Here is a 72,089-nt window from a genome sequence, read left to right as displayed (position 1 = left end):
CCCCCCTCCCGCATTTGTTTGGATGAGTAATCAGTTACTCGAGAATCAGCCTTAAATGAGCGTGCTCACTCATCTCTACATACAACCCCTTTAAGCATAGTTGGTGTCCTCCTCTAGGAGAGAAGTCAAGGGACCTTCAAAATCTGGCCATATTATCACGTTTGTATGGCTGGAGTGAGGAGGAGTTATATATATTTTTCATTATTGTCTAGGGCGTTATATATGGGGACACTTTGTGGCCAGTACAGGTGTCTGAAGGCACTCTCTGTCTTGAATATTATCTATAGAAGCTCTCTTTGGTTATATTACTGTGAATCCTGGCACTTTCTGGAGAGCACATCTGCAAGGATTAACTCTGATGGGGCTACTATTTATGTAAGCATTTTCTTGCTGGGGCAATACTTAAGGGGCGCTATATGGTTAGGGCATTATTTTAGGGGGCATCCTTTACTTTATGCGCAAAATGTTAGGGCACTATTTTTGAAGGGCACTCTCTGCCTGGGACATTATGTGGGCAATATTTGACTAGTGCCTATGTATAGAGGCACTGTTTGGTTGGGGTATTACTTATGGGCAATCTCTGCCTGGGGGCAAAAGTATATAAGAGCATACTCTGGCTTAGGCACACTTTATGCTGGCACTCTCTTTCTGGGGCAAAGGTACTATTTATGAAGTTATTCTCTAGCTGAAGCACTCTGTATGTTGGCACTCCTGGGAGACTGCTGATGCATGGATACACTTTCTAGTTGGGGCACTATTTATTTGGGCATTCTCTGACTGGGGTACTGTTCATGGGGGCACTCTCTGGCTAGAGCACCATTTATGCACACTTCCTATCACTGGGACACTATCTGGCTGGGGTACTGTGTGTGTTGGCACTATTAGGCTAGCATCTATATACAGAGGCACTCTTTGGTCTTTGTACTATTTATGGGGCAATCTTTGGCTGGAGTACAGTATATGCGGGCACTCTGTGGCTGAGGCACTAGGTATGTCGTTGCTCTCCTCCTGGGTCACTTTTTATGAGATTAGTCTCTAGTAGTGATGAGTGAACTTTGAAAAGTTCGATTTGGTTGGTTCACTGAATTTCAGACTGGTTCAGTCTGAATTTGTTTAAACAGAACTTGAAAAGAAGAAGAAGGAGAAGACAAAGAAGAAGGAGAAGCCGAAGAAGAAGGAGAAGATGAAGAAGAAGGAGAAGATGAAGAAGAAGGAGAAGACGAAGAAGAAGGAGAAGACGAATAAGGAGAAGACGAAGAAGAAGAAGAAGAAGGTGAAGATGAAGAAGGAGAAGAAGAAGGAGAAGAAAACGAAGAAGAAGGAGAAGACAAAGAAGAAGGAGAAGACAAAGAAGAAGGAGAAGACGAAGAAGAAGGAGAAGAAGAAGAAGGAGAAGGAGAAGAAGAAGGAGAAGGCGAAGAAGAAGGAGAAGACGAAGAAGAAGGAGAAGACGAAGAAGGAGAAGAAGGAGGAGGAGAAGGAGAAGAAGAAGGAGAAGGAGAAGAAGGAGAAGAAGAAGAAGAAGAAGAAGAAGAAGAAGAAGAAGAAGAAGAAGAAGAAATTTTAGTGGGTTTCGTTAAGACCAACTGCCTATGGATTGGGTTCTCACTGAACCAAACTTTAAGCAAAGTTCAACCCAAAGCAGGGTTCAACTGTTTTTCAGGTCATTCAACACTAGTCTCTAGCTGAAGCATTGTATTATTATAGACTACAACTCCCTGGGGAGCACCCATGCATGGAGGCACTCTGTGGTTGGGGCACTGTTTATGGAGGCTTGCTCTTCCTGCAGCGCTATTTATGAGGTCAGTCTCTAGCAGAAGCACTGTATATGAGGCACTCTGGTTAAAGCACTTTTAATGGGGGCATTCTCTGGCTGACTGGTGCACTGTTTATGGAGTAAGTGGAGTGGAGAGATTTGGTTAATCTCTTATGAATTCATTTCTGGGCGCATCTCCCAGCTCACCAGCTGGTCCAGCCTTCACGGCACAGGAAGCCGGATGATAATACCTGTCTGAATTCATCTTCTGTCCTTGTTGTAGAAGCAAAGCTATTGTCCATTTGAGAATGATGGAAACTTGGAAGGGCTTGTATGCCTATTGATCCTCCACTCTGTTTGACCCTACATACGATGCTTTTATTGTTACAGTATGACAACCTCACAACACACTTGAGTAGTTACCTTTGTTCTTTGAAGTATTTTATGACAGTACTATTGAAACCATTCTTTGTTTTACATAGCAGAGAAATCTGCAAACACCGGTATAATGCAGCAGCTTTTTTGCCTTATGTTAGGTGATACAGGTTGGTAATGGGCTATGAAGCTGTATTGTCTTCATGTACTTGCTCTTGAGTCCTCTGCTGGGTACAGACTGTGATATGTTGGTGATGTAATACAAAGTACAGAAGTGAATCCAAAATAAAGAAAGCATCCAGGAGGTTAAGTGTAGTAGGGATTTGGCTGTCCTTACCCTTTAGATGCTTGTAAACATCTTCCATAATCAATAACGAATCAAGATGTTGAGCCACACTGTGATGGAACACAATCCAAAAACTGGTTGTCTATTTTGAGGTTTGGATTAATCCTAATTGTGACTCTTTGTGTGTCCCATGACACAAAACACAGAGGACTTCTACAGTCCACCACAAAGAGTTGTGTGATAAGATATGTGAACCTCATCATATTCTAGGGAAATAGTACACTATTATCATATGAAATGGTCCAAGGAAGTCAATGGCTTGGTTCTTGTTCTTACTCATTACCAATAGGTCTTTGACATGCATTAGCCCATTTAGGATCGAACACCGTAAACTTATGGCACTTGGTCCTGGACTTTAATCCTGGCCAATAGTAAAAATACAGGTCAGGTTGTCGGCTGTCAGTTACAGCTGAGGACTTGAAGGAAAAGGCAGAAGCACTTCTTTCTTCTCTCTCTTGCAGATTGCATAGCACTCAATGAGCGCTATGTAATGAAGAGAGGAAGCAGAAGTGTCACTTATTTGAACCAGTGATTAAATGAATGCCGGGTGCCCGCTGCCACGGCAGAGCTGCAGAGTCTTAGCAGACCCAGATCAGCTCTATTAGTTACTGCTGTCACATTAGAGGGGCATTTTCCCCTTAACTGGGGCTCCTATGGATGCCCCAGCTACAGTGGAAAAGTGTGAAATTAGATTAAAAAAAGAAAATATCAATGTCCCCCAGATTTCTTATATGACTTCATGGGGGACATAGGTGTTTAAAAAAATAGTTACTATAATAAGTACCGTAAAAGAAATTACAAAATGTATAAAATAAATAAATAAATAAAAAATATATATATATGACCCACCACTGACGTCAACCTAAACTGTTGTCATATGCACCCTGTAATCTGAAACTATATAAGTTATATATTAAAACGTCCAAAAAATACGGAACCCATTCCTGTACTTTATTTTAGTGTAAATATACTAATTTTAAAAATAAGCAACTATAAATTAGAAAAATCTTTTTTTTAGCTCTCTGCCCCTAAAAAAAAACAGCAAAAAATTCTGTGAAAAAAAGATATTAAAAAATAGCCCTATATGTCATGGGGGGGAAGAATGCAGCAAAAATAACTCTGGTAGCTGAAGGAAAAAAAATAGGGCCATAAAACCACCACATGGTTAAAATCCCTAAAAAATGTCCGGTCCTTAAAGGGGTTGTCCCGCGCCGAAACGGGTTTTTTTTTTTTTTTTAAACCCCCCCCCCCGTTCGGCGCGAGACAACCCCGATGCAGGGGTTAAAAAAACCACCCGCACAGCGCTTACCTGAATCCCGGCGGTCCGGCGTCTTCATACTCACCTGCTGAAGATGGCCGCCGGGATCCTCTGTCTTCATGGACCGCAGGGCTTCTGTGCGGTCCATTGCCGATTCCAGCCTCCTGATTGGCTGGAATCGGCACGTGACGGGGCGGAGCTACACGGAGCCCCATTCAGAAAAGAAGAAGACCCGGACTGCGCAAGCGCGGCTAATTTGGCCATCGGAGGGCGAAAATTAGTCGGCTCCATGGAGACGAGGACGCCAGCAACGGAGCAGGTAAGTATAAAACTTTTTATAACTTCTGTATGGCTCATAATTAATGCACAATGTACATTACAAAGTGCATTATTATGGCCATGCAGAAGTGTATAGACCCACTTGCTGCCTCGGGACAACCCCTTTAAGGAGTTAAAGTGGTATTCCTGCAATGCAGAGTTAGAAATATATGATGCAGCAGGTTTTTACAAGTTGTTTTGCAGCATGATGTTAGGGCTCAGTCACATGGGCATTTTGACGCTCAAATTTTTGTACACATAACTGATGCGTTCAAAAATTTGCGTGAACGAAGCGGGCGTCACGGCGGAAAAACCGCACCTAGCAGAGAACATCGCGATCCTCTGCTACAGCTGTGACAGCTGTGGCAGAGGATTTCTTCATCTTCCTGGTCACAGTGCTCAGCCAATCAGAGGCAGCCCTTTTAGCAGGCAGCCCTTTTAGCAGTGCAGGGGAAGAGCCGGCTGGATGCACCTAAGCCCGGCAGCTGCAGAGAGTTGAGTATTAGAGATGAGCGAGCATGCTCGGATAAGACAGTTACTCGAGCAAGCCTTGCTCTTCTCGAGTAACTGCATTCTTGTCCAAGCATGCTCGGGGGGGGGGGGGGGGGGGAGGCATTCCGGGATAGCGGGGAAGAGAGTAAGAGAGATCTCTCTCTCTCGCCACCGCTACCCCCGCAGCCCCCCGAGCACGCTCAGACAAGAATGCAGTTACTCGAGAAGAGTGAGGCTCGCTCAAGTAACTGTCTTATCCGAGCATGCTCGCTCATCTCTAGTGAGTATACTTTTTAAAAACATTTTTTACATATTTTTGGATTAATTTTTTGGGAAAATCACTGCAGGCTTGCCGACAGCCCATTGCTTTCAATGGAGCTGGCTGTATTGCCGGATCCATTGAATTCCATGGGAGAACATCACTCTCCTCTATCACAGCTGTGACAGCTGTAGCAGAGGATCGTGATCTTCACTATATGTTCTCAATGGGGTCGGCGCTGCTGCCGCCGGCCCCATTGAGCGCACGGTGAAACCCCTGAATGCGACAGCATCTAGGGGTTTCACATACATTAAACACCGGTTTGCCGCAGTTACATGTGTTCTGTGAACCGGTGTCCTAAAATTTTGCCATATGTAAAATTCACACGTGACCGCTGCTATTGAAAAACCTTGGTTTTATCTAGTGCGAATTTTTTTTTTACGTTCGGAAAAACGCCCGTTAAAACGCCCGTGTGAGTGAGCCCTCACTACTGCCTTTGCACTGATGAAGAGATATAATGTCTCAGTGATGTTATTGGCATGCAGGCTCAGGATACGATGCAACAGATGGAATTTTCAGAAGTCATATTTTTTTTAGAACAAAATAAGGAGCGCGAATAATAGTCACATGACAAGGAAACAAACTTTTTCCTTAGAACTTACTGAGCTATCCAAATCCTAGGATTACCAATGCTTTGAGCACAATACAGAAATAATAATGGCAATACAGTTATTTATCCAATTATCAGTCCTTTAGGACAGAAATACAATTTAGGCTATGTTCCCACGAGCGTTGTTTTGCACACGCGTATGTGCGCAAAAAACAGCGCTGCACGCATGTGTAAAGAAATGCTTGAAGGCAATGGGCTGCAGGCACCAAAGCAGTGATTATCGGGGAAGGGCTTGAAATATAAGCTCTTCCTTGAAAATCATCCCTAGCTTGTGTAAAATAGATATATATAAGTCAAGAGGTGATTACTCCCTACTAATCCTCCTTGACCTGTCTGCTACATTTGACACTGTCGACCATAATCTCCTTCTCACTATGCTCCGCTCTATTGGTCTAAAGGATACTGCTCTCTCCTGGTTCTCTTCCTACCTCTCTGACCGCTCTTTCAGTGTTTCCTTTGCTGGTTCTATCTCTGCTCCACTTCCTCTCGCTGTCGGGGTACCCCAGGGCTCGGTCCTTGGTCCCCTTCTTTTCTCTATCTATACTGCCCCAATTGGACAAACCATCCACAGATTTGGCCTCCAATACCATCTCTACGCTGACGACACCCAACTATACACCTCCTCTCGTGAGATCTCTGGACCATTCCTCCAAAATATCACCGACTGTCTGTCCGCTGTCTCTAACACTATGTCCTCCCTTTTTCTCAAACTAAACCTCTCTAAAACTGACCTCCTTGTCTTTCCAGCTTCTAACCGACCTCCCCTCAACATCTCAATTCCAGTGTCTGGCACCATCATAACCCCCAGATGGCATGCCCGATGCCTTGGGGTCACACTGGACTCTGACCTCTCCTTTGCCCCCCATATCCAATCTCTGGCTCAAACATGCCACATGCACCTCAGAAATATTGCTAAAATACGTCCGTTCCTAACCACGGACACGCTAAAGACGCTCGTGGTTGCACTCATCCACTCCCGGCTTGACTACTGCAACTCGCTACTCATTGGCCTCCCCCGCACTAGACTCGCTCCACTCCAATCCATACTAAATGCAGCAGCTAGACTCATTTTTCTATCCAGTCGTTATTCAGACGCCTCTGCACTATGCCAGTCACTGCATTGGCTGCCCATCCACTGCAGAACTAAATTTAAACTCCTCTACCTCACTCACAAAGCTCTGCACGGCGCTGCGCCACCATACATCGCCTCCCTACTGTCAGTATACCACCCAGCGCGCTCACTCCGATCGGATAACACCCTCAGACTAAACACCCCTGAAATACGAACCTCTCATGCTCGCCTACAGGACTTCACTAGAGCTGCACCCATCCTCTGGAATGCTCTACCCCAAGGCATCCGGACAATTCCCGATGCACAAAATTTCAGACGTGCCTTAAAAATGCACCTCTTCAGGGAAGCATACCAAATCTCCTGACCTAGTCCCTCGCCCCTCCCTATGGTGCTCCACCTTGTTTGCCTTCTGATAAATGATCTGTACATAAACTTTCCTATTGCCTGTGTTCCCCAACCCCTGCACGTCCTGTACCACCCTCAACCCATTTGTGTCTAACCCAATGTATCTCACATTGTAATTATTGCAATTGTTGTATTGTTTTGCATTTATCCATGCCTGAAAGCGCTGCGGAATAAGTTGGCGCTATACAAATAAAGATTATTATTATTATTAATATATATATATATATATATATTGTGACAACACGGGGGTTAAAGAACACGCCGGGGGTTAAATAGCATGCTAAACTGCTAAACGGCCACTTTAAATTCTTGTTTGGTTTATTCATACACTCTTTAACAGAAACATAAACGACTGGGTCTCCAGAGAAAGTAATAAACGTTTTGCAACAACAAAGTCTCTTTTTAAAGTCCCTTCAATATCATCCTCCACAGGGTTGAAGGAAACAGCAATAACAAGTCCATTTGATTTGCACAGACCTGGGGATGTCCAGAGCGCAGCTGGTCCTTAAGTCTTTAGCGACTTCAGACCCTTAGTCCAGGGGCAGGCGTACCCCAGGGGTCCTGCTGGAACCACATAGTTACTGGTCCATAATGTCTCTCTGCTCACCAGAGGAGTTTTCTTTAACCAACAGTCTGGTCGCGATACAGCCTTAGCTGAAGTCTGGTTCTCCCAGACACACACCTCTCCTAGGTGTTGAGCTTAGGGGCGTCTCCCTCTCAACCTCTGGCCTTCTCAGCGACACACTCTGGGCTAGCAGTCCTCCAGCTCCACTGAGCTGTCTTCCTGGCTCTCTCAGCCAAAAACTCTCCCACTTCAGCAGGAACAGGCCTTTTTATCCCACTGGCCACACCTGTGGGTGTTTTCCCTCTTGCCTCAGGCACCAGACTGATTGTCTGTTGCCCCCTACAGGCCATCCTCTGTAGCGCACCCCTACAATATATATATATATATATATATATATATATATATATATACTCCCCTCTCCATCGCTGTCGGGGCTTGGCGCGTCTAGCCACTTAGTCCCCGACACTGCTTAAAGCTCTTTCAGCAATTACTCCTGTGATTGGTCACAGCGCTCAGCCATTCATTGAATGACAATTAACCGCTCGCTGTGATTGGCTGAGCACTGTGACCAATCACATGCAGCACTCAGCTGTCATTCAATGAATGGCTGTGGGCTCCCTGTGATTGGCTGAGCGATCAGCCAATCAGAGGCAGCCCTTTCAGAAGGTGGGGATTTTAAATTCCCGGCTGCTGAAAGAGATTCATAACACTGTCAGAGACCAAGTGGCCAGATGCACTGAGCCCCAATAGCACCGGAGAGGTGAGTATATGGTTTTTTTTTTTACACATGCTAGGGATGATTTTCAGGGAAGGGCTTATATTTAAAGCCCTTCTCCGAAAATCATTGCAGGGGTTGCTGGCATCCCATTGCTTTCAATGGGGCCGCCAGCAGCAGCCATGGCCTCACTGAAAGCAAAGGGAGAACATCACAATCCTCTGCCACAGCTGTGGCAGGGGATCCTTTACTCCCCGCGGGGAGTCCTCTTGTCACTAAACACTGTGATAGTGCTGTCGCAGTGTTCATTGATGAGGGGACTCCCCGCTGGGAAAATTTACGTGCAGCACGGACCTTTCGGGCGTGCGGATGTCCTATCTTTTGCAGGTGCGTGAATTTGCACACTTGCAAAATACGGTCATGTGTACAAACCATTGAGAACCAATGGCTCTAATAGATGCGCTGTTTTGTATGCACATACGGGTGTGTAAAACAACACTCGTGTGAACGAGGCCTTAGGTAAAGTAATGCACAGTTAGAATAGTAGGAATTAGAACTTTTCCTTCCACGATGCTGCAAATCAAAATGCAAGTTGAACATACCCTGATAGCAATGTCTCTGAAATCCCAGGCTCAACTCTTATTAATGTAAATATCTCAGTCTGCTTTCGTACTATAACAAACATACAAGTTACACATTCAACCGCCTACTAAAGTCTCTGTTCTAATTCACAGCAGGCCTGCTAATTTTTTAGTCCCTAGTGCTGTGCACACCTATCTGATGGAGGCCGGCCCCACTTACGATTGCATTGCACGGGAATCGTTGCTTCCACTAATGCAAGCTGCCTTACGTCAGGAGCATAACCTACCGCATTGTCCTTTGGACTTCTGCTCGCTGTCTAGAAGTCCTGCTGGATTGCGTAGTAGGTTCCAGGCAGGTTCCATAGTTCATTCTGCGCAGCACTTCTCCAAGCAGCTCCTATGCGGGTCATTGCACTGTTTTCATCAGCAGCACCTTCCTGCCTCTAGCCACTGAACTCCAGCCCAAGGTCCTCTCTTGCAGCCACAGCAGTATCTTCAGCACATCACACTGGGCCTTCTCCTCTCACAGTCCCTGTACTTCTCCTTCTGCTTTCTAGGACCTGCCAAACACATGACCTCCTGACAGCCAATTAAACCACAGCACATAGGAGGTAATATTGGTGCAGTTTCCAATCTTTAAGGCAAACATAACCCGTCTGTGCTTCTTCTGCACCTGCTCATTGCAATTTACTAACCCCAGAAGCAGAAAATGTGGTCTAGAGCATGCGCTAATAGAAGGTCTCCTGTCACAGCAGTGCTTACCGCTTGCATAGAGACCTACCTAGAGTTTTCGTGTATCTTTATTTTGCCCCCACAGAGATACTGCACCAGCAGGCTTGCGGCGTGCCTCCTCCTCTTAGGTATAAAGTCTTTACTGTGAGTTATTAAAATGGATATAACATTCACAGATACTGTGACCGGATGTTTGATGGTCCTTACTCTCCGTGGAACACTGAATGTCATTTTTCCCTACTAACACAAATTCACTGTCAATTCTAATAAAGCAGCAACTCTCAACAATCGTGATATTTGCAGTTTATCTTATTTTTATTGTCAAGTGAGATCCTTGAAGCAGATGGCGGTGTTATGTATGGCATGGCAGTGACAGACGGAGGTGGAGGCGACACATTTTATTAAAAACGAACTTTACTAAACTAACTGGAATTATGCATCACTCCATGGGAGGGTATGAATACGCTTCACGTTACAGAAATTTTACCGAACTTCACATAATATAGACATCCATACGATCTTCTGTATAATGCGCAACATGCAGATTCATTCCACAGTAGGTACAGGATACATCTGCTCTACTTCCCTCTTGCGACCCTGTCCATTACATATAAAGGGATTATTTTGCCCATACAAGAAGATTCGTACTTGTACTTGTATCTGTATCCATCATCACTCTCCTCATGGTACTTCATACTTATTATTGTACTCCATATTACCAAAGGTCCACAGCATGTCAACTTCGCAACCTAATGCACCGTGGATGCCAGAGCACGCCACAAAATTTAGGAGCACCGTATCACTGTGGGCTCTACCTAAGATTTGAACATCATCTCACGTACACTTTTATCTCACATTACAGCATTACTGTCTCTCATCTGCACATAGCTCTGCTGTTATGATTTGGATGGAGTCTTTTGTTGTAACCGATGCGGATCGGTAGCATGGTCAGGGAAAGCCAGAGGTCAGTACACAAGTAGGTATCGGTTCACAGTACAGAGGAACAGATGGGTAGCGTAGGCAGGGAAGCCAGAGGTCACTACATGGGTAGGTATGTCAGGTAGCAGTATAAAGGAGCAGCGGGTGAGAGAGCTTGACTATTGGCTGGGAGCACAATAATCATGCACTGAGGGAAAGACAGGTTTACATAAAGTGTCTAATCAGTGCTGCATGGAGCTAATCAGGAGCTAAGTTGCAGGAGCAAGAAACTGGGCAAGGTAATGCAGGGGAGTGGTCCAGCCGGCTGAATAGCTCAGTAGGGAGAGACGCTGCCTGGAGCACTGAAGTTTTTAGGGTTGTTCCCTGACAGCTGCTATACTCAAAATGCCTGTCCCATATCACGGCATTTTACACTTCCCATCATATCAAGGAACATCTTAAAACTCCCATCGGGTAAACATCATATAGCTACCATGATCTTACTAAACACGACACATCCCACTGTGTCATCCCAATTCTTGCATTCCCCATAACATTATTCCTGGGGAGATACTCCCTCAGTCATCCATCATAGTCACGGTCCTTAGTGTGCGCACACAAAAGTCATTGAACAGTCTTATATTTCTTGTGGCTTTCATTGATTACAAGTCCTTGGTGCCATCATCTTCTTCGGGGACCCTGTCCCCTGCGGGAAGGGAGACTCCCTCTACTTCCATGCGGACTTTAATCTGTTGGCCCCTGGATCATCAGGCCCTCTCGCTGACATCTCTGCACAGTTTGTGGTAATGGTCACTGCCACGTCCTTCACTGCCCTGCATACACCTTTCACACTGCTGCTGCCCACACATTGGTCTGGGGTCTGTCTCTGCCTCTGTGAAGCAGCTCCTGCTGATGCCACACTCACCACTCAAATCTATAAGTCAAAATACCTGCTGTGACATCACCTGTGAGTGGGGCTCAGTCCTCAAGTACAGCCCCAACATACAGACCTAGTCCTTAGTGATGTCACGGTCATGTGGCCTCTGTTTCTGATGGTCCTTCTACCCATGTATAGTAAGTGGAGAAACAATACTGATAGTTGGGCTCTGCTCTCCAATAAATTTCAACTGACAGTAGAATAAAATTATCCAACTTCTCTTTTATTATATTAATTAAATCTGCTGGTTTTAATTGATTAATATAATAAAAGAGAGGCTGGATAATTTTATTCCGCTGTCTGTCGAAATTTATTAGAGAGCAGCGCCCAAGAACCAGTATTGTTTCTCCATTCACTTCACTTGAGCACTATTTGGCGGATCTATCTAGTCGGCAGCGCCTCCTTAGTGAAACTCATTTTTACACTCATTCATACTTTTTCTCTCTTCAGTTCCTTGGGGTTTCTAGGCCCTGGACATCTTACTGGACCCCAGACCCTTAAAACACACTGGATTTGCTCCACCCCATTCCTTCCTCTCTACCCATGTATAGACAGGCATATCAAAAAAGGATTTATTTCTTACATTCCCCTTACATTTACATGAAATACTAATATGCAGAAAGTACACTGGGAAGGAAATGGCAATGGGGAATTGTGGGAATTGTAGTTTTTACACTACACAGTGGCCATATTAGATGAAGATGAGGATATATGAAACTGCCTGCATTACTGCACTGGAGGAGGACAGAATTAAAAAGGTACTAACTGGCTCCAGAATGTCCCTTTAATCACTATAAGAAGAGCTAATACCTTTGGTAACTGATTGTACTCTTCAAATGTTCAAATGGTCAATCCAAAGCAAAATGTAGTCACTATTGAACCCCTTAGTGTGTTCTCATTAAAGGTCTCTTTTCCTATTTTCCCCAAATTATGCATGGTCGGGAGATATCAGAGGGTTCCTGACTAGGTTCTTTTCCTTTCCCAGCAGGTCCAGATACATTCAGACCATAATTACTGATAGCAGTGGTGGGGAGGGCTGTACTATAATGTCACCACCAGTCCAATCAATGAGTAGAGATAGGTATGACTATCCTAATTAGTGATGAGTGAACTTTTGAAAAGTTCAGTTTGGCAGGTTCAACGCATTTTGGCAAAAAGTTTTTTCGGTTCAAATTAGTTTGAACCAAAATGGAAATCCACCAAAACCACTAAAAATTGCGTATAGCGCTGTCTTAGAGCCATGTAAGCCCTGTATAACACTCTCAGAGTGTTATACATGGTTTCTATGGCTCTCAATGTTATACACCAGTGTTCAGGACTAGTGTTAAAAAAACAAAACTGGTAGAGCCATGGTTTTGGTAGGACTTTGCTAAAACCTTGGTTTGGGTTTGCGCTGAACTGACGTTTTAGCAAAGTTCAACCCAAAACAGGGTTCGCTCAACACTAGTAGTCACTATGGCACTATGTAACTCCTTGGTTTGCTCTCACGAAAGGTCTTTTCTAAAATGTTCCCAAAATGATGCATGGTAGGAAGGTATGGAAGTGTTCTTGACTTAGTTCTTTCCATTTCCCATTAGACCCAGGTATATTCAAACCATAATTACTGATGGGGGGAAGGCTGTACTATAATGCCACCACTGGTCCAATCCATGAGTAGAGATAAGTAGGACTGTCCGAATCCAAATTTATTTGGGAATGGTAGGAGCAGAAATATATATTCACCCTACACTTCCTTCTTTAACTATTTATTATCATTGGTCATGGCATTGAGGGCCATTTGCACCATTGTCACTTCACCTTACACCGTACAGTCATGGAATAAAACTTTGAGACTCAGGTGAGAAGTATTAAGCTGGATCCACCATTCATCTACCAGTGGGTTTGTAGGCTATTGTATATGACATCATATATCATATGGCACTAATTTTCGACATGTAGCTCTCCAATTATTGTGAACCTGCAACTTCTAATAAGCTGTATAGGTTAGATGTGCAAAAGTGGACAGTGCTCCCGAAATCAAACAAAAAAGAACAATGCAGGAATAGATTCACCTAGTGTGGTCGATGGTCAGAAAGTAATAGGAAAAGACAAGAAAAGCAGACAGAACTCAGGGACTATACATAGAATAGTGTAACATAAGAAAGTGGGTCACTTACCTCACCAGGGAGGTACGTGGGACCAGATCAGACCCTCCACAACCCTCTGTGATCCAGAAGAGCAAATGTGTCAAGTACAAATGGTCTAGGGTACAGGTACACTATTCTATGTATATTCATCTGGGATAGTCCCTGATTGCTATCTGCTTTTCTTTTCCTGAAGCGACAAGCTGGGAGTTGTAGTTTTACAACAGTTGGAGAGCCATAGGCTTGAGACTTCTGCAATATGAGATCATAAACTTGAAATATCTGTTTTCATAGTGTCTAGGACATCAATGCCACTTGAGTTTAATGACATTCGCTATTAAATCAATTCGTCCATTGGATTGACAATAAATCAATCATTCTTCGAGCTCCATGGAAACTCAGAAATTTTGTAGGCAGTTGTAGTTTTTGACTTTGTGCTTCTTCTCCATGTCTTGTGCGTTCTCGAGGACTGCTCCATAAAACATCTAAAGTGTTCTCAGCAACTCTGTGCATTATTAATCTGAATGTGATATGATGGCCAGCAGCCTGGAGGCCCATCAGTGATTTATGTGGAGCTTGAATGAGTCAAGAAGCTGATAAATCCAGTGAGGAGGTACAGAACACACGTATATTCTCCTTCTAATCAACTGAGTGTAATAGTCAGATAACCTATATAACTATAGAGCGGACTGACTGTTGTTAAGATATTTCCATTTCCTCTTCAGAACTGAGAGGTCATGATGAGCAGAGAAAGGGGAGCTAATGGTGGAAATTATAGGTAGGGTTTTTGGAACTGATGTCTATGTTCTGGCAATCACTTCTGCCCTCTGAAATGATTGCCATAGAAGGACTTGCCTATGTTTGTGTGACTAAACAAAAGGACCAATTTATACCTTCTGGATGTTTATGGTATTATTGCTGTCAGGACCGGCGGTACTTGGGGTCTCCATGCCCGCACCGCCGGTCCTGTCAGCTCGGGTGCAGCGCAGGGGGAGCCCTGGTGCTGGTAATCTCCACTAGCCGCGGTATTCATGGATGCCGCCGGGTTGCTAGGGATGCAGCAGGTGCCGTCCCCTGCCGAATCCTTGTTGCCATTGCAACCAAGCCCACCCGCTCTTTCTCTCCCTGTTGTTAGCAGGGTCCAGTGGCTCGTGCTCCCAGCTTCCCTGATTGGATCTTGTTGCTGCCAGACTCTCTGCCCCAATTAGCTGCTTGGGCGGGAGTTCTGACAGCATTTAAGCTGCTCAGTTTCAAGCATTTTTGCCTGTGTATGCTAGGTCTTCCAGCTGCACACGAGTTTTCTTGTATTGACTCCTGTTTTGACTCTCTGCTTTCTGGACCCAACTTTGTCTTTCACCTGACCCTTGGTACTGCGTTCTTTCCTGTTGCCAACCCGGACTGTCTAACCTGCCTCTGTGTTGCTTGTCTCCTCGTTTGTTTATTGTCTGACTCCCTGCCCCACTTCCCTAGTGACCTAGGGACTGTCGCTCAGTTGTCGACCTGTATTGCCGGCTCCATTGAATTCAATGGGCTAACATCGTTCTGCCGGGACAAGGTGAGTATATTTTTTTTTTTACTTTTTACACATTTTAGGACGATTTTCAGGTAAGGGCTTATATTTTTAAGCCCTTCCCGAAAATTCATCCTGCGCTAGCCGGCAGCCCATTGCTTTCGATGGAGTCGGCTGTATTGCCGGCTCCATCGAATTTAATGGTCAGTGCTCGTTTAATCGAGACGAGTACCGCGTGGTGCTTGTCTTGAGTAACGAGCATCTCGAGCACCCTAATACTCGAAAGAGCATCAAGCTCGGACGAGTATGCTCGCTCATCTCTACTTAGCATATTTCAAAGGACCTTAACAAGTCTCAGCAGCTTCTAACTGGACTGCAAAAGGAATTTACCATATCTTCCCAACCACTGAGGTAACAAGTGAGAAAAAAGAGATGTTGGATTTTTCTTTTATAATACAGCATATAATGGGTTGGAATATACATATAATCAATTTACTCCTACAAGGATTGCATAGAAACACACACTGAGATGAAAGCCCAGTGCACAGCCCTGCACAATGTGACGGGTTTCTAAATGGAGATTCCAGGATGCTTTACATTTCGACTCAAAAGAAAAACCACAGCAACCTAATAATAACACTATATTAATACATCATTAAGAACAAGGGAAATCTCTGACAAACTGTGCCCTGACTCATATGCTATGTGGGGTATCTCACAGTATCTGCTGCTTCCTGAATTGCTTATTAAAGGAACAGTCCTAATACATTGACCCTCATTTATTAATGCTGCTGCACCAGATTCATGGCACAAAGTGGCCAATAATACAAAACGACCATCCACGCCTTCAGACACAAAGATAGCTACACCGCTTCTCTAACTACCTGCTATATACTGTGCATTAGTATGCATTGGTAGTCTAAAGGCCCATTTAGACGGGACAAGTGTCGTGCAAACGATGCCCAACACTCGTCCCAGCACACACTCGCTCTTGTGCTGCTGCACGGGAGCTAGTATTGCTGGCTCACAGCGGGGCGGCTGGAGGAGATTTATCTCCATTGACTTAACATAGTGGCCGTTCAGTACTGAACAGCTGCTATTTACACTGAGTGATCAGCCCATCGTCAATCGTTTATGCATCGTGCAGGAAAATTCCAAGCCGCAGCGATGTTTTTACAAGAAAAAGCAGCTGCGATGCTCAAAAATCGTGGGAACAAAGACGCAATTTTGCCATGATTTTCTTGCGCTGTTAACATTAGCTTTAGGGTAAAAATCACACGTAGCGGATTCACACCAAAAATTGCATCAAAACCATTAAAGGGGGAATTCTGCCGCAAATCCACATCAAAATCCGAACCAATGGTGCAGATTTTGGTGCGCTTTTGATGTGGAATTTTTAGTGCAGTTATAGAGCAGGAAGAGCTGAGCAGATCAATGTATAATTTTGTGGGGAAAGGTTCAGTATGACTTGTCAATTATTGGTCTAAATTCTCTCAATTGTAGGTTTAGGAGTCCAGCGGACAGTTCTTTCAGTCATTTCCAGCTATCTCTCTGTACACATTCATATGTAGAACGCTGTTAATCCCTAATAGGAACGCCCACTGGATTCTAAAATCAAGAATTTGGAGCAAAGATAGACAGCATGTCGGGAAGTTCATTAGCACAAAATATGACATTGTTAATGAATGAGAGCCATCATGTTGTATCATAAGTAGAGCCTCGTGTGGCGCAGAGTGCTAAGGTAGTAGAAATGCAGTCCTAAGCTCTCGCTCATGACCTGAAGGGTGTAGGTTCAATCCCTGCATGGTTCAGGGAGCCAGCTCATGGTTGATTCAGCCTTCCATCATTGTGAGGTCGGTAAAATAAGTACCCAGCTAGATGGGGAGGTAATAAATAAATTACTTGAAAGCACTGTGGAATAAGTTGACAAGATTTATTTTTATAATAGGGCGGAGCATGAGAAACAATTCTCTCTTTTCTCAGTAAAATACTAGCCATTAAGTGCCTCAAGAATTCCTTTAAATCCGCCACTAGGACAGACCCGTTTATATTAGGGAATCTATAAGAGCATTATGAGTAGGGTTAGCTCCTTGTTTCAAGATTGTGAATTCCGTCTACCACACCCTAAAACAACTATCCTTTGACCTACCTCTCCTATATTTAGTTCCAATCTGTCCCTACCAGTTATCATAATACCCAGAGTGGCACCTCTTCATGCCCCAAAAGAGGGTGACGCAACGGCTGGCAATAGTATCATACGGTTTCTTGTAATAGATCATCAAAATCTTATGTCAATGAAGGTCTGCAGTGTACCATAAGCTAAGCGTCAACTTGATATGACATTTCTGGACATTCAGGCCAAGGGCTCCCAGGAATAGGTCTTGGCACATACCCAGTTTTCCTTAAAGAAGTTTTACAGGACTATGAAATTCAAGGCCTATCCTTAGAATGGCATGGACCCTTCAATCAGTCAACTGTCGGAGTTGCTTGAAGTCAGACAACCATAGGTCTAATAATGGACAAGCCATCAATTTATGTGTAAACGTTGATACGGATGGCAAATCAAACCCATATAAGGACATCCAAGACAACACTGTACTTCTCAGGGAACTGTAATTCCTCTGAACCAGACAGAAGTTCTGTCTCAGGCTTTTGGCCTAATTCAGCATAGGAGTAAGATCATTTTTGGGTATATTTTTATTTAGGTTAGTTTACTCTGATAGGAAGAGGTCTGGCCAGGGGCGTAAGTATAGAGGATGCAGGGGATGCGGTTGCACCTGGGCCCAGGAGCATTGGGGGGCCCATAAGGCCTCTCTTCTCCATATAGGGAACCCAGTACTTTAAGTAAACCATTATAGTTCAGGGCCCTGTTCCAAGTTTCGCATCGGGGCCCGGGAGCTTCAAGTTACACCTCTGGTCTGGCAGACCAAAGGGCACTATAAAATCAGATGACAAGTTTTTGACCGTCTACAATTTACATGATCTGCGCATCACAGCATAAAATCTTCAAGCACAGCTTAATGCAGCAAAAAATATACAAGTTTCCATTTCAACTGTGAAGAGAAGACTTCTATCTGCTGGTCTGACAGGTGGAGGATCAGTAAGAAATCCACTGCTGAGCCTGCAAAATAAAAAAAAAGACTTACCTGGGCCAAGCGGCACCTCCAGTGGACTACTGAAGAGTGGAAAAAGATCTTGGGCTGATGAATCAAAATTTGACATCTTTGGTGCACCACATTGGGTTTTTGTACGCCATCGAGTAGGTGTAAGGATGGTTCCTGAGTGTGTGACATCAACTATCAAACATGGAAGAGGAAGGGTCCAGGGTTCTTTTATTGAGTTGGCAACTTGCACAGGCTTACTGGCACACTGGACAAAAAGATCTACCAAAGCATATTAAAGGGGTTGTCCCGCGCCAAAACAGTTTTTTTTTTTATTCAATAGGCCCCCCGTTCGACGCGAGACAAAACCAATGCATGGGTTAAAAAAAACAAACATTTAGTACTTACCCGAATCCCCGCGCTGCGGCGACTTCTTACTTACCTTACCAAGATGGCCGCCGGGATCTTCACCCACGATGCACCGTGGGTCTTCTCCCATGGTGCACCGTGGGCTCTGTGCGGTCCATTGCCGATTTCAGCCTCCTGATTGGCTGGAATCGGCACACGTGACGGGGCGGAGCTACGAGGACCAGCTCTCCGGCACGAGTGGCCCCATTCACCAGGGAGAAGACCGGACTGCGCAAGCGCATCTAATCGGGCGATTAGACGCTGAAATTAGACAGCACCATGGAGACGAGGACGCTAGCAACGGAACAGGTAAGTGAATAACTTCTGTATGGCTCATAATTAATGCACGATGTACATTACAAAGTGCATTAATATGGCCATACAGAAGTGTATAACGCCACTTGCTTTCGCGGGACAACCCCTTTAATATCCTCTGGTGTATGCCTAGTTGGTCAAGGGTTACTTAAAGGTTATGTCAGAACTCATAAAGAAGACAAAAAGAAGCCAGTAAACTTCAAAGAATGGAATAGCCTGCACAGTCTCCAGACTTAAATCCCGTTGATCTTGGGATGAACTGGAGAGAAGGATGAAAGCAAAGCAACGTACAAGTGCAGCACATTTGTGGGAACTTCTGCAACAATATTGGGAGTTTTCTGAACAATATCTGAATGCAGTTGTAGAAAGAATGCCTCGATTGTGTTAAGCTGTTATATCAGCTAGAGGCAGCTACTTGAAGAGTCAAAAATGTAGATTTAATTTGGTGAAACAAAGTTAATCCATTATGTTTATTCATCTTAACTTGTTTATTTGTTCTATGCTTTCATCTCAAAGTACACTTGAGATACTAAGCTGTGTAAATAACAACAAAATCTGGAAAAATTGAGGCATTCTAAGGCTTTTGACTGGTAGTGTGTGTTTTAGCTGTATTTTTGTTAATTGGAATTGTATGAGTGCTGCAGCAGGCACTGTACTTATTATATAGTGGGTCCAGTGAATCTTGGCGGTAAAACACATACACAGGATTTGCCGCTTCGTATTGTGGCTTGTCTTGTACTCTACTTTACAACATTGTTGGTGAGTTGTTGGAGCTTTTACAAAAATGAGCAGAAAGTGTGATATTTCACCTTATAAAAGAGGTAAAATTGACATGTTGCTTCAAAAAGTTTCAATGCCTCAGTCCAAAAAAAAGGTAGGAAATTTCTTGTAAATCAATTGTTGGCCTCCTGGATAAAAAAAAGTGACTGGATTTTGTTCAGGACCTGTTGGTGAACAATAAGGGGCCCTCTAGAAGAAATCAAATGATCAGACTTAGGATAGACAAACTACTTTTAAAACTGTGCCAGAAAAATCAGAAGGCATTTTCCAAATCTGTGAAGGTGCAAATGGAACATAATGGTGACAAGTTAAGCTGTAGGAGAAAATTGTGGGAAGCATGTTTCCAAGCTTTACTTAGGCCAAGCAGTTTTGTAATTAGAGTTCTAAAGATTGGGAAAGACTGTACTTCTCTCATAAATCCACAATTGACACAATGGGCAATCGTTGCTTGTATATAAGAAGGAAGTTGGGAGAAGAATTCTGCGGTTTCCAAAAAAGTTAAATATCCTTCAAATTGATGATCTGGGGGCTCATATCGGTAAAGGGTTCAGGTACGCTGTAAAAAGGAATGATGGATCAGTTCCAGTATCAGAATGTGATTGAGAATCGATTGTTTAATCAGCTCAATGAGTGGTTTCCGGATGGGAACTGAATTTTATGCAGGATGGAGCTTCTTGCCAGATGGCAAAAAGTGTGATGCATGTGTTTAACGAATCTTGACTCAAGGTGTTCGGTGCAGCCTTAAATGGGTTGTACCAAAATCAGAAGTTATCTCCTATCCATATCCCTCCCTGCAACTGCCTGACACTGTGGTGGCGGTGTTGAAGAGGATGATACTGTATAGTGGAAATTGGAAGACGGCACTGGAGTTGGCAGCATGAGTAGTTATTTTTTCCCCAAGACTGAATTATGTAAATCCCTGGTCAGGGTGGGAGATGTGGACTGCGGGAGTATTTCCCCAAAGAGAGTTTGTTAACACTTAACATAGTTGTAGTAGTTTCAGGCATGAGGCTGGAGCCTCAGGTGTAATTGCCGCATGTCTGGAGAGCAGTCAAGGATGAGCCAGAAATCAGCAATGGAAATATTCAGTTTAGCAGTACAAATGCATGAGGCAAGTGGTGTAGTCAGAGAGGAAGACTGAAGTTAGTATCAGGAGGTCTTGCGGAAATAGCAGAGGAGTCGGCAACATGGAGCTTGATTAAACAGTGCTGTGAAGCAGATTAATCATGTGCTGGTGCAGTGGCATGGTCAGGCTTTTATAATGAGCTTAATTAGGGACAGAGGCGAGGTCAGGTCCAGGAGGCAGGAACAAAATAACTGGGCTGATGGTAATGCAAGGGTGCTGCCTACAGACTGAGAGCCACTGACTGGAGATCAGGAGGTTCCTGGTTTGATTCCTGACAATAGTTGAGTGTAAGTTCACTGCTCGTGTCTGCCACACTTATGTGGTTGCGGACAACTGCTAATGTCCCTCTGCTCCCCTGTTCTGCTTTTGTCCAGCACTGAGAGGGTTAACCAGCTCTCTGCCTCTTAGCTCACCTGAGGGGTTAATTAAGCATTACTCCCCTATTTGAGCTGATGCACTTCCTGTTGCCTATGGATCGGTGTTTGTTAGTTCATGACACTCAGCTTTCTTTGGTCACTGCGTTCCTGTGTTGGGTCAGTTTCAGGCCTTCTGTTCTGTCTGAGGCTTCTTGTATATCAGATCTGTTTGTACGTTTATTTTTTGTCAGATCTCATTCCTCTCTATAGTTTTCGCTTGTTCTGTCCTGCATCTGCGTGCTCCTCTGTCTGCTGCCAGTTCCTATGTTTGCTACACCATCAGGGATAATCAGACCCGAGGTTCCATCGCAGAGCCGCCCTTATCGGGGCGATCACATTGGTTTAGGTAAGGGTCTTCCATTCCCTCTGCAACCAAGGGTCAGTCTTCCTTTTCCTGTCTACAGTCCGGCTTTCTGAGGAGTCAGCTGCCAACCACTCCAAGACTGGCCTAAGCCTGGTGGGTTGGTCCAGTGGATCAACATTTCCTGTAATCTATAATATTGAGTTCGGCACCACGGGTTAATGCAAGGCCTTGCATGCAATTGCAGTATTACATTAGTTTGACAGTGTGTATGATATTATGTGAAACGTTTATTAATTGTAATGGCGCAGTAAGGCACATGATGCAGGACCGTAGTGCAGGTTCAAGCATCGTGTGACGACGTTTGTAGAAACTGTCTTTATTGCATTTTGTGTGAAAGAAAGCTGTTCCTACAGAGTGTTAGAGTTCGGGACTTATGACTAAGGATGATGCATGGAACAGTTATACCGCAGTCAAGAGATGTCGGAAAGTCAAGTGAAAGAGTCATGTGCCTTGCTGCTGCTAAGGAGGAGGTGAAGGCGATGTATGTCTCGGCAAGAAATGCTGGTTGACAATTTTAAGTTGCGGTCTAAATTTTAGTTACTATCGCTTAAAGAAATTTTTGTAAACTTTTTATGCAATGATAAGTAACCAATGCTCTCCTGTGGAGTGAACCTACAAGGCTATTCCTATACACTAAAGTTTATGTGATTCGAAAAAAATCCTGCCTTCAACTCCATCTGTCATCACTGCGCCATCACGTAACCCGCCAGCGGGTATGTACCACCCGCCTATAACAGCTTCATTCCCCGCAGTGACGTCAAAATAAAATTAAAGGGGTTGTCCCGCGGCAGCAAGTGGGTCTATACACTTCTGTATGGCCATATTAATGCACTTTGTAATGTACATTGTGCATTAATTATGAGCCATACAGAAGTTATAAGAAGTTTTTCACTTACCTGCTCCGTTGCTAGCATCCTCGTTTCCATGGAGCCGACTAATTTTCGCCGTCTAATGGCCAAATTAGCCGCGCTTGCGCAGTCCGGGTCTTCTTCTTTTATGAATGGGATCGCTCGTGCAGGATGCCGGCTCCGTGTAGCTCCGCCCCGTCACGTGCCGATTCCAGCCAATCAGGAGGCTGGAATCGGCAATGGACCGCACAGAAGCCCTGCGGTCCACTGAGGGTGAAGATCCCGGCGGCCATCTTCAGCAGGTAAGTAAGAAGTCACCGGAGCGCGGGGATTCAGGTAAGCACTCTCCGGTGTTCTTTTTTAACCCCTGCATCGGGGTTGTCTCGCGCCGAACGGGGGGGGGGGTTGAAAAAAAAAAAAACCAGTTTCGGCGCGGGACAACCCCTTTAAGGATGGCCAAGCATGCACAGCCAAAATAAAGGACATGACCATAAAATCTATTTGAAGTATACCAGACAGGGCGAAACTACTACTAAAAGCCAAAGAAGAGCACACAAAATATTGATGTTACTCATATACAGAATTTTGCTGTGTTTATGTACCTTTAACCCCCCCCCCCATGTCTGATTGTTCTACCTACAAGTTATTATATACCAGTCTATATTTGTCTCACAGAGTCGTGCATGATCTGTTACGTGACATAACTTGTAATGTACAAGGTATTGTGTCTGAGGATAATACTGTTCCTGACTTTTATGTCTATAGATAGTCCCTGAATGACCATGAATCTGAGCAGCGTGATCCTGGATTATGTTAGAAAACTTAGTATTGTATGAATCTCAGTATCTGAATACCTGAGGTTAAGTCAATAATTATACACACTCCAGAAGGAGCTGGACTCCTGTCCGCATCCATGATTTTCAAGGGGGAGTATTGGAACATTATCCGGAAAAAGGTTCAACAATCAACAGCGGCACATTACATCAAGATGCTTACTGAAGAGCTGAAGCCTAAAATTCAAGCAAAAGGTAGAGAATGCTATCCAAGGGTGTTGTGTTGTTGCATGACAATGCCTGTCCATATTGTCAACACTCTCCAAAACCTTCATTTTGAGGTGTTAAAGCACCCCCCCCTTTAGTCCTGATCTTGTACAATTGGACTATCACCTGTTTGGTCCCCTGAAAGAAGCCCTAAGAGGATGAAGATTCGCTTCTGATGAAGAGGTGAAGACAGCGGTGCATTCGCGGCTCGCAGCTCAGCCTAAAACATTTTTTTAATAAGGGAATACCAAGGCTTGTTGACAGACAGACAAAGTGTACTGAAAAGCAGGGGGATTATATCGAAAAATACTGTATTTGTCTTTTCTGAAGGTTGATTAGAACAAATTCTGGAGCCAAATTGTGAAATTTTTTTTGACTTACCCTTGTGCATTCGTGGGACTTTTTATGCCCCCACTTTAAAACATCCCAGAAATGCCGAATTTCAGACACATTTATATAAAAACCACTCCCTTTAAAGGGTATCTGTCACCTACTTTTTGCCCTATAATCTGAGTTTATGGGCTAAAAGTGGGTAACAGAGACTCTTTAAGGTCTGTTATATGGGAAAGTTAAGTGGCATTACAAGGAAGATCCACACATATAGTGGTCTCGGTGTTACACCGGAAGAGCTTGCTCTCCGCAGTATGACATGGACCCTTCAATCAGCTGACTTTCAGGGGTGCTTAAAGTCTGACCTCCACTGATATGATATTGGACAGCTGATCAATCTGTGTGTAAACATTGATATCAATGTTGAATCAAGCCCACACAAGGTTTCCAAGACAACATTACACTACAGTGGACAAGGCTTGTTTTCTAATAGAGAATAAGCTCTCCTCCCCGGTGTAAGACCAAGGCCATCATATGTGTAGATCCTCCTTAACTCATTGCAATAAGTCATGAACAATAGCATCAAGCAGAAAATGGATCTACTAAGAAGAATAACAAGTCTTATGGTTGTGTTCCCTCTATGTCCTAATGATTCCAGAAGGATTAGTGATAACATCATGATGTCAGACAATGGACTGATCAAACATCTGCAGGACTGATCATCTTCTTGGACTGGAAAGCAGATCCGTAGGCTCAAGCCACACTTGGATGGAAGCCTGATGAAGTAGCCAGTCCAATCCTAAAATTATGTAACAACAATAGAAATACATCAACTTCCACAGTACACATCGTATGATTTGTATATAATTGCTTGTTACATGTCAGTGATCAGGACTGGTTTTAGGGGGGTGGAATTTCAGCCAGGAATGGAATGGGAGGGGGGGGGGGACCATATAACATATGTGGACACTTTTATTTGGCATTTTATGGCTTTATTATTCAGGTAATCAGTGGCCAGTGGTCACCATTCAATTCAATTGGAATTCTCTTTACAATGCCAAGTCTGGCTAGCTCCAAGAACAAGCCCACTGACATGGTTAACAGCCGATTGACAAGAGTCCTGGGAGGTCAACCCTGCTGATCAAACATTGGGGGCCTATCCTGTGGATGAGCAATTAATAGTTTAAAGCTGGACCACCGCTTTAAATAGAAAAAACCCTAGTTTGCTACAATACTCATTGTAAAAGTTTCAGGTCAGTGGCATTCATCAAAGAGATAGGGCTCCATCATATGGGCCCCCAATTATGGTGTGCGGTTTTGCTACCCAGGATGAGAAAGCGTTATTTGTTTCCTGCGCCTACATAATGATGTTTCCTGTCAATGCAATTCCTCTTTGAAGGAAAGTCCTGCATATGTTCTTGCTACCCAGCAGCAAAAAGGATGGTGCAGTCAGAGTTGGGGCCCTTTCTTTCCATGGGCCCCATAGCAGTCGCATGGGCTACCTTTATGCTACGTATGCCCTTGTTGCAGGTTCCTCTCACGTCAAAGCTAAAGCAAAAACAAAAGGAAAGGTAAAAAGGATCAGAAAAAGCCTAGAGTTGAACTCAAAAGTATACGTCAGGGTCAAAGTTGGACAAGACAGGGAATGATGATTTCTAGCTTTTGTGTCCCTTTAATAGTAAACAGATATATAATAATCTGCTTATTGTCTGTGAATGTTACTTTTGTATTTCATGTGCAGTTGCTGACACCTTTCTGTTTAGATTGGGGCACAATTACACTTTTTGTCAAAAAAAAGTCAAGCCCCTTAAAGAAGTTGTCATCTGGCTGCAAAATTCATCAAGCAGTTACATCTCAGACAGATACGTAAAGGATTAGAGTTGTGGTGTGATCACATGGTGGTTAGTCTTGTCACCTGAGGGTATACAAGTGGTTCCCCCCTTTGCCCTTTAGAAGGCTCTCGGAGGCTCCTTGTGAGTGGTCACCTCTTCCGCTTGTGTAGAGCTTGTTGACCACTAGATACCTCTATGACGCAGAGAAAAGATTTCCCCCCGTTACCAGAGTCTGAGAGGGGCGCATTATTGGCGTGTGAGAAGCTGGATGGTCGTGTCGATGAATTGTCCCCCACCGGATCGTTCTGACCAGACTGTTAGGAGGTGTTGGGACCAGTGGATGTGTGAGGGCACACAAGGCGACCGGGCTCAGGACCCCCCTACAGACCACCAGTAGAGAGGAGGGTCTGACCAGACTGTTAGGAGGTGTTGGGACCAGTGGATAAGTGAGGGCAAGCAAGGTGACCGGGCTCAGGATCCCCAACAGACCACCAGTAGAGAGGAGTGTCTGACCAGACTGTTAGGAGGTGTTGGGATCATTGGATGTGTGAAGGCACACATGGTGACTGGGCTCAGGACCCCTCTAACAGACCACCAGTAGAGAGAATCATCTGATAGTCCCACAAACTATTTTATTGTCCACCATCCAGAGACAGGGGACGCCATCATTACAGGCCCCTGTTTCTGTTGGAACTATTTCCAGCCCCTTGGCTGAAGTACATTTGGTCTCATGGCACCCATTACATGTGTGGCCTTAGACACCTACTGACGATACTGGATGGACACGGAGAGGAACCAGGTTTTCTTCAGCAACGAATCCAGGTTTAGTTTGGACACTGACGACGGCTATGTTCATGTCTGGAGACCTCAGGGGGAGCGCCTCATTCCTATCTTTGCTGTGGAGTGGCACACTGCCCCCTGCTTGTGTGATGATCTGGGGGCCATCGCATATGACAGTTGGTCACGCCAAGTAATGGTATGAGGGACAATGACAGCTTAGCAATATGTTCAGGACATCCTGCAGCCACATGTGTTCCTCTCATGGCAGCTTCCAGGAATCGCCAGATTCATCACCAATCAAACATGTATGGGACCATCTGGAACATCAATTTTTACAGGAATGTCTCCACAACATTGTCACACTTCTGTGGCTGCCCAGTCGCCAGATTTATTGCCATAACAACATGTATGGGACCATCTGGGCTGCCACCTTCTCTAGCCTATGAGTTTGCATGATCTAGAGATTCAATTATAGCAAATGTGGAGAGATATGCCGCAGGATACCATATAGAACCTGTATGCCTCCATGCCCACCAGTATCACATCTTGTATCCAAGCTAGAGGCGGTACAACTAGAGCCTCCATGCCTGCCGTATCACATCTTGTATACAAGCTAGAGGTGGTACAACAGCCTCCATGTGTAGTGATCCGGAGGGTACTACAGGGTAGTCATACACTCAGAGGTGTGTATACCTGTCTATTAGCTCCTCAGGTGTCGTACAGGAGAGAGACCCTGCCTTTCCCCTAAATGCATGGGTTAAATCTATTTTGCCGGGCAACAGCTTGCGTTGGATTGGTTGGTTTTCATTAATTTTCCTGATTGATCGAGGGGGAGGAGTTGTAAGAAGCCCAGGAAAGTGAGCAAAGTGAGGCAGGAAATAAGTCAGAATCTGGAGGAGAAATGCGAGAAACTACAGGAAGTGAAGGGGGAGTTAGGAGGAGTCGGAAGGTGGACGAGTGAGGAGGTGCAGTGCATTGCTACAGGATTTAACAAGCTTATCAGAGTGCAGTGCAGAGAAAACTAACCGGAATCAGCACAGAGTGGAAGAATATCTAATTGCAGTCTCCACAACAGAAAGTGTGATCTGTCACTGAGCATCTCATGTTAGCAACAGTACAGGCGGTTGGGTCTTAATAAAGTTCTACAAAGTAATTTTTAGGAAAATCCTCAGATAATTGAGACTGGTGGGTTCCTCTCTGGAAACTAAAGGAGAGAGCGTTGAAGAAAAGGAAATGTGCTCTTCATGTTGCTGAAATGCTTGTTATTGGATGCTAACTGAAATCTGCAAACAGTCAACTGTAGTTGCTCATTTGTTTAATAAGCATTGAGTAAACTGTGTACCTTTGGTTCACCACAAAAGCAAAGTGGACTGGCTTCAATTATTTCACCACCATTCATCCAGGTTCACCCTCCAAAGGTACTGGCATCACGTGACATTTTATTATCGAACACTTTCATCATTAGTTTGACATTGCCCCTACGTGTGACCAAGCTAGGCCCCACACAGCCATAAAGGGAGGGATCACAGAGCCACTGGTGATATCCATCTTGCTTTTCTCCGAGGTCTGCACTCAGACGCCGCACATGCCCACCCATATCACATCTTCTATCCAAGCTAGAGGCAGTGCAACAGGGTACTAGAACCTCCATGCCTGTCTATGTAACATCTAGTATACAAGCTAGAGGCGATACAACAAAGTAGTAGAGCCTCCATGCCTGCCCGTATCACATCTTGTATCCAAGCTAGAGGCAGAATAACAGGGCACTAGAGTCTCCATGCTTGTCCGTATCACATCTTGTATACAAGCTAGAGGCGGCCCAGTAGGGTACTAGAGCCTCCATCCCTGCTTGTATCACATCCTGTATCCAAGCTGAAGGCGGTATAACAGGGTACTAGAGCCTTCATGCCTGTCTATGTAACATCTAGTATACAAGCTAGAGGCGATACAACAAGGTAGTAGAGCCTCCATGCCTGCCCGTATCACATCTTGTATCCAAGCTAGAGGCAGAATAACAGGGCACTAGAGCCTCCATGCTTGTCCGTATCACATCTTGTATACAAGCTAGAGGCAGCCCAGTAGGGTACTAGAGCCTCCATCCCTGCTTGTATCACATCTTGTATTCAAGCTGAAGGCGGTATAACAGGGTACTAGAGCCTCCATGCCCATTCGTATCACATCTTGTATCCAAGCTATAGGTGGTACAACAGGGAACTAGAGCCTCCATGCCCATCCGTATCACATTTTGTATCCAAGCTATCGGCGGTACAACAGGGAACTAGAGCCCTTATGCCCATCCGTATCACATCTTGTATCCAAGCTAGAGGCAGCCCAACAGGGTACTGGAGCCTCCCTACAAGGGATCTGTTCTCCACAATACATTATGCTTTTGCTCTGCTGTTGCAATCACTTATATCAATGTTACAATAACACAGAAAGTTTCTGTTAGGGCTGGTAGGGGACAGATGGCCAGGGGGTTCCCTACACCAGCCCATTCCCGTATCCACTGGTGTATCGTGAGTGGGAGCAGGGGTCGCAACCGAGACCTGTCCCCTGCACTGAGGGGGCCCAGAGGTGCCATATTCAAAATGCACAGTGCGTGCATTACCGGCACTATCGGCCGCATGATCGCTGTGGCCGACAGTGTGTTTGTTGCGAGAGGCGGAGGGAGAAAAGAGGAGAGATACAGGAGGCAGCGCCGCAGGTCGTCAAGAGCATAGGGCAGGGTTGCTACACGTGGAGTCAGCAGCCAATTACAGGCAAACTCCCAAGTCGGCGGCCCTCCCACTGATAGGCTGCAGCTGTGAGTGGTCATAGTTGCAGTCTATCAGTCACTGCCGGCCAGCGATTACCAGGGGGAGGGGCTAGTGCGGCTCTACTCACCTCCGGAGCGCTGGATGCACAGCCTGTGCATGAAAGTACAGGAGGACCTGTGTTTGTAGATCACATGACCCAGCTCCAGTCATGTGATCAAAGGATTGGGACTTTCATTTACAGGCTGCCCACACACTGCTGCACAGGTGAGTAGAGAAGTGAGTGTACTTAAATATGTATAGCTTGTATAAGTTATACCAGCTGTATATATATATATATAATTATATACAGGAGATACCCAGGTTATACCAGCATGGGACATACCCCTATATACAGGGGGATATACATTTACTGAAGTAACATGTGTATGTCCTGTATATAATTATATATGTACAGCTGCTATAACTTATACAGCCTGTATATAGTGATATAGACCATGCTGGTGTAACCCAGTTTATATCAGCATGCTTCATATCATTATATACTGAATGTATAGTTTATAACAGCTGTACATGTATAATTATATACAGGAGATACACAGGTTACACCAGCATGGGACTTACCACTATATACAGGGATATAGCGGGATGCACATCCTGTATATAGTGATATGTACCATGCTGGTGTAACCTGTGTATCTTCTGTATATAATTATGCATGTATAGCTGGTAGAAGCTCTACAGCCTGTATATAGTGATATAGACCATGCTGGTGTAACCTGGCCCCGTTCATATCAGCATGCTCTATATTATTATTATATACAAAATGTATAACTTAACCTAAGACGTTACCAATAGATTTTAACGTAGTCCAGGAAATGAGTCATATTGAGAAAGGTCACGCTAAGGGGCTAGATCATACATGTAAATTAGCACGGTTTAGCTATAGGTACGGGTACAGATGGTGCTGGTGGTGGGCAGGGTTCAGCTGAACTTTTGCCCCTGGGCCCGTGAGCCTTTACGTATGCCCCTGCCCGTATCCCTACCTACTTGCCCCCCTGGGCTAAACTGGGCGGCGGTCCCTGCTCTGACCTAGTGACAAGGACCCCAAGGGAGAGGAACAGGAGACGGATGGTCAAACAAGCTGGGTCAAAACCTACCGAGAGCAAAACAACAGAGGGTAACACAGAGAGTAGTCAGGGAAAACCGAGTCAAACCGGGGAGGCACATGCGCAGTACAAAAGGACTAAGACAGGTGCGGAGTCAAGGGCATAAATGGGTGAAAGAACAGACGAGAACAATATATGTGGGTGCTAACAGAGCTAAGTCTAAGGTCGACTGCACACGAGCGTGACGGGCTCCGCCGTGGAATATTCCGCGGCGAAGCCCGTCATGGCGCCCCCCAGAGACCCCATACTTACCAGCGGATCCGGCGTCTTCCCTCCCGCATGACGCTTCCCCGCCCACCGCCGCCGCGTCACATGACACGCCCACCGTGTCACATGACGCGGCCGGCCGTGTCATGTGACGCTCCGGCCGCGTCATATGACGCGGCGGCGGTAGGCGGGAAAGCGTTTTCACGCTATCTTCCGCTGTGTTACAGCGGGAGATAGCGTGAACGTACGGCTTCCATTGACTGCAATGGAAGCCGTCAGCGCGTACACCCGCGGCAAATAGAGCATGCCGCGGGTGAGGACGGGAGATTTCACGGTGCGGAATTCCGCGGTGGAATTCCGCACTGTGTGCCCTGAGCTATAAGGTTCAATAGAACCTAATAGCTGCGGGCAACGCAGCGGATTCTCGCCGCGAATTACGCGGCGGAAATCCGTTTGTGGGAAGGAGGCCTTACCAAACACTGGCAACCTCTGCTAGCACTCAGCAGCTTGATATGTGAAAGTCCCCGCTCGGACAGCTGAGGAGATGATAAGACCGGCTCTCCCCAGGGCCGTGTACTATACAGAGAGCCACGCCTGAGGGGGCGCTTTCCCGAGCGTGGCGGGGCACGCATCGCCAGCTATAGCAGCGCAACCACCAACACAGGGGAACCCCGACCGGAGCTGCCCGCACTGACACCCGCGGGGCCAGGAGGAGCAGAGCGCGATCGCCGGCCGCCAGTGCCCCCAACGGTAAGCCTATACCTAACAGTTTAATTCCATCCGAGAACGCCTTCTAGGGGAGGGATTGATATTGACAGTGAGTGTATTTTTAAGCCTATTTGCATTAAAAAGTACCATTTATATCTCTTGTAACATTGTATTATCAAGCAATGCAATCATCCTGGTCATTGTCTAGGAGAGCTATTCCAGGTTCTTAGAGCAGTTGTGACATAGATTATTGTGTCCTAACATTTTTAATATAACACGATTTTTTTGCATCCATAAAAATGAACACAAGCTGTAAAAATAGCCTCACGCACAGCACGATCTGCCTTCACCAACTGGACACTTAACCCCTTAGTGACGGAGCTTTTTTGCTTTTTTCCATTTTTGTTTTTTCCTACTCCCTTTTAAAAAATCGTAGCTCCTTTATTTATCCATCGACGTCGCTGTATGAGGGCTTGTTTCTTGCGGGACGAGTTGTATTTTTCAATGGCACTATTTATTGTGCCATATAATTTACTGAAAAACTTTTTAAAAATTCTAAGCGGAGAGAAATGGAAAAAAAACGACATTCCACCATCTTTCGGTGCGTCCTGTTTCTACAGCGCACAAACTGCAACAAAAACGACCTGATATTTTTATTCTATGGGTCAGTATGATTACTACGATACCAAACTTATATAGTTTTTTTTTTTTTGCTGTAGTACTTGTATTTTTTTTTTAAGATATTTTTCCGTTGACGTAGTTTTGCGAGGTCTCATTTTTTGCGGTATGTCCTGTAGTTTCCGATAGTATCAATTTGGAATACATGCGACTTTTTGATCGCTTTTTATTGCGTTTTTTTCTGGGAGACAGGGTAACTAAAAAAGTGTATTTCTGGCGTTCTTTTTTTTTTTTTTTCGGACGACGTTCACCGTGCAGAAAAAATGATGCACTTCTTTGATAGATCGGACTTTTACGGACGCGGTGATATCAAATATATATTTTTATTTTATGATTTAGATTTTTTAATAATAGATATGGCAAAAGGAGGGTGATTTAAACGTATAACTTTTTTTTTTTTTTAACAATTAAAAAAACTTTATTGATTTTTTTTTTTACTTTACTTTGAAGTCCCCCTGGGGGACTTTAACATGCGATGCTTTGATCGCTCCTGCAGTATGACGTAAATCAGATATCTATATTGGGAGGTCTCTAGGAGAGGGACCTCCTGCAAAGAGTAAGTGGCTTTACCTATTTACCCTTCCACTTTTCCTAGGAGCATTGGATCCCTTTTGGGTATATAGCATTCTTATTAATCTACATACAGTAGAAGAGAGAAGAAGTGCCAGAGAGGAACACATTACTGGAGGACCAGACTACACAGGGTTTGTTTGTAGTCTGTAACCATGGACACCCACAGGTCTGCATAAGAGCTGTAGACACAAAAGTGTAGGAGGTTTTTAAACAAGACTATTTACAAAGTGGCCTTCTTTTTATTATACCAGGATTAGAGTATTTTAAACAATAGTTGCAAAAGTACACATTCCCTCTAATAGTGCTTTTACACAAGAATGATCATCGCTGCATGAATGGAGGCCACGTGGGCCACGGATGGTTCCAGCCGTTCGCCTACATTCTCAGAATGCACACCTGAAGGATTGCTTGTTTACACTGGCCGATCTATCGCACAGTTTTTATGCGTGCAGAAACGGAACAATGAACGTTCGATATTCAATCGTGCATGCATTAGGACTGAAGGATAATCGTTTACATACTCTTTGATTGCGTCAATCTGTACGATTTTTCAGCCCATGTAATAGGGCCTAAAGGGACCTTTCACCCAGGCAAAATATTTCTGCAAGACGCACCTAAAGACACAGAAAATTCTCCAGAGAAATCTGTATATATTGTGGCAAGTTGGGGTACACTTGCCTGCGGATCGCTGACCTCTCGCACATGAAAATGGCGCACCACACATATAGAAACTTCAGAGACGTGCATTTCTTTATCTGGCACCCACCAGAGTTTATTCATCATCACTGCAATCACAAACACAGTTCATATAAGTACCCCATCTGGGTGTAGAGTTTAGGGTAGTCTTCCTTGTCAAACTCCTGGTCTGCACTAGACCCTGGGCTAGCAGCCCTTCCAGCTCCACTAATCTGGCTCTCTCTCAGCCAACGTCTCTCTCAACTTGGGTGTGAGTCCAGGGTTGTCATCCCTGTCCGACTCTGGACTTAGAAGGCCACCAGCCTGCAGCACCTCAGCTCTGCAGCGCTGGTCCTCTCTCCTCGCCTTTGGCAGGAACTGGCTTTTATCTGGTTCCTGCTCCACCCCTTGGTGTTAACCCTAGCACCAGAAGTCCTGTCTGCAGCCCTCTACAGGCCCTTCTGTGTACTGCACTACTACAATATATAATGATACAACTTACAGAGCAGTAATCTGGCCAGCTTTACTTGGGCGGATGTGTATTTACGCACTCCTGTGCGAAGCTCTTTTGTGGAATGAACAAAGCTTTTTTGCACGTCCAATAGTGTGTTTTACTGTACTTTTTGCACCCGCCAGACTTGTTCATCTGTGCGTCGCAAACAAAAACTTACCGATTAAAATGGCTTATTAGTCTTAATGAGTTTTAGATATGTCCTTTTCCTGCAATTACGCAGTGTTTAACTCATCTCTTTGTGCATTGTGTGTGAGTTTTTGCACCCCTTACTAACTTCTACGGAGATATTTGGCACGCAAAAACACAGAAAAAAAAGAACATTTTTTTTTAGCATAACCGAAATGCGGTGAATGAATATCAACTAAAATTATTGGGTTTTATTCTCTGCAAACAGTGCAGCCTAAACTGCGTCTCTAGGTGCGTCTTGCTGAAATATTCCGCATATATAAAAGGTCTCTAAGATTGCTTTGGCACATTGTATCTATACTGCCTCATCTTACCTGTCACTAAAATTACACATAAACGGAATGTTACATTTTCTAACAAGTGAAGCTAAATTAAGTCCCAATTAAATCCCATTATGCCTATCTTTCAGTTCTTGTACAGGTTTGTAACAGACAAGGTTAAACCTGATTACAGTATTTATCCAGTTCTCTGTACTCATTTCAGTGAACTTGCTGACCTTTATGTAAAATTATTAGTACCACGGTTGTCCATCACAGAATGTAGCTGTATGCAATAAACCTCTTCAAAATGTTTATGAAGAAAAAAGTTTTATGAAAAACAAAACAATTTTAAAATAAGGGTCATTTTTAGAAACTTTTACAAAGTAGTGCCTCTACCATGAAATGGTGAATATGGTCATCCATAAAATGTATATAAAAACCTTAACACTGCCTCTTATGTACAAGTTAGGAACTGATGCAAAACTCCACTTATATACATGAATAAAACTACTATAATACTGCCTCCTATGTACAAGAATATAACTACTATAATACTGCCTCCTATGTACAAGAATATAACTACTATAATACTGCTTCCTATGTACACGAATATAACTACTATAATACTGCCCCCTATGTACAAGAATATAACTACTATAATACTGCTTCCTATGTACAAGAATATAACTACTATAATACTGCCTTCTATGTACAAGAATATAACTACTATAATACTGCCTCCTATGTACAAGAATATAACTACTATAATACTGCCTCCTATGTACAAGAATATAACTACTATAATACTGCCTCCTATGTACAAGAGTATAACTACTATAATACTGCCCTCTATGTACAAGAGTATAACTACTATAATACTGCCCTCTATGTACAAGAATATAACTACCATAATACTGCCCCATATGTACAAGAATATAACTACTATAATACTGCCCCCTATGTACAAGAATATAACTATTATAATACTGCATCCTATGTACAGGAATATAACTACTATAATACTGTCCCCTATGTACAAGAAAATAACTACTATAATACTGCCTCCTATGTACAAGAATATAACTACTATGGTATTGCCTCCTATGTACAAGAATATAAATACTATAATACTGCCTCCTATGTACAAGAATATAACTACTATAATACTGCCCCCTATGTACAAGAATATAACTACTATAATACTGCCACCTATGTCCAAGAATATAACTACTATAATACTGCCCCCTATGTACAAGAATATAACTACTATAATACTGCCCCCTATGTACAAGAATATAACTACTATAATACTGTCCCCTATGTACAAGAATATAACTACTATAATACTGCCTCCTATGTACAAGAATATAACTACTATGGTATTGCCTCCTATGTACAAGAATATAACTACTATAATACTGTGCCCTATGTACAAGAATATAACTACTATAATACTGCCCCCTATGTGCAAGAATATAACTACTATAATACTGCCTCCTATGTACAAGAATATAACTACTATAATACTGCCCACTATGTACAAGAATTTAACTTCTATAATACTGCCACCTATGTCCAAGAATATAACTACTATAAGACTGCCCCCTATGTACATGAATATAACTACTTTAATACTGTCTCCTATGTACAAGAATATAATTACTATAATACTGACCCCTATGTGCAAGAATATAACTACTATAATATTACCTCCAATGTACAAAAACATAACTACTATAATACTGCCTCCTGTGTACAAGAACATAACTACTATAATATTGCCTCCTATGTACAAGAATATAACTACTATAATACTTCCCCCTAAGTACATAAATATTACTACTATAATACTGTTACCTATGTACAAGAATATAAATACTATAATACTGCCCCCTATGTACAAGAATATAACTACTATAATACTGCCCCCTATGTACAAGAATATAACTACTATAATACTGCGTCCTACGTACAAGAATATAACTACCATAATACTGCCACCTATGTACAAGAATATACCTACTATAAAACTGCCCCCTATGAACAAGAATATAATTACTATAATACTGCCCCCTAAGTACATAAATATTACTACTATAATACTGTCCCCTATGTAAAAGAACATAACTACTATAATACTGCCTCCTGTGTACAAGAACATAACTACTATAATACTGCCTCCTGTGTACAAGAACATAACTACTATAATACTGCCTCTTATGTACAAGTATATAACTACTATAATACTGCCCCCGAAGTGCAAGAATATTACTACTATAATACTGTTACCTATGTACAAGAATATAACTACTTTAATAGTGCCCCCTACGTACAAGAATATAACTACTATAATACTGCCCCCTATGTACAAGAATATAACTACTATAATACTGCCTCCTATGTGCAAGAATATAACTACTATAATACTGCCCCCTATGTACAAGAATATAACTACTATAATACTGCCTTCTATGTACAAGAATAGAACTAGTATAATACTCTCTCCTATGTACAAGAATATAACTACTATAATACTGCCCCCTATGTACAAGAATATAACTACTATAATACTGCCTTCTATGTACAAGAATATAACTACTATAATACTGCCTTCTATGTACAAGAATATAACTACTATAATACTGCCTCCTATGTACAAGAATATAACTACTATAATACTGCCTTCTATGTACAAGAATATAACTACTATAATACTGCCTCCTATGTACAAGAATATAACTACTATAATACTGCCCCCTATGCACAAGAATATAACTACTATATTACTGCCCCCTATGTACAAGAATATAACTACTATAATACTGCCTCCTATGTACAAGAATATAACTACTATGATATTGCCTCCTATGTACAAGAATATAACTGCTATAATACTGCCCCCTATGTACAAGAATATAACTACTATAATACTGCCTCCTATGTACAAGAATATAACTACTATAATACTGTCCCCTATGTACAATAATATAACTACTGTAATACTGCCCACTATGTACAAGAATATAACTACTATAATACTGCCCCCTATGTACAAGTATTTATCTACTATAATACTGCCCCCTAAGTACATGAATATTACTACTATAATACTGTTACCTATGTACAAGAATATAAATACTTTAATACTGCCCCCTATGTATAAGAATATAACTCCTATAATACTGCCCCCTATGTACAAGAATATAACTACTATAATACTGCCCCTATGTACAAGAATAGAGCTACTATAATACTGCCCCCTATGTACAAGAATATAACTACTATAATACTGCCCCCTTAGTACAAGAATATAATTACTATAATACTGTCCCCTATGTACAAGAATATAACTACTATAATACTGCCCCTATGTACAAGAATATAACTACTATAATACTGCCCCCTATGTACAAGAATATAACTACTATAATACTGCACCCTATGTACAAGAATATAACTACTATAATACTGCCACCTATGTACAAGTATATAACTACTATAATACTGCCCCCTATGTACAAGAATATAACTACTATAAGACTGCCCCCTATGTACAAGAATATAACTACTTTAATACTGTCTCCTATGTACAAGAATATAATTACTATAATACTGACCCCTATGTGCAAGAATATAACTACTATAATACTGCCCCCTATGTACAAGAATATAACTACTATAATACTGCCCCCTATGTACAAGAATATAACTACTATAATACTGCCCCCTATGTACAAGAATACAACTACTATAATACTGCCTCCTATGTACAAGAATATAACTACTATAATACTTCCCCTATGTACAAGAATATAACTACTATAATACTGTCCCCTATGTACAAGAATATAACTACTATAATACTGCACCCTATGTATAAGAATATAACTACTATAATACTGTGCCCTATGTACAAGAATATAACTACTATCATACTGCCCCTATGTACAAGAATATAACTACTATCATACTGCCCCTATGTACAAGAATAGAACTACTATAATACTGCTCCCTATGTACAAGAATATAACTACTATAATACTGCCCCTATGTACAAGAATAGAACTATAATACTGTCATGTACTATAATAAATGATTTATGTCTCTCGTGTCCTGAAATGATAAATCTATAAAATCTGAATAATCGTGATAAAATTATATTTTTTATTTACAAAATGTCTCAATAAGAATATTCATTCCGCAGATAATACTACTGAAGCTGTAGACTTTGGTTACACATTTGGTCTTCAGATCTCGCCCAACATGGAGGTCAGTGGTGCTTTGGGTGCTATAAATACTTAGTCATCCATTGCTTTGATCAGGTAGCCGTTGAAGATTAGATAGATGTCGGTCTCATCATTATATAAGGCATTCTCTCGTTCTCTTTTGAACATCCTCACCCAGACCTCATCCTTCTCGTTCAGCTGGAGCATAAGGCTTTGACTCTGCATGATACTGCGGTCACTAGGCTGTGCATACAAGATGGCCATCTCTTCAGTGTTCTTCATGATGTGTAGATAGGTCTCTTTTAAGTTCCACGTATGTACATTGAGGTTAAAGAAGTAGATCCCAGGAATGTAGCAGACGAAGGTTCCAGAGAACATGTTAAAGTGATCGTACAGGTTCACAAACGCAGAGTCGAATATAACAGTTTGGTAATATTCTGTGCTGTGTAGGGATTTACGACGAGACACGGAAAATGCTGCATATTGGATCTTGCAGGAATGCCCTGCGGGACCCATGTGACCTTTTTGACCCTTTGTCCCGAATGGTCCTTGCGTTCCTCGTTGACCTTCTTTTCCTGAGACTCCAGGAGGCCCTTTTCCACCCATTTCACCCTTGTCACCTATAAAATGGATTTGAAGACATCAGTTTTTCTTTTTGATGTAAGACATGACATAATGAATAATAATTTACATCAGTGGACCCTCACAGACGAGAACAAAGATGTTGGGGAGGTGTGAAGAACTTTTTGCGGAATTTACTATCAATAATCTACATAGTTACTTCCCTCCATTGAGTCAAGTTAAAGGGTTTGTCCGATTATCAGACAACATGCCCCCTTTAGCGCCCACTGTGGAAAAAGAAAAGGAAGTGTAGTTACCTGCCTTATGCATCTGCGATCAAGCACTGCAGCCCGGCCATGGTGTTTGCTGCTACTGCTAACGTCACCTGAAGTCAGGTGAATCCTGCAGCCAATCAGAGGCCCAGAATGTAGGCACTGATGCCAGAAGAATGAGTGCTGACACTGCAGCTTCTGAGTGGTTACAGCGATCACCTGACTTCTGGTGACATCACCTGTCACAACAAACACTGGGAACACAGCGGGGCTGCAGTGCTGGGTTACACAGGCAAAGGTCAGGTAAGTACACCTGCTTTTCTTATTTTAGCACAGTGAGCGCTAAAGCAGTATCAAAAAAGACCGGCATATATTTTCCAGTAAGTACTGGATGTTCAGTAACCAGGGTGTCCACGGGACAGGCGTGCTAGTTTCGAACCCTGGAGCAGCCAGGGAGTTTGTATTTTTAAACTTTCTGCCAATACACCCTTGTATCCTCCACACTGCATGTCTCCCCTCAAGTCTGACTTCCTCCATATTGCCCCCTAGCTCAGGCTGACTGTGGTACTTATGTGTGCAGCTCCACTGTGGTCCCGGTGTTTGTTGTGACAGATGATGTCACCGTAAATCAGGTGAGCGCTACAGCTAATCTGAGTCTGCAGTGTTACCGCTCTTTCTTGTGGCATCAGCACTCAAATTCTGGGTGCTACAATGCCAGGAGTGCATTCTGGAGATCTGCAGGGGTCTCAGCAGTGAGACCACCACCGATCAGCAGGTCATCCTCAATCTTATAGATGGAGGAGATGGAGGGATAACTTGAAATTCTGGCACAATCCCTTCTCATATGCCCTATTAAGCCACTCATTAGCAGCAGCTGCTGTCCTAGAGGACGGTCCGCAGTACTGTGATTGCGGGATGGTCATTCATGTGAAATGTCAGGCTTCTGATATGTTTGCCAGGGCTTCCGGGAGTGGGACTCAATAAACTGATTTCCCCAAGCCCCCATTCTCAAATTGGCTTTGTACAACCCCTTTAAAGGTGTTTTCATAGACAGAAAAATGCCATTCTCCAAGTAGGGGGTGGTGGAAAATAATAGAATAAGCCATATTTGACTCCTTAAGTGGTCCTTGCTCTAGCATAGGAATCTGGATCTCGCTGCTCTGCTTCCTGAAAAGGCTGCACCAGTCAGTGCTGCTCATTGTGCATGTGACCACTCAGCGAATCACAGACTTCAGTGGTGATAATGTCATGAAGCACGTGTGGATGCTGACGCCTTTGATTGGCTGAGCGGACACGTATATACAGAATGGCATGTAACCGCTACAGCTTCTTCTGGGATCGGAGTGGCAAAGACTAGGACTCTTGCCGTAGACCCAGGGGCCACTGAAGAGGTGTGTATGACTTATTCTTCTATTTTCCCATTAGGTCTCTTTAAAGTTAAAACCGAGTTTTCTTGATATGACCTAGAACATAAAGTTGATATGGTTATCACTCCAGCCATAGCAATCATCAACCAATCTAACCATGACCATATCACTTATTGCCCACACTCACTATAAGCACACAAGTCATCTCACGCCTGACCTTTGAGAATAGTCATCTCTATTCGAGGCTGGACTCTTGGCATTGAGTAAACAGCATATTCCTTCACTCGACTCTTTTTTGGGGACTCTGTAGGTTCCTCTGAGGCTCCGCAGCAGCGGACACATGAGGAACTTCCAACTTCCTGCCATAGAAACGTTCTTGGTGCAGCAGCATCAACAGACACAAGAGATGCAAAGATGACCACCACCAGGAAATGCATTGCGGATCTTTTCGGCTTTGCTGAAATAATAATAGAAATGATGAGGTAATCATGCCACTTTGGGTCGGTTTCTCCACTGCTATAATATATCAAGTCCAGAGCAATACATAATTAGAGAAATCTCAGTTGACCGTTATTACCACTAGGGGGACGATCTGTATGCAGCTCTTATTCAGGTGAACAGAAGCCACTACATACAGACTGCCCTCTAGTGCCGGAAAAATGTAGTTTTAACACAACTAAAAATTCATACAAATATTTTCTTCCAAGTTCCTGTACCACCTTTATTCTAATGATTGGTTGGAGTCCCAGGATTGGGACCCCATGGATCATAAAGTGATGACGTAGTCTAGCAATATCCCATCAATTTACAAGATGTGAATACTCATTTAAAGATGACCTGTCATGTCCTTGAGTCAGCGGAGCCAGCAGCATAGCCTTGCAGCTGCAGCCCACTTGAGTCTGTTGCTGCTTTTCTTTTTTTCTGCACTACCCCCTTCCCCTTTTCTCCTGCACCAACCTCCATTGGATTCAGCTCCCGGAGCTTTGTTAGTTGTTTTATAGTTTACCTAATGTTCTACTTTGTCCATTTGCTTGGTACATGGTTGGAACTGTAACTTTAGGATGGGCGGGAAGAAGGAGCTGGAAGACACAGGAAGTGAGGAAGTCTGTGCAGCTACACTGCTGAGTGAGGAGCAGAAGATACTCCATGGTATGAGAGAAGACTGTGGTGTGCAGAAATGGCCCTTCAGATTTAAGCTCCTTAACAGGACAGACTCATTTGTACAAAGTCCAGGACATCTTTGAGAGCCACAGTGCAACTGCTTCCCCCTTGCTTCCCTCTCCTCTCCATTTGCCCGACAACTTCAGTGAAGTCCTCTGCAGCTGCAGGCAAGTAATCCCTAATCCTGGTATCTGGGTAAGAGATTAATTGGAACATCTGGTGAATGAGAACATCTGGTGAATGGGAAGAGTAATCAAACAGCCGGGTAAAGACTTTGCCTACTTCTGTTCTTTCTGAAAAAAGGAGTTACTTGTTGTAAACTTGTTCCAATTCATTGAACTAAAGTTTCTACACATCTATGGCCGAGTCTGGCAAGTACCAAAGTTTCCAACCATGGGCTACCATGACCCCCAGGACCTACTTTAAAACTCAGCCCTCCATTGAACCAGTCTGGCCAGAGCCATATCACTGTATACATGGACTGGGAGACAATGGTGACCTTATAGCCTGGCACTCCCGGTTATGCCACCCACCTCCCAATCACTATGCTCTCCTCTCTAAGAGGGGATTCCAGATCTGACCCCAATGTTCTCTCATAAAATCAGATTTGATTAATTGTTAGCTGAGGGGACTGATAACTAGACAGACTCGAAGCCAGATTTAACGGAGATCGGTTCAGGGGAACGGGACGAGGGGGGAGCTGCAGCGGGGCTATGGCAGCAAAGTGATGCAGCGTTCCTGCTGATCTGAGAACATGACAAATCCTCTTTTATGCTTGCGACCCGGTCTATCTCTCTCTGTGTTGATGCACTGCCACTCGAGAAGTGATTTTTTTTTTCTGGTGACCTTCATTCATCGATAAATGTCCTCTGTCCAGGAGATAAATATTTAACATCCCACCTGCCTCAGCTGAAAATTCTCTTTCATACTAGAATCCCACTTATTACTATACAAGCCACCATTAGCCCTGGGGCAGCTGTGCGTTAACTAACAAGAGCAGCCTGTGTAAGCTCAAACACCGTCTAAACCATTTAGCCGGAGGACAAGTTCCCTCAGATTTCATCTGCGTTTGATTGAGGCTTTTGAAAACAGCCGGGACATCATCCACTCCTGCGGGCCTCTTCAAGGCATTACCCCCATAGCCGTCCAGGAGATAATCCTCTCCACTTTGGTATGGCATCTGCACTTCTACTTTTCAAAGTTAGCAGAAGAAAAGTTTGATTTTACCGAGAGAGAAGAAATTTTGGAAAATAACCTTTACTATTTAGAATAACTATCTCGGCTCGCTCCACACATGCTGGCTGAATGTGAATAAAACAAACGAGATGATGATAAACAGGTTGTTCCTTGTTCCCGCTGTTCCCTTCTTCTGTTTGCTGAATTTATAATCCGCATATATAGCCAAAAGATGTTTTGATGTGTCCTCAAGTTACTGGAGTGAGGCAAGAGAAGTCTTGACTGAATAATGCAAAAGTTGCTTAAAGGGGCAGAACTTTAGACCGAATAATGTGGACATTGACTTATAGGGAAGTTGCTTTCCAATAGATGGCGCTGTGGAGGTACTTTTCCATCCCCTATTTACATACTTTCTTCCCAGGAAGCATTGCATGGCTTATATAAAACTCCCTATGCCAAAGGAGAAACTTTATTCCCCTGGAACTAATAATAACATGATTTTCATAGTTAAAGGAATACTTTAAAGTCTGGATCAAAAAAACATCTTTAATAAGCTTTAAAGGAACTGTGAATCAATAGAGTGGGGAGGGTCCTGATTATGGACCCTTATATATAAGTCAGAGGGACTAGCAGCTATGAAGAATGTCTCTCCCTTTGGAAGACCTTGCATGTCCAATTGTCCATGCTTCATTTGTCCTGTTGTTTTTCTCCAGAGGAATTGAATACTTGCAGCATCCGAGGAGTGGGACCCTTAGCCGAGGAGACAGCAGGGTCTAGAAAGGCTTTGTCACAGGGCTCTACCATCTCCTCACCTGGGTGTAGCTCGGAACCCAACCAAGTTACTGCTGGGAGAGATCACAGGGGTAGTAACCAGGGGTTACCTTAAAGGGGTTGTCTTACGGCGAAAGCGATTTTTTTTTTTTTTTTTAATGGACCCCTGCATTATGCCCTGTGAAAAAGAAAGCATGTGTTAGTTTTTAACAAGCACTTACCTGCATCAGCGTTCTGCAGCTTCTTCATTTCTTCTTTTAAAGATGGCACCGCTGGTCTTCTCCCACGGTGCACCGCGGGTCTTCCCATGGTGCACCGTGGAGTTTCTTCTTCTGTCTTCCGCGTTCCACTGCCGATACAGCCACCTCATTGGCTGATTGGCACCACGTGACGGAGGCGGAGCTACGATGACGATGCGGTGACCAGCTCTCCGGCACGAGCGGCCCCATTCACCAGACAGAAGACCGCACAGCGCAAGCGCGTCTAAAAAAGCAAGAAGCCAGCGAAATTAGACGGAGCCATGGAGACGGGGACGCTAGCAACGGAGCAGGTAAGTGAATAACTTCTGTATGGCTCATAATTAATGCACGATGTATATTACAAAGTGCATTAATATGGCCATACGGAAGTGTATAACCCCACTTGCTTTTGCGAGACAACCCCTTTAAGTTCAGTTGTCACTCGTGACGCCACTGTTCTGTCCTTTGCGGTGGATCTTCCAGATGAAATAAATTAGTCCACACACAGTGCAATTGGGAAAGGTCGGTTCTGTCCATTTACTGTAACCTTGTAAACTCCAATCCAAACAAACAGTCTTGGTACAGATATAACAAGCCAGAGAGGTGTAACAGGGAGGACTCTCGGGTTATTAGGATAATGCACAGTCCAAGTTATCTGTGTGATCCTGCTTCCGGCGACTCTCTCTCTCTACCGGTCAACACTCACTCACTTCCCACTGTGCAGTGGCTTGTCCTAATCCCAGCGCTAAATTGCAGCGCCGATGTCTCCCGTGTAGAATGGGCATCTAATCCACATAATTCAATTGCCCTTCACAAACAAGACACTGACAAGACAATGGCACGAGACAGACATATTGCATTATGGAGGGGCTCCATTAACTCTGGGCCACTGCACACTTTCTGCCAGGTTCCTTTACAAGTTACAGCTGATCACTGGAGGTCTCAGCAGCAGGACACTCTATGATCGGGCACTGTCACACAACAGGTGTGGATGTACTGCGCCACTGACTGATTTAACTTTGGGCCACTCCTAGGGTGTACCTGATTTTCACCCTTTAACTCCTCCAAGTGGGATCTGGTTTTAGCTGCATGGGTCCATAGGTTGTTACCTCAAAGGTAGTCTTGCTGCAGTATCGGCTAACACAGATAGGTCGGAGAAAGCACAATGTGGTACCAGATGAACAGGCAGAGACCTAGTCGATGACACAGGTCAAGAACTGGACAAATGGAGTTCTTGCATGAATGAAGAAACAGTCACAGAGTCAGGGCAAGCAGCAGCCAGATAAGTTGTAGTAGAGATACTAGCTAAGGTCAGGACAGGAGAATACGGGAAAGCTGGGTTAAGTGACATGGGTTAACCAAAGGCTCAATCATGAAACTACAGCAACTTTTGCAGAACCATATGGAACCTATTGCTTAGGCACCCTCCAGTGGGGGAGGGTGAGTAAAATAGCCCAGGAACCAGTTGACATGGCAAGAGGAAGAGATAGGGGGAGCCATTGGCCACCGGAAGATCCCTTTAAATATCAAAAAAAGTTTAAAAGTGATCATTTTGAATAGGTAGCAAAGTTCTTGTAAGCAGCTGAGATGATGAACAGCAGTCCTTTACAGACAGCTAATTACAGAGAAGGATGAAGATCGGCCCTTGTTTTCTGAGCCCGAGGTCAATGACTCCACATTTTTGTTCAGATTCATTTCACTCTACGCCAAGATCTTTCACATGTGGTTGGAGCTGTAACTTTTACATTCCACTTATGAACCCGGTTCATCCAGTACAGTGGTAAAATAATGGTATGTTTCTACTAAAACGCATTAATTACCAGAATTCCTCCTTGTCCAGATTTCATCGTAGGAACCTCTGAACTTTGGAGGACCTCAACCACATTTGCAATGATCTCTGCACTAAACTCTAAGTGGAGATTTACTATCAAAATGTACTAGTTCTGGCTTAAAATGTGCCAAAAAACTGGGGCACATGCCGTGCACCAAATTTATTATCGGTTTTAGACACTTTTGACACTTTGCTAGATACCTTTCAAAAGTGTCTAGAAAAAGGATTGTGGCTTTGTCACGTCTTCTGGCAACATACGCCAAATATATTACACAGTGTGTACTACTGAGATAAATTAGGAGCATCTTCTGACTATCTCGTTAAAATATTAAGCAACATTAGTAAATCTGACATATCAATATTGCCCATTCCCCCACAGATGTAGCTGGGAAGGGGCTAGTGAGGCATGTGCCCTGGGTGCTAGGTGTCAGAGGGGCACCAAGAAACCATTTTGTCATGGCCAGGAATAGTGCTAAGCGAACTTTTCAAAAGTTTAGTTAATCTTTGGAAGAATTTGGTTCGGTCCGAAGTTGTTCAAACATAACCATACCATCAGCAAAAACTTTAAAACTGGTATATACCAGGAGTAGGCAAAGTATGAGAAGAAGGAAGAGGACAAGAGGAGTAGGAGTAATACTTTTAGTGGGTATGGCCAAGACGAATTGCCCAAGGTTCAGCTTCACACCGAACCGAACTTTTAGCAAAGTTCGACCCAAAACAGAGTTTACTGTTTAAGTTTGCCTAGAAGCTTATATAAAGGACTAGAGCAGCAAACTGAATGTTAGCTCTGGGTGAGGAAAAGTCTAAGAAGAAGATGTAGTATTCCATGGCATCCATTCAACTAAAGGTTTTGGTCGCTTCTATTCCTCCAGAGCTATTGATGTTCTTTGTACTGTCCTTCTATTCCAACTACGAAAGGGAGGGCCTAGTAAACCCCCTGTTCAAGAAATTACGACATTTAACCTTCTGGCTTGCAGAAGTATGAAGAAGACATAATAAGATGATAATTTGGAACATTGAAACGTGCTTGTTTATTAACTTGTATGATCCACCCAAAATATGCCCTTGAGACATGTCAAGTGGCGCCAAGATTTCACAATATTCATCTTCTGCACTGGAGCTGATTAACAGATAATGTTATCCTACAAAAATCAATCTGCATAACAAGTTTTAAATGGAATTTGGAATTGAGGGGGCATTTACACAGGCGAGTGAAATATTGGTCCGAGAAACTCGTACCGATACCGCTCTTGCAAACCCGCTTTTTTTTATGAATGTGTGATGCGTTTTGCGAGAAAATCTCATTCCTGCACTTGAAATTTGCACACATGTAAAAACACACGTGATAATTGCCCTTTACACCCCATGGGAGCAAAAACACATTTCTTTGCACTTGCTTGGAACTCGCATGTACATGCGAACACGATGCAATTTTTTTCTGCTCCCAGAGGAAAGAATGGGTGATGCTGTTGAAGAATTGCCCCCAAAATAACCGCTCTCCACTTCTGCAAAGAGATGAGGATCATAAACAGAGGACCTCCCTCTGTTATCTCAGAATTCAGCAATACTGTAGGGTCTATGATTTTTTTTTTTTAACTGGACAGCCCCTTTAAAGGAAACCTGTCATGTCCTATGAGCCACATAAACTAAGAGTATGGGTTCAGGATAGTCCCACTGTGTCCAGGGATAGAACTTTCATCCTCACCTACCTCCCCATTCCTTGGCTGCTCACCGTCATACTGGTGCTTGATCCAGAATCCTTCTATTCATCGTTTGCACACACCATCTTCTCATCATGGAGAGTTTTTGCATGCACACACAATAAAACCAAGGAGTCCTCTCAATGGACCGAGCGTCAGCTTAGCAGGAAGTGAGGTAAGAGGAGACAGGTGAGTATGAAAGTCCCATCCGTGGACACAGGGCCCACTGCCCTGAGCTCATGGCCTTAGTTTATGGCACTCATAGGATATGGCAGCCCCCTTGAGAGAAACTCCTAAAAAATGTTGAGGGTCTAAGGTCCAAGAAGGTTAATCATGATTGGGTGGACTCGTGAAGAGATATTTCACACCACATATAGAGATGGTAGTCATAAGATGTTTACATGGTCACTTTCTGTAGACCCTCAGACGTATACCCCCATCACATGAAACACATCCAGTTGGAGATGGTATCGTCTTCCAAGGTGTGGACTACATCATACCAGCTTTCAGCCATTTAGCACATGGCAACAGTGAATTTAGTGTTGCTATTTCACCATACCTGTCTATAAACTATCACACAAGTGCCATCTGAATGTCAACTGCAACCTGCCCACCATACTGAAGCTAAGCTAGCCTTGCCTATCAGGTGCAGTAGGTTGTTGCACCATGTAGCGTTGCCTATATAAAAGCAGTATTGACTCTTTGGCTACCAGCCAGTGCATCTTGTTGAGTAGAGGAGGGTTCCGTGCAAAACATTTTTGTAAATTTTACAGATTTCTTGGCTCCCTCCCATCCCTCCAGCTGTACAATGACCTTATCTGTTGTTCTGATACTATTGTGATCTGTCAGTTTGGCTGGAGACAGAAAATAAACATTTGTTAGCAGAAACTTGGAAAGAATTAGGAAGCACAGAGGTGCTGATGGCTGCTAATTGTTTTCACACCTCTTCTGGAAAGTGACTTTATTTTGTGCATTAACCCCAGTGGCCAAGACACTCACAACATCAAGTGGTGGGAAATTAGCCTAATGGTCATGGAAAACAGACGTGTGTGCGATCAAGGTCGTAATGCAGAATCTAAACAGGGACCTCACCTATTATGTGCCAATTGTGGCGTCTCCTTATGTGGCAGAGAGGCCTTTGGGCCCCTTGAGGGACCAGGGTCTGAGTGCAACTGCTAAATATGCACCCCTTTCATTTGTGCCACTAGAAACGCAGGTTCAGCATTTGTCCCCTGAGCCCATAGGGCTCTAGTTATGTCATTGGTAAAGATGCACGTACAGTAGATAAATCATATTAACCCTTTCGAATCCACCGTCTGACTTCTGAAGACATTATGATTTAAGGCTGTACAGCTCCGATGTTGGAAGACATCCGTCAGGGTTCTCTTACTGTATCTTGCCAGCCTCTCAGCTGTCGGAGCCTATCCAACGTGTCACCTCATGCAGTACTGGCTTTAGCCAGCATATAACGCTGTTGTATAATGGCAGAAAATAGTAAGCCCCCTAGGAAAACCAGGATACAAATTGGATTGGAAAGGGTTAAAAATTCATCAATGAAAATACTGCAACCATCCTGGATCCAGCTGGACAGTCTTGTATTGTGGATGTTATCACGTCATCCTAGCTGGGATGCCTATTGTCCCAATTTTAACTGTATCTCCGTCCGCAGGGGTTAAGCGTAATCTTTACTGTATGGGGGTATCACTACTGTGAGGGGACACTAAAGGTCATACTTTGTGTGGTGGGTAGTAAGGGTACATCCTTAATGTATTGCGGTCACTTAAGGGGCATCATTACTGTAAGGGTACACTATTACTATGTGCTACACAAAGAGGGTGCAATAAAAGTGTGTGGGGCACAAAAGGGTACTGTTACTTTGTGGGGTACTAATGGAGCACCATTACTGTGTTTTAGAATAAGGATAGCACTATTACTATGTTGTAGCACAAAGGCAATTATGCAATATGTATGAACGCATCATCACCTACATATGTGTCTTCAAGCATGCTGACAATACTATATTTCCTAGGCCAGCTCTCATAACCAGCTGCAGACATGTGGAAATACACCGATATGCCAAAAGTCATGGCACAGGAAGTAATATTGTGTAGGATTCTTCTAGCAGGGCGAAGTACAGCAACTCGATGTGACATCAATTCCATCAAGTGGACTGAAGATGTCTGGAGGGATATTAAGTAATCTAGACAGGCACCCACAGCTCCGTGGTGTTTGTAGGTGCAAGATCTCGGGTGCGAATGGACGTCTCCACCACATCCCGTAAATGCTCAACTGGGTCTATGATTGGAGAATGTACAGGCCACATCATTTGTAGGAACTCTCTAGAATGCTCATCAAACCAACTGTGGACAACGTGAACCCAATGGAACCTGAATGCCATCCTGCTGGAAAATCTCATCATCTTTGAAGTACATGAAGTCCTTGAGCTGCAAGAGCCCAGAGTTGCTGGTCTGTTTGCACAGACAATTTTAGCCAGACACAGCCAGTAGCAATAATTAAGCACCCATGAGTGGGCACTGTGCTGTCCACTATGGGTGGTAACACCCTCCATGGTGTATGTTAAATGCCCGCACAACTTCAGAAATGGAGTGTCCCATTCATCCGGTACCCACTATCACGCCTCTTTTGATAATTCACATATTGACTTGCCATGAGCACGCTTGTCAGTGTTCAACCTCACTCCCAAGATAACACCTCGTAACTCATACAGATGTGGGCATTCCCTAGCCGTCACAAGAGGTAACGCCATCTCATAATCAATTGACATACTGCAGTGTAATTCCCTGGCTATCACAACATACAACTGTAACAAAAGTCATCCAGTTGAGATGACGTGTTCAAGGTCAACCATGGACTAATTAAGACATCCGAAAGACAAATTAGCAGAAGCAGGTTCTGGAGTCCGTAGAGAAAGGTTGTTTATCTGATATTTCCTAATGAAGTTCTTTGCCTTGGCTACAGGTAGCTCAGTTATTTATGGTAATCAGCACTAGATCCTGTGGTTCTAGGCATAGATATAGTCATGGTGGAGGTGAATGGAGAGGTTAGCATATGGTTGCAACAAGATAGTACCATAGAAAGCTAGTCAATTGTTAATAAAGCTCATTATCATGTCTTCAACCAACATGTTTGTGGCGACCCTTGGACCCAACTCACTCATATTTCTTTCAATAAGTTGGTCCCTGCTTATCTAAGAGCAAATAATAATTTATAGGAGATGCCAAGTGACAAGTTGTCTAGAAGACTAGACATTTGGAAGAGGAACTAAGGACTGCTCCTGTGACCACTGGTTGCGGTCCATTAGTAGCTAAAGCCTTACAGAACCTTGCTGGAAAATCCATAAGGATATCTTGTTCTTCAACAACATGAGAGTAGATGTCTACATCCCATCGAGAATCTGCAAAAAAAAGGAATAGTTGCATGCTCCATTGCATGTGGTATTATGCAGCCATTCTCACAGAAGCACCATATGGTGAGATATGATTTGAGCTCATTCTACTGACCTAGATGATGTACCTGTGTTGCCATATATGAGCCCTGAGTGCGACAATAGCATTAAATTGCTCCTGCATTACAAATCTCAGTCATGCCCCATCAAAAACAGACATTGACAATTTTATGGCAGTCTGTGGTCAGTGGCCAAAAATGGCAGGAGAAGGGAAGGAGAGCTAAGCTTGTGCACCGACTGATGAGTGCTGAGAATGTCCCCCCCAAACAGAAACTTGAATGCAGGAGAGTTTGGAAAGCAAGTATGAGGAATTTAAAATGTATAAAAAAGAAAACTCAATGCAAAAAGCAGAAAAGTATCACAGTGCACCGCCGCTGCTCACCTCACTCACCTCCTGATGGGGCTGCGGTCAGGCATTTCTGCCATTCACCTCTTCTCTGCTCGCTCCTAGGCTTCTGCCCTTAGGGCTTGTGCATTCTCTCCCCCAGCTTTTCAAATAGCCAGTGCTTTCTCCCATTATTTGTCCCACTCCAATCCAGTTCCTGCACTTGCCATACTAGGCCCTTAGCGTGGGTGCCTAAGCAATTTGGTCTCATCTTGCCAGTTGTGGAAAAGCCCTCATTTGTGGTCCTGGTTCTGACGCTCTGCCTGTATTTGACTATCTTGACCTCTGTACTTTTTGACTTTCTGCATCCTAGATTCTGCTTTGACTGCTACCTGCCCTGGACCTTGTTTATGCTCTGACCCAAGCCTGTTTTCTATGTGTCAGATCAGACCCCCAGGTACGGCACCTTGGCCAAATGTAGCGCCAGCAACCACACCGGGACCTTCTATGTGTGTCACAGCCTGGGGACCCTGTCTGACAAAAAGTGCATAATTTTTTTTCTGAAGGAACTTCGTAAGATGTGCATATTGATTTTTCATGCACAAAGGTTTCCATGGCCTTTAAGGAACACAACGTTCTATAAACTACAGTTACCAACATGTCCTGCCAACCTGCAGCTGTCATGGCATGCTGAGAGTTGTAGTTTAACAACTGTTGGAAAGTCACAACTTCAAAATGACATCTTTAACCAGAGGGTTTATGCTTGTGTCTATAGGAGCAATTCCTCCCAGTTGCTAATCTATTGCCGGCAGCCATGGACACCGCGGTCACCAATCACCGCTCTGTATACTCCAAGATAAAACATTCTCAGCAAAGGCATTAAAGAATTTTGTGTACAAATTCTTCAAAGAGATCGTCAACTGCTTCATATGTGCTGAAAGCTTTAATGCAGAACAGACTGCTAAATGCAGCCGAGTAAAGTTTAACCCTAGAAGGCCAAGAAGTGCCAGAAGAGAACCAATGCCAGCCACAGACAACTGTTGGGACTGGTGCACCAAGTGGCATTAGAAAAATGACACCTGACACCAAATTTATGGAAAAAATGCCTCATTTTTAATTTTGTTCTGCTAAACTCATGACAGATTTGAATATAATTGCACCAAAGGGGCATGGCTAAAATATATTTGAATAAAGTTGCACCAAAGGGGCATCGCTAAAAAATATTAGCGACTTGTGCTAGTTTCTTGGCTCAACATCTTGGCGCACATGTTCAACAGCTTCAGGCTGGGTAAGTGTGCCCTTTATAGTGTGTCTACACATAATAAATGTCTGAGAGGCTGTCGCGGTCCCTCCTTTATTACTACATTATGGATGTAGGGATTGTGAACATGATGGGTGCATTGCTCGATTTAAAGCATTATAGCACATTGTAGTTAAGTTATCATGGAATGTTAGATATGAAGTTAACATTTGCTACATCTGTACCATGTGATATACTCTTGTTTAAATTGTCCCTCCAGAAGAAGTTGAAAAACCCTCTTTTTCCCAAGGTGGAATATGCCCATACTACCCCAAAGTCACACCAATGTCATTCCACCTGATACAGGTGACTTCTTGTAAAGCACTCCTGCAAATCTCCTGTCAGTGTTAAACCAAAGGCTCCTTGGTTCCCCACTGGACTTGACTTGTGCTTTGGCCATATCTCTTTGGCTTTGGCTTTGTACTTAAAGATGGACCTTAAACAGGGCGGGGCTTATGTACATATGCCCCTAAATAGGCATTTCTAAGAAATTGCCGAAGTTCCTTTGCTACACTGTTCCACTAGCTCCCATTCTCTTCATTAATAACCACGGAAACAGCACTCAGCTCTTTCCGACGGGTGGTAAGCATAGAGCGTCGAGCTTTCTCATCTCTTCCATGAAAAGCTGAGTGGGAATACCCCTTTAATAATGTCTCACAACCAGTGAACCCATGCAGCATCAGACAATCGTAAGCCCCACAAAATCTGCATAGGAACTCCTACAAAATTTCCCAGAAATGCAGATTTTGTGTCACATTTGCATAAGCCCTGCCCTCTTGAAAGTCCATTTCGTAGGACAATCTCATGAACAGCAGGATGTCTAGGAGGTATGGCCAAAGGTATGAGTCGATTTAAAAAAAGAAAACTAGTTACAGTGATACCTTGGGTTAAGAGTGCCTCAGCTTACAAGCTTTTTGACTTGAGAGCTCTGCTTCAAGAGCAAAAACTTGGGTTAAGAGCTTTGTTCTCAATGGGGCCCCCACTGCTGCCGGCAACCCCTGCAGTGATTTTTCAGGGAAGGGCTTTAAATATAAACCCTTCTCCAAAAATCTTCCTTAGCTGTAGTAAAAAATATACACTCACCTGTCCGCCGTGGCAGGAGCTCAGGCACGTCTAGCCACCGCTTGCTCTCCCTGCGTTTTTAATCCCCGCTTGCTGAAAGCTTCAAAGCAGTACAGGGAGAACAAGCGGCGGCTAGACGCACCTGAGCCCCGGCAGACAGGCGAGTATATATATATATATATATATATATATATATATATATATATATATATATGTTTTATTTTTTTACTACAGCTAAGGATGATTTTTCAGGGAAGGGCTTATATTTAAAGCCCTTCCCCAAAAATCACTGCAGGGTTGCCGGTGCCCTATTGCTTTCAGTGGGGCAACGCCATCCCCATTGAAATCAGTGGGAGAACTTTGCCATTTTAATGGGGAAAATTGATTTGACTTACGAGTGTTTTGGGTTAAGAGCTCTGTCACGGAATGAATTAAATTAAACTCTTAACACCACTGTAATTGGAAAAACCCCTTTAATGAGGACTCAGCACAGGATAACGTCAGCGAGGCTGGCTACATAACTCTGCATCCATGGCGCACTGACCCTTTCCCCGATTTTTTGTGTATACTCCCCTTCCCTCTTCTGGACAGACTCCTCTTAGGTCCTGCTCCCGACACTGGCAATATGTTAAGTGGGCGGACCCAACTGCTCACGGTCAATCAAGTCCAACATCACCGATGATATATTGAGGGTGTCAGAAGCAGGAACTAAAAAAGAGCTCAACCGAGCAAAAGAAAGTGAGTATAAAAGAAAATAAGTGAGAATAGAGTCAGTGATCTGCAGCTGCAGAGCCATCTAGCCTCGCTAACTTTATCCTGTGTGTGGACTCGACTCCTGACTTTGGCCATACATCATAGCTGTCCGGTTTTCATGGGATCATTCTCAAAAAAAGGGAGCAGGACTTATCGAAATATGCCCCAAAGTGAGTGTTTATGGGAGATTTTATAGGAGTTTCTGTGTAGATTCGGGTGGGACTTAATAATGTCTCGCAACAAGTTAATCCACACGACATCAGACATTATTAAGCCCCACCCCAATTTGCATAGGAACTCCTCCAAAAGTCGTTAATGAAACTCTTGTGTGGGTTTCGGGACCGGTGCATGCACAGTACAGTCTGATGAATCTGCTTATATCAGGAACAGATGTACTATGCATGCGCCCGTCCGCAGCTCCATGCAAGAGTTCCATTCCCATAGCTTGCACCATTGCCACAATGGTGACATGAGGACGTTTGCACATCACTACAGTATAGAGGGGCGGTGTTTGTAAGGTACGAAGACCAACAAAGACTGTCCGGCCAGCCCACCTGAGACAGTCTGGCCCGCCCACTGGACTACTTGCTGGTAATTTGCATGCAACAGGGGAAAAATAAAAACTGTCATTGCACAGGTAAGCTTTGCCTAGGATGTCTAAGAAAGTAACTGGAAAAGAGCATTGCGCTTTATGTTAATGGTGTAGATGGTTTAAAAAGACTCTCCAGGCCTGGAGAAACAAAGATGGCCGAATGGCTTCTCTGACTACCTGATTCAAGCTGTGCATAGTTTTTTTATTGGTCGTCTAAGATACTACATGCTGCTCTGATTGGCCAACACTGCTCATGTGGGCAGCACTGGTCAATGAAAGCAGCATGTAGCGTCATTAGACTAATGATGTACAGTAAGGCACAATGTGCATCAGGTAGTCAAAGAAGCTGGTGTGGCCATCTTCATTTCTCCAGACTCGGAGAGCGAAAAAACTGATGACAAGTTCCATTTAGATTCTTTAACCTTATATGAAGTAACAGAAACCTTATACAGAACATTAAAAGGGAGTTTTAAAAATCCATTTTCCACTATAGGGTAAAGAATCGGGTGGATTTTAGGGCATGCTATAACTAAGGATCATTTTTTAGAACTGTACCTTTAAGAACCAAAAAAAAAAAAAAAAAGCAAAAACTATATAAAAAAAAAAAAAAAAAGAGCAGCAAAGTTAAAACATCCCACAACCCTATAAAGTGTAAGCAAATAGATTGAAGATGCTGAAGGGGTCAATAAGAAGTTTTTGGTAGAGAACTTTACAAGCTGATGATAATAATTCTCACTTACGGTTTGGAAAGTCCCGCTGATTTCATGAACTGATCCGTGTTGTGTTTGCCGTTCGCCTGGTTCCTAACAAAAGACATTGTCAGATTTTAGGACTCCACCCTTGCTGGCGGTATGGAAAGAAGAAAACATATTGCAGCCTATGTTACTGCATGAAGCGGCCACAAAGCTGTCCCCACCCTGAGGTCTCAGCTCTTACCTCTTACTTCTCTGCAGGGTCTTTCAGGGACTTTTCCCCGCCGTCCACGGCCGGCTGCGCGAGGTCTGAGGTTTCTCCAGGAACTCAGGATTTGGCTGCCAGACACATTGCAGAGTCCTTCTGGAGAGGTTCAATGAAAAGTGTTACATTTGGCTCTCACTTGTAACTTTGTAGCTTCTCCCATCAACGTCCCATTCCCTGCCACTGGCCCCGGGGGCAAGAACAGAAGTGTAGATATAAACGCCGATACTAATGGAAGGTGAACCAAGGGCACGGCCTCCAATACATACTTACACCCCACATACTAGTCGCTACACGCAGCTCACGTGACATCTGCTGTATATCTGTCTTATACCATGAAGTATTCATTAGAAAGCCAGCAGATTATAGAACCTCATTCCAATGAAACTATTCCATAGGTAAAGGGATTGTAGCAGGCTACAATAAATATAGGTGCTTTCTTCCAAAGACAGTGCCACCCCTTGCCACAGGTTGTCTGCGGTATTGCAGCTCAGCCTCATTAATGTCAGTGGAGCTAAGCTGCAATACCACACATAACCCATGGTCAAGTGGGGTGCTGTTTCTAAAAGGAAGCAGACGTGTTTTTGAAATAATGGGCAAACCCCTACCCAATAACTTTTTGCAGCTCAAATCTGCGTCGAATGGCCACTTTATTAGAGACCCCCATCTAGTAGTGAGTTAGATGCCCTTGAGCCTTTAGGAGTGCAGACATTTGTTGTGGCGTAGATTCCACACTGGCTGGTGAAAACATCCTGCAGGAATATCGGCCGCTATGGACAGGAAGCTTCTTGTAGTTGCTGCAGAGTAGATGTAGGTATGACATGTGCTAAATAGCGCAGTACAACAGAAATCTGGATTCATCTGTCCAGGAGATGTTTTTCCGCTGCTCAGTGATACACGTTTTGCGCTCTTTTGCCCGCTGGAGTCTCATCTTTCTGTTTCTCTTAGACACAGTGGCGCCTGAACTGGTCGTCTGCTGTTATAGTCCATCCGTACTGAGAAACGAGGAGTTGTGCATTCGGACACGTTAGTTGGAGCACCAGTGTTGCATTTGGCTGCTCTTGATAGTGCAGCACCTGTTGGTCAGAATGATTCCTGACATCCTCCTTTGACCCCTTTCAGTGACGAGTTTTTTTCCCCATCCACAGAATCCCCTTCTACTGGATGTTTTCCTTGATCACACCATTACATGAGAAAACCCCACGCAGTTGGCAGTGACATCTCGGCCCCGGCTAGTCCAGCACCAATGACCAGGCTTTGGAAGTCACTCAGATCGCTGGATTTTCCAATCTAATGTGGATTCACACTGAAACTGATCCACAGAAAACCTGTCACGTGATTTTATGCTGCACTCCGGGGTCACGGGGATAATTTCATACAGGGAAGCGCCAATTGTGAAATGGCCGGGGGTCTAATAAACAGGCCATTTACTGTATATATACCACTGAAATATTATCAGGGTTGGACTGGACTAATAGAAGATCGACCGGTGGGCCCAGCACAAAACTAGCTAGTAATTCAAGAGGACCCCAAGAGGAATTTAGCACATTCAATAACCGATACTAGAGGAGTTTTTTTTTACTATGGAAGAAATGACTTCCTCCATCTGCTGTATCACCCTTGGACTTTAGTTTCGGGCTCAGGGCTTATTCTGTCTATATACAGCATTAGATGACTTTTGGCAGATTAGGCGCAGGTCCCATGTAATGCTTATCTACACTGTATTTCCTTCAATTTCCACGGACTTCACAACACAGATCCTCATGTAATAAATACCTTCAGACAACTACGAAGATTTCCCATTGCTCCAGAATCCACCTGCAGTAAGTATTGTGGCAGGATTTGTTCAGGATTGCCTTTGCTGGAGTCAAAAGGCACATCTCAAATCAATCAAGGAGTCAATAGCCAGTCATATCTCTTCACACTGACACTCAGCCAGCTTTATTAGTGCGGCTGCAGTAGTAATAGAACAGAATATAGCAGGAACAAGATAATAACACCTTACCTCTCCGGCCCTTACTAACACAGTCATGTCCTCACTACCAACTGGGGAGCTTCTCCCCGCCAGCTTACAAAACACAGTACTTTTGCAACCGTACTCACAGATCACAGAGAAGCTCACACAGACCAGCTTTCTGTGCTCCCCAGGTAGAGCCCACTACTGGTGTGGTAGCTGCTCTTTAAAGGGGTTATCCGGGGACAAAGTATTCTGTAAAACCTTGCTTAGCCTACAGAATTAGGATCACAAAATACATACTTTCCTTCCACACACCCCCATTACTGCCACTTCGCTGGCTCTCCGGACCCTGCTAGTCTTCAATACCGGATTCAGGGAGCTGGTGATGTCATTACCGACAAAAGGGCCATGTGACCGCTGCAGCCAATTACTGGCTAATTTCAGCTGGTGAATAGCTGCGGTGCTCACATGACCCAGTATCAGGTAGTAACCACTTCCCTCCCAGATGAGAAGTTCAGCAGGGACCGGAGAGATGTCAGCGGCGGGGAACACGGAAGGGTGAGTAAGCATGAGGCTGGGACAAGGGGACTATAAGCGACCTATAGGGGAAGCCTCGCATGACAGGGGTTGCCAGGGAGCTAAGGGGTTAATGACAGAGAGAGAGTAGGAGGAGTTGGGAGGATAACGTTACTAGAGGGGGGTAGGAGTAATGAAGTTAAAAGGGGGCAGTTTGAGTGGGAGCGCCAATTTAAAGGGGTTGTCCCGAGGCAGCAAGTGGGTCTATACACTTCTGCATGGCCATAATAATGCACTTTGTAATGTACATTGTGCATTAATTATGAGCCATGCAGAAGTTATAAAAAGTTTTATACTTACCTGTTCCGTTGCTGGCGTCCTCGTCTCCATGGTGCCGACTAATTTTCGCCCTCCGATGGCCAAATTAGCCGCGCTTGCGCAGTCCGGGTCTTCTGCAGTCTTCTATGGGGCTCCGTGTAGCTCCGTGTAGCTCCGCCCCGTCACGTGCCGATTCCAGCCAATCAGGAGGCTGGAATCGGCAATGGACCGCACAGAAGAGCTGCGGTCCACGGAGGAAGAGGCCATCTTCAGCGGTGAGTAGAGAAGTCACCGGAGCGCGGGGATTCAGGTAAGCGCTCCGGTGAGCTTTCTTTACCTCCCTGCATCGGGGTTGTCTCGCGCCGAACGGGGGGGGGGTTGAAAAAAAAAAAAACCCGTTTCGGCGCGGGACAACCCCTTTAAAGCAAGTTCAAGTGGAAAGTAGTTGTGAAGAACCTGCCCTCCCTCCCTAGTAATAGCAAGGAATTTTGTCATGGCAGCGTCGGTAGGTGGGGGGGTCCTTGGAGTCGGTTTTAAATTGTTTAGGGGGAGTTTTGGTGGGTACGGCCTCACTGGTTAATACTCCCTTCTTTGTTTATGCGATTAGTATCTGGTGCTATGGGGTTTGGCTAATGAGGGGCGGTTATCCCTCCCGACCTCATGTTGCCACCTAAGGACGGCTAGTGGTGCCCACAAATTGGTTCGTACGGTTGTGGGCAAGGTATGTTTCATTCCTAAGTTATGTAAGCACCAGAATTCTGTGGCTTCAAGGATCCCCCCCCCCCCCCACAGTGGGATATATATATATATATATATATATATATATACATATTTAATTTTATAAGTATTTGCGTTACCAATATGTTATTGATATTATGTTAATAAAATGGCTGCTGTGGCCAATTTATCCAAAATTGGTGTAGGGTCATTTTTTGGGGGACGTTGTTGGGGGCTACAGAGTGGTCACTCTGGCCTACCCGGGTCATGTAGTCTATTATTTTAATACTGGCTGAGCAAGGCTTTAGAGAACACTATGTCCCCGGAGAACCCCTTTAAATATCCATCCACTGGCTTAGCTAATTAAACAGCCAGCAGGTGGACTCTCCCTGTTACCTCCAAAGTCTATTAGAACAGGGAGTATGTGTCAAGCTCGATATTTCATGGTGATGCACTTGGGTCTCCCAATCTCCTTATCTACCTACAAGCCTGACTCATATCATCAGCACATCTCAAAGATCTTTAAACCTCGTCTCCGGGAGGAGCTTTCACCTGAGCTCATTGTCACCCCCTGCTGAACAGCATCTTATGTATCAGCAGTAGTGAGGGGAAGGAAGCGCCAACCATTCTGAGCTCATTGTCTTAGGACCAATTGTCCAAGTCACAACAGGTGGCACAAGTCATTGTCTCACAGTACATGTCCTGGTGTAGTGATTCAGGAAACAACGCAGCAGATGGAGTAACAAAGATGTACAATTTTTTTTTTTTGCAAACATACAAAATAATGGAAATGAACAATGTTAAGATAAAAATGATTTCGCAATTTGACTTTTACCTTCAAGTGACTAGGCCCTAACTACTGCTAGGATCAGTAATACCTTGCAAGCATTCGTAATAACTGTAATACCTTGTTAACAATATCAGTAACACTCGACTAATATCGATACTGTCTTAGAGAAACACAGGTTTACAAGAATACACAGTTTTTCCTGTAAGGGTTAACACCATCTTACGTGCACAATGTCCCTTTAAATGACACAGTCCATGAACTTGAGTCTCAAAAACTGAATAGCAGTTCAGTGTCCCACTAGAAGCCCTATCTTCTGCAACAAGCCTGCTAACTAGAGTTTGTCCACCTCTAGTGTGCACATCTTACAGAGGCCAGCCTCACTTACAGTTCTATAGGGTGGCAAATGATGCTGCTACTAACCCTGGCTTGTCTGAGGTCCGGAGAGCAACTCTATGCTGACTCTAGGTCAGCCTTTACTTCTCTTGCTTGGGTGCAGTCCCTTCTTTTTAGAGGCAGCAGTGTCTGTCTCTCTTCTTGGTCCCTGCGCTCTCCAGTGCCCTGGCAGCACCAGTCACAGCACTCTGCACTTGCAGGTCCCCTCTTGCAGACAACAGCCACCTATTCTTCACTCCAGCACACTCATAGCTCACTACACAGCTCAAATATCCCCTTTTTATAGCAGGGCATCCTTCTAGAAAGTTCCCAGTGAGCATGCTCAGTTCTATTGCGCCAAAATTTGATGCACAGTGTGGTTTTAGCGTAATTTTTAGCACATCAACATAGTAATTTAACCCTTTAGGATAAGTCCCTTACACATGGATACAATGAGATGCAATTGTAAGCTAGATGAAGAATGTCTGTAGGAAAATGTCAATAATGTGCAAAATTGAACTTGCAAAAGAACAGTGTGGAGTATTATTGGATGTTAGCTTTTGCAAATATTTGCACGCCCTGAGAAAACAAGGAGTTTCTAAAAATGTAGGTTTTACTGCAGCTCTGAAAAGCCCGTGCTGGACCCAGCATGCACTGCGCTGCCAGACTCACCTGAGGACCAGGAGCAGATTTCCAGGCCTCGTTCCCACAGGCGGCTAGAACACAAGTCCTTAATCCCCTAACAATGTTGATGGAGCATTACATGATAGGGCTGGCCGGGGGCGGTGGATTCACACGAGGTCACTCGGGACGTCCGGCCGCTCCTCCACTAAATTGTTTGTTTTGATATAAATAGCTATGATAATAGGACGAAAGCCGTAAAGTTCTGATGAAGAACTCCAGCTGAACACAAAGAGTTTTGCAGATGGGAGTTTGTAATGGTGTTTTTTGCAATAGTCTAAGAATACGATTGTGCAAAGAAATGATGTGTAGAGTGCATGCAACAATCTGCATCAACAGGGCACTAAGAGAGTGCTGCCATCATGTGTGCATTCCATCCGTTGCGTGTTATATCTGTATGATGACGTGGCGGCCATAGTCATCACATGACAAGGACTTAAATTCACTGCCAACCACAATCACATGGTGTATCCATAGTAGAATCATGTTCTGCTACAATTCCAAGATCGGGTATATCTTTCTCATACAGAACATGACATCATGGTCCCAATGAGGACAGCTGGGGAAAAGGTGGTGACTGGAGCAGGAACATTGATTTGCAAGAATGCTGCCATCCAATAGGTGGCGCTGTAGAGGTATTGTTCCATCTTCCTTATTTGCATATTACCCAGAGGAGCATGGATGACCTTATAAGTCTGCTCACTCACCTTCTAGGTGCTCTCCTTAAGGAGTGATGATACCCTTCTCAATTCATAGGCCTCTGACTAGCCAAGCAAGGATCCTACTGCACACTGATCAGGGGCAAAAACCCTGAAAAAAGCTGGCTGTGTATGGGTTCTAGCTTGGTTTTCAATTTCCAATCATTGTAGCAAAGACGTGTATAATAGTTGGACATTGATTTCAAAGAAAGCTGCCATCCAATAGGTGGCGCTGCAGAGGTATTGTTCCATCTTCCTTATTTGGAGCAGGAACAGGAAGTGTAAAAGGGGCGTGATTTAGGGTGAAGTTAGGGGTGTAGCTTATCACAGCGTATATATTTTTACCTACGTTAATCCAGTGACCCCAGTAGTATTATTGCCCCCTTTAGTGGTTCCAGTAGTAATAGGGTCTCCAGTAGTAATAGGGTCTCCAGCAGTAATAGTGTCCCCAGCAGTAAAAGCGGCTCAGCAGTATTAATGCCCCCTTTAGTGGACCCAGCAGTAATAGTGCCCCCTCTAAGTGCTCTCCCCACCCCTGAACCTCCAGCTATAACTCATTTCGAAGTTCCCATTGGAATAGTGTTACAGCGCTCACACAGGATCCTCCCTCAGGCGTCTATGTACAGTACTGCGGGTGATGCTCATAGCAGGTAATTAATTTTTACTAACCATTAATATGGTGGGGCAAAATAAATAAAAGCACCAGCCTCTAAAGTAAATTACCAACTGGGTGGCTATACTAGTTACAATGTTTTGGGACAAGTGCTGGGACTATGTAGCAGGGAGAGAACCAGCCACTGACAGGTGTAGCTGCACGGGAACAGGAACAGTTACACATTGGAGCAGCAACCCAAGTGAGGGCCAAGCCTTCTATTGGAACATCAGGTACTGCCCAAAGGCAGAGTGAGCTTAGAAAGTCAAAGGCACCTGGTGTAAGAAGCAACTAGCAAAAGAGGTATAGGGATCAATGTAAGGAATCCTATTGGCTGTCAAGCAAGATCTTGATAAAGACTTTGTCACATCTTACAGATTGTTCAGAGAACTCCATCTGTATTTCCCTACATATTTCACATTGCTCTGCCTCTTGCATTTCTCATTGGTTGTTGCAAAATTATCAGTAAAGAGCTAGTCTTGCAACCCTTGGCTTGGTCATATTGTTGTGGTTCTCCTGCATTCATTACACCATCACAGGGATTAGCCGCCACCATTGTTAGACGTAACATCGCTATGAACACACAAGGTCCCAATCATAATATAGAAAAGGGTGGAGATGCAATGAGGACATACGGTATTCCCTATCTGCAGGCAGCATGTTATAGAGCGGGAGGAGCTGAGTAGAATGATATATAATATTATGGAACGATATATTATGATGTTCTATAAATCTCTGCCCTTTATGGGCTTAGGAGTCCTGTGGTGGAGGCACTGAGTAACAACCTGTCAATCATCCGGTAGAACCGCCTTCCAGACTCTTTGGCCCATAGTGAATTGAGATCTATAGCAATTAATCACAAATAACACTAAATATCTTCCCATCAAACTATATATCAATCTGCTCAGCTCTCCCTGCTCTATAACATCATGCCTGCCTCAGGGAGTGTCACTTTAATTTCCAAAATCGGGCTAGTACGGTAGGAGTTTGATATCAGGAGTTCGTTAAAATTGCCCTTGTAGCTAAAGCCTTGCACCTACTACTGCTAGTTAGTATGCAGGTCGGCAGTAATCCATCCTGTTAAATGCACTATATGGCATTTACTATGCAGCCTTTACAACTCTGGGACATGCAGGCAAGGACAAGAATGGAGAAGCCCTGCTAAACATGAGGAATTCTATAGATACATCAATGGCTGCAACATATTTACACCTTAAAAGGTCATATACACAGAATGCCCATTCTATAAGGGGCCCCTCGTAGCGCATTGGACCTCCTTTAGGCCTCTTTCACACAGGTGGCTGCGATATCGCCGCTAGAAAATCGCTGCGATATCACAGTTTTGTACACGCGATTTTGTAGCGTCAGCGACGCTTTTTCTTGTGATGCTCTTTCATCTTGCTGCTGCAGCGTCCGAGGAGCGAGCCCACAGCTGAGGAGACAGCGAGGTAAAGAAAGACCTTGTCACAGGGCTCTACCATCTCCTCCCCTGGGGGTAGCACGGGACTCGACCACGTTACTGCTGGGGGAAGATCACAGGGGTAGTAGCCGAAGGTTACCTGTAGTTCAATTGTCACTCGTGATGCCACTGTTCCTTATCCTGGGATGGATCTCATCTGAATTAAGTAGTCCATCACCAGACGAGTATATTTGGGAACAAAACTGATAACGATCGATCTTATCCATTTACTTGAACATGTGAATAAAGTCCATAACGTCAGCTTACAAGTATAACATCTCGGCGGAGCTCACAGGGTATTTGCACAATCCACAGTCCAAGTTATCTGCAGGTTTCTTTACTCCCGGCACTCACTCTTCCTCTCCACCGGCAAACACTTACACTTTTTTCTTCTTCTCGTGTTTTTCCTTCTTCCAGTGCTCAGCAGAAGCACCGAGGATTCCTGGGTGAACGGGCCCTGGCTGAGCATAAGGAAGTCGCTTAGCCTCCTCCATACTCCACACGCAGACCAACCGCTCTCTAGTGTCTGTGTGGCTGACTGACTCAGACTGCTAGTCTGGACTGGACTGCCTAGCATTGCATTCTTGTAAACACATATATCAAGCATCATCACGTGCTCACAAACGATACACACAAAACGATACATTTTCCAAACAGGACAGAACATACCAGACATTAACTCTTTCAGTCCTGCAAACATCCAATACACATACCCTGATGCAGTCTACAAACAAGACAATGACACGAGACAGACAAAGAACATCATGGAGGGGCCCCGCTAACTCTGGCCACTACAGTGCCTGCCATTGTTTTGCATGATAAAAGCATGCAAGAAAGTTAATATGAGTTTCTAAAGTTAAAAAATGTATTGCATCGCATGAAAATCACAAGTTTGTGGTATGGGATGGAATAAAAAAGGAGGCTCCATAGAGAAACATGGGAGATTTAAAAAAAATTAGCATTTAGCAGAAAGATGGAGCATGCTGTAATTTTTTTTCTCGCAACATCGAATCAGTGAAAACATTGCTAATGTGAAGGAAACCATTTTCAATTCTGCATCAAAATGGACCTTACAATGGATTTTGGTGCGGAATTTACAGGGGTTTGTGGTGCGGCCGCTTCCTGGATAACCCCTTTAAGTAAAACTTTTATACACGGAGTGCCCCTTTATTGGAGACCCTATACAGTAGTGCGTTGGACCTCTATTGATCTTCAGAAGTGCAGCAATTTGCCATGACGTAGATTCTACTGGGTGATGAAATCATTCCGCAGGAATATCGGCCCCTGCGGACAGGAAGTTTCTTGTAGTTGCTGCAGATTAGATGGAGGTGCTGACATGTTCTGATCAGCTGACAAGAAGGGGTCAGCGATTTTATGCTGCTTGTGCCAAATTGTGACCTCCCATCAGCACGGGGCAACAGAAATCTAGGCTCATCTGACCAAGAGATGTTTTTCCGCTGCTCAGTGATACAATTTTTGCGCTCTTTTGCACACTGGAGTCTTGTCTTTCTGTTTCTCTTAGGGACAATGGTGCTGAAACTGGTCGTCTGCTGTTATAGCCATCCATGCTAAGGAACGGCAAGCCGTGTGTTCATACATGATAGTTGGGCACCAGCGTTGTATTCGGCTGCTCTTGACTGCACAGCTCCTGTTCATCAGAATGATTCCTGACATCCTCCTCTGACCCCTTTCAGTGACAAGTTGTTTCTGTCAACAGAATCCCTTCTTGGTAAATGTTTTTCCTCGATCACACCATTCTCTGTATACTCTCCACACTGCTGCATGAGAAAACCCCATGTGGTTGTCAGTGACATTTTTGCCCCGGCTAGTCTAGCACCAATGGCCGGCCTCATTAGAAGTCACTCAGATCGCTGGATTTTCGCATCTAATGTGGATTCACACTGAAACTGATCCATGGAAAACTTGTCACTGCACTTTTATGCTGCACTCTGGGGTCCCGGGGAGAATCTCCATACAGACTAGTGCCAATCATAAAAAGCCTGGGGGCTCTAATAGAGCGGGCATTCAGTGTAAGCAACAGCCTGGTCCATCCTTACTATGGAGTCCTGGACGGACTAATTGGCTCTTGTGTACAGAATGCGTTCGTGTAGTAGAGCATTTTCTAGGAAAAGTGTTATCTTCACGAAGTAACTAAGGGATCAACAATGGAGGAGAGATGGGAACCCTGAACTGACCCTAATGCAGGTGTGAAGGCACCCTCAAACTGACCTTGATGGGGATATGAATGTGACACCCCTCCCCTGCAGGACAGCAGACCACCGGACCACCACCAACCTGATTTTTACTTCTATTGATTTTAATGGAAGTTGGAATCGGGATTGAACTTGCAATTATTTTTTTAAATCAGGTTGGTGGCTCCCGACCCGATTATTTCAATAATAGCTCAATGCTTGTCCTCACCACAAATCAGGGAGACCATACGGGGATATATAGATGGTGGACAATACCCAGGCTGATGAAAATGTAACATGGCCTGCGGATGTAATGCACAGAGTATATAATATATATAGTGTCAACCAAGCAGATAATTGGCACATTGGTGGTGATTAATCACAGTCTTCGCAGAACAGGTCAGCCCCCCAGACATGGGCGCAGTCCTTCAGCTCATCAGCAGCTAATTAAAATGTCTTATCTTGGAAATATTGTATTAAATCATCTTTGGTTGAAGTGACAAGTCTCCTAGTAGAATTGTTCATCTTACGTCCCTATGACAACACTTCCTCCCCCTGTGTTCTGGCAGCTCTTCTTTTATTTCCTTATGTATGCTAGATAAGGGCAGCTTAATTCGGATAGTCTGAATGTCCAAATTTAGGGCTAACTCCCACACATTTCACGCGGCGGCAATCTGCGATGTGCAATTCTACCGTGGAATTCCGCAGCGTGAAAGAAATCGGTGCATGCTCTAAATGCCGCGGAAAAACGCGCGGCCGGCTTCCATTGTAGTCAATGAAAAAGCCGACCATCACGCGATACTTTCGCTGTGAGCACAGCGTAGGCATCGCATGATTACGCGTCACGACCCACTGCTGGCGCGTCATGCTCTGTGCTGCGCATGCGCGCTGGCTCGCCGGACGGGGCTCGTGCGGTGGATCCAGAGAGGTGACTATGGGGTCTTTGGGGGCGCCGTGTCGGACTTCGATGCGATATTCCACTGGCGGAGTCCGACACGGAAATGGGCAGGAGGCCTTATTATCTAACACCCTCTCAGTGGTGTATGATCTTCCTTGTTCTATGCCTTTGGGCTCCTTTACACGGGCGTATTTGCACACGTTCTGGGTGCGCAATAGGTGTAGAATAGAACCCATTGATTTCCAAACCAAACAAAACGATTGGTTTGAATGGTTTCAATTTGACTAGCGTGATTCTCGCGTGTCATTAGTACGCGCGGGAAAAAATAAGAGTTGCCCTATATTTCTTGCACGGAATTTTTCTATGTGCAAGAAAAGATTCGGCAGGCCCTATCTTCCCGCTTTTTTAACCCGTGCACAACAGCGCAAAATTTGAACTGTCAAAAATCAAAAACGATAGGTTCACGCGCTAATACGCTGCATATCGGTGAGTGTATTTGCGCATGCGCCTGTCTGTTTCTGCCCTTACAATTACAATCAGCCCTTTAAAGGCAATGATTAGGGCTAAAACAGATGCCCGTGAAACTATAGGACCTCCTCTATCTTGTGCGCCCCATAGAGGTCTCAGGGAGGTGCGCAAACACGAACATCTACTCACGAGGGTATGTACTAAATGCTGCGTATACTCACGATTAGAGAGGAGCGAGCATACTCGCTAAGGGCAATTACTCGATCGAGCATTGTCCTTAGCGAGGACCTGCCCGCTTGGAAGAAAAGGTTCGGCTGCCGGCGGCGGGCAGGGAGTGGCGGGGGAGAGCGAGGAGGAACGGAGGGGAGATCCCTCCCTCCCTCTTTCCCCCGGCTCCCCCCTGCTCACTGCCACAACTCACCTGTCACCCGCACCAGCAGCCGAACCTTTTCTCCTGAGCGGGCAGGTACTCGCTAAGGACAATGCTCGATCGAGTAATTGTCCTTAGCGAGTATGCTCGCTCATCTCTACTAACGATCACCAGTACCGCGTTAGGCTAATTCGCCATTTAAATCATTGCAGGATGATTCCTCCACCCGTGTGAACAAGCAGCGCAAAATACACTTATTCACCGCGCAAAAACGTGCACAGGAGCGAGCGAGCATATTGCTACATCTGCTCGTCTGTGTAAGCCCTAAGGCTAATGTGGCCCTCTTTGAAAATGAGTATGACCCCCCTGCTTTATGGCCTTTTTGCACAGACGATTACCATTCAGAATTGTTCAGATTCCCACGCTCCTGCAGGAATTTGAACAATTTTCGTCCCTCCGGTTACTGGAAAACTAAAGTCCCTCTGAGCATGCTGGTTATTGTGGTTTCCCAACAGCCACCGGTGTAGTGGGTCTTCAATTTTTTTCAAGCCCTTGCCTAATATTTGCCTGGCCATTAATAATTAGTTTTAAGCAGGTTATGAGGTTAGATAAAAGGTCTTATTCTTTTTTTTCTAGAAACAGCGCCACCCTTGTCCACAGGCTGGGTATGGTATTGCAGCTTAGCACTTGTAAATGAATTAGTCTGAGTTGCAATACCTGATGAGGCCGAAAGGAAATTGGTGGAGCTGTTTTGGGGAAAAGCCTTTAACCACAAGATCTGGACTTCCAAGGTTCATCTTCCTATCCGGAGGCTTCCCATCAACGTGTCATTTGTTTTGACCCCTCAGTTGTATTTGTGGTGTTCTATTTATTAGAATGAAGTCTTTCTGCGAGTTTTTTGCTTCGTCGCTCCTTCTGCTGCCTGTTTTATTTGGCGTGCTGCCAAAGCAGTCACTCCAGCGCGCTGCCAGCAATTCCATCATAAAACATTTCCGCTGAGAGAATCAAATGAAAAGCAGAGACATACATGGACGGAACGGGCTTGTCATACGCAATTGTGCAACTGGGTTATGAGAAAAGCAGTGGAAGACAGATGTTGTAGAGCGACGTCCGTTAACCGCTTCGCCGCTCCACGGCCTCCTCGGGGCTGCTGCATTTCTAAAAGGGATTTTCCAAGTTTTAGAAAACATGGCATGAAATGGTTAAAAGGGTTTTCTGGCCACGGACTGCTGTAGAATGAAGAAGGAAGTCATACTCACCTCCTCCATCCCGTGCAGGAGACCCGTTTGCGCAAAAAAATATGCAGCGTGTTCCATTTCCGTGCGTGCTGAGCATGAAAATAGCACATCTTAGACTGATTAAACCTAGCTGCCCATTGGGAGCGCACTTACGTTTTTTTTTAATGATGGGCATGCGCACCAAAGAATTCTGTAAAATACGTACACATGCGAACAAAAAGACGATGCCCATCGTGCCAATGTATTTACACTTGTGTGAAGCCGGACTAAAGCATATTCATCTCTCTGATGCCCCGCAGTTCCAGCGCCACCACTTCTTCCCTAACCCCCCCACCCCCGTTTGTGTTTAAACATGTGACAGCTGCAACCACTCTCAGTTGCCCTAAGTAGTGGCCCCAATGGTAACAGTGCCCCACCAGTAGCAACCCAATAGTGGCCCCAATATTAATAGTGCTCTCATAGCAACCCCAATTGTAACAGTGTACCCAGTAGTTGCCTAAATAGTAACAATGTCCCCAGTAGCGGCCCCAATAATAAGTGCCCCAAGTTGGGGTCTTAAAAGTAACAGTGCCCCCAGTAGGGCCCCAATAGTAATAGTGCCCTCAATAGTGGCGCCACTATTAATAGTGCTTGCAGTAGCAGCCCCAACAGTAATCGTTCCCTCAGTAAGGGCCCTAATACTAACAGTGCACACAGCATTAATAGTGGCTCCAATAGTAGTAGTGCTACAGTTGTAGCACCAATAGTGATAATGTCCTCAGTTGTGACCACAATAGTAATAGTGCCCCCAATTATGGCCTCAATAGTAATAGTGCATCCAGAAGCAGCCCCAGTTGTAAGATTTCCCCCAGTACTGTCCCCAATAATAATAGTGCCCCCAGCAGCGTTCCAAATAGTAATAGTGCCCCCTGTAACGTCCCAAGTAGTTACAGTGCAAACAGTATGAGTCCAAATAGGAATAGCGCCCCTAGTAATGGCCCCAATAGTAATAGTGCCTAGAGTATTGTCCCCAACAGTTATAATACCGCCAGAATTGACCAAAATGGAAAAAGTGCCCCCCAGCAGCAGCCTCAATAGTAATAGTGGCCTCAGTAGTGTCCACAATACTAACAATGCCCTCAGTAGTGGCCCCAATAGTAATAGTGCTCCCAGTAGCAGGCCTAATAGTAATAGTGCACCCAGTAGCTGCCTCAATAGTAATATTGCCCAGTTGTGGCCTTAGCAGTAACAGTACATTCAGTAGAGTCCCCAATGGTCATCGTGCCCTGAGTAGTGTCCCCAATAGTAATGGTGCCCCCAGTAGTGGCCCTAATAGTCATAGAGTACTCAATAGTTGCCCCAATAGTATTAGTGCCCCCAGTAGCAGCCCAAAAATAACAGTGCTCCTAGTAGTGGCCCCAATAGTAATACTGCACTCAGTAGTGGTACCTATAGTAACAATGCTCGCAGTAGTGATAGTGGCTCCAGTAGTGACCCCAATAGTAATAGGGCCCCCAGTTGTGACCCTAAATAGTAACAGTTTATCTAGTAGCAGCCCCAAAAGTAATATTGACTCAGTAGTGACTCGAATAGTAATAGTGCCCCAGTAGTGGTCCCAATATTTATAGTGCCCTTATTAGTGGTCTCAATAGTAACACAGTAATAGCCTTAAAAGTAATAGTGCCACCAGAGTGGCCCCAAGAGTAATAGTGGCCCCAGCACTGGCCTCAATAGTAATAGTGTCCTTGGTAGTGGCCCCAATAATAATAGTGCTCCCAGTTGCAGTCCCAATAGTAACAGTGTACACAATAGTAATAGTGGCTCCAGTAGTGATCCCAATAGTAATAGTACCCCCAGTCGTGGCCTAAATAGTAATAGTGCATTCAGTAGCAGCCCCAATAGTAATATTACCCCCAGTAGTGACTCCAGTTGTAATAGTGCCCCCAATAGTCATAGTGCCCTCAGTAGCGGCCTCAATAGTAATAGTGACCCCAGCAGTTGCCCCAGTAGTAATAGTGGCCCTGAGTATAATAGTGTTGTGGTATTAGTGTATCTTGATGCCACCAGGAAGTCCTGGTGGCATCAAGATTGACATGGGGTTGACGCCCCCTGTTTCTGATTGGCTGGAGATCAGCCTTGAAACTAGGTCCTGCAAGGCCACTAAAAGTAACTGGCAAAAGCATACAGCACTCCGTGGTACCGGCCGATGCAGGGAGGCGACAGGGCCAGGGGAGAGAGAGTGTAATGTTTGGCCCCACGTTGCGGCTTTTCAGGCAACGAAGCACAACCGTTGACGCTGGCAGGTGTCAGCAGGTGAAGCAGCTGGCAAACATATCATTGTCCCGGCAGCGCTCAGGGCAGCAACTGTCAGCAGGGGACTCTGCATGTCAGCTGGGAAGTCCTAACAGCGGTGAGGGCGGTATCTGTCAGCTAGGGACAGTTCATGCTGTGGCCAACAAAAGGTGAGGGCAGAAGCGGAGGGCGAGGGTCACATTTCTTCATAATCTAAGCCTAAAAATTAATTAAACCCTGCACGTTATGCTGCACACTGTCCTAATAGAAACTTGCTGCCTTGACCCTATCAGAAGCTGGGGGTGTGACAGGGGCGTTTCTCCTGTCACACCCCTAGCTACTGGTGGTGTCAAGATGCACTAATACCTAGTGTTGTTAGGGCTCAGGGTGTGAACATACTGTGCTAACCAACCAAACCTGGCTTTTAGACCAGACCTGATATGGCTGGCAGCTGACCCCAGAGGTCAGAGGTACTAAATCAGTAACTAAGATAGGTAACTTGCCCTTAGCTAAGCTGGAAGATCGGGAAGACCCCTGCCTACATGTGGAGCGATCGTCCTGATAAGGACAACCCCGCGCTAGAACCTCGGGGGTAACTAAAGGCTGATTGAGACACAACGATTTTCGCTTTAAAAAAA

At 44.3% G+C, this 72,089-nt stretch overlaps 1 protein-coding gene across 2 annotated transcripts; it reads right to left on the bottom strand.

The window, feature by feature from the left end:
• Nucleotides 1-38,236: 38,236 nt before the first annotated feature.
• C1QTNF8 (C1q and TNF related 8) lies at nucleotides 38,237-61,272 on the bottom strand. 2 transcript variants are annotated; one of them, XM_066576609.1, is made up of 5 exons: nucleotides 61,197-61,272; nucleotides 55,834-55,953; nucleotides 55,638-55,700; nucleotides 40,739-40,978; nucleotides 38,237-38,941 (listed from the first exon to the last, which is right to left on the bottom strand). In XM_066576609.1, exons 4-5 carry the CDS (start codon nucleotides 40,956-40,958, stop codon nucleotides 38,394-38,396), a joined length of 768 nt encoding a protein of 255 aa, XP_066432706.1. In that variant the 5' UTR covers nucleotides 40,959-40,978; nucleotides 55,638-55,700; nucleotides 55,834-55,953; nucleotides 61,197-61,272; the 3' UTR covers nucleotides 38,237-38,393. The 2 variants fall into 2 exon arrangements, with proteins under 2 accessions (XP_066432706.1, XP_066432707.1); XM_066576610.1 differs by lacking the exon at nucleotides 61,197-61,272 and having other exon boundaries at nucleotides 55,834-56,080.
• Between the last annotated feature and the right edge of the window lie 10,817 nt (nucleotides 61,273-72,089).

The sequence above is a fragment of the Eleutherodactylus coqui genome, chromosome 8 (genome assembly GCF_035609145.1).
Source record: "Eleutherodactylus coqui strain aEleCoq1 chromosome 8, aEleCoq1.hap1, whole genome shotgun sequence".
NCBI lineage: Eukaryota > Metazoa > Chordata > Amphibia > Anura > Eleutherodactylidae > Eleutherodactylus > Eleutherodactylus coqui.
The sequence above is the reverse complement of the archived record's forward strand: the minus strand, read 5'-3'. Positions and strand labels throughout refer to the sequence as shown.

What these genes read in the sequence shown, in the direction of transcription:
- C1QTNF8 (XM_066576609.1), bottom strand. Translation starts at nt 40,958, where the DNA reads ATGCATTTCCTGGTGGTGGTCATCTTTGCATCTCTTGTGTCTGTTGAT. An exon ending in AGAGATGACTATTCTCAAAG is followed by an intron (nt 38,942 to 40,738) that starts GTCAGGCGTGAG and finishes TCCATTTTATAG; the next exon opens with GTGACAAGGGTGAAATGGGT.